This window comes from Gracilinanus agilis, chromosome 1, assembly GCF_016433145.1.
Source record: "Gracilinanus agilis isolate LMUSP501 chromosome 1, AgileGrace, whole genome shotgun sequence".
Taxonomy (NCBI): domain Eukaryota; kingdom Metazoa; phylum Chordata; class Mammalia; order Didelphimorphia; family Didelphidae; genus Gracilinanus; species Gracilinanus agilis.
The window spans coordinates 772,869,394-772,941,482 of record NC_058130.1 but is presented as its reverse complement, the minus strand read 5'-3'; positions in this window follow the sequence as shown (position 1 = coordinate 772,941,482).

Sequence of the window (72,089 nt, the reverse complement as noted above, 5' to 3'; positions counted from 1 at the left end):
GGGCTAGACAAAGGAGATTAAGTGACTTGCCCAAGGTCCACAGTTAGGAAGTGTCTAAGGCTAGATTTGAACTAGGACCTCCCTTCTTTAGGCCTGGCTCTCAATCCACTGAGTTACCCAGCTACCTCCCAATGCACTTTACTTTTGATTGGGTTAAATGCTGCCTTCTTACAGACAAATGAACTATATTTCAGGTAAGTCCTAAGGAGTTCTCACTTTTTATTTAGTAGCTTCTGAACTTCTCTATTATTTTCATAAAACTTATCATGATGTTTGTAAGTATTCTGACCCCTAGGAGTAAATATGGTGTTGTACACCAAACCTCTAAAAATTGCCCACTCCTTTTCTGCCAACAATGTGATGGCTTAATTTTTCCCTCAAGTCAGCAACAAACTGTGCATGAAGAAGTGTTCTAATCTCATATTAAGTCTTCTGGTACTTGTCTTGCCCAGTAACCACTGTTGAATGTCATTGTTTAGTTTGCTTGGAGAGAATAAGTCTATGATCAGTACAGCACTCTGTACCACACATTGCCTTCACCACTGCCACATCCTGTCTGTCTCTTCTCCTCACAATGACATACTCTAATAAATGCCAACATTCACTGCAAGAGTACATCCGTGAAGCTTTATTGAATTTAGGCAAATGAAAGACAGTGTTAGTGATGAGAAGGTCATAAAATAGACAAGTCTTCAGTATTAAGTGACTGTTTTGTTGCTGTTTCTGACTCTATTTCCCCCAATGGCTCCTAGCCATGTCTGATAGTCGTGCTGACTCTGACTTTAGAATCACTCAGAATTATAAGCTTGTTCTATTTTGGCACACTATTTATAAGAGTTTCCATTTCTTCACAAAATGTCCTCTTCGACCTCATCACAGTTCAGCATGGTGAGTATAGAGAGCCAGCTCTATATTCCAGGGATTTTGGGCTCACAACAGGTGGGTGCATATGCACTAATGATGGTGGTGTGGTACTTGTCTGCAAGTGATAATGGAGATGTCAAGAGCCTGTTGTTCACTCTTTTGGGGTTGCATAGAAGCTTGTTGGTCAAATTTATATTTGACCGAGGAACCAATGCCAGCTTCATGGCACCCCTCATCACAGTCACCTCTCCATAAAAAACACGTGTCTGGCTCCAACTTAGTGTAGCTGGTCTTCATTTGCCAGCCTTATTTCACTCAGGGCTGCTTTTTGGATGCAATACTTGCTGAGTTCTCTCACAACAAAAGCTTCTCAGCTTTCAGGTCTACTGGATTTTTGCATTGTCCATAAGCATGTACCAATGGTAAGTGAAATCATGTTCACAAAAATTTTTGTATGTAATTTTGTATTTTGACTACAAGATAAGATCCCCAACTACAATAGGAAGTATGCCAGGGTTAGGGTAGGAGAAGCAGCCAATCATTAGGGCACCTTTTCTAGCCCCTTACAATAGAGTCTTTTAAAAAGATTGCTCATACTGAATTAGAAAAAAACTACAATAAAGTTCGTTTGGAATAACAAAAGATTAAGAATATCAAGAGAAATAATGAAAAAAAATGTGAAGGAAGGTGGCTTAGCAGTACCAGATATTAAGCTATACTATAAAGCAGCAGTCATCAAAATGATATAGTACTGGCTAAGAGACTGAAGGGAGGATCTGTGGAATAGACTTGGGGTAAATGACATCAGCAAGACAGTGTACGATAAACCCAAAGAACCCAACTTTTGGGACATAAAATCCACTATTTGACAAAAACTGCTGGGAAATTTGGAAAACAATATGGGAGAGATTAGGTTTAGATCAACATCTCATACCCTACACCAAGATAAATTCAGAATGGGTGAATGACTTGACTATAAAGAGGGAAACTATAAATAAGTTAAGGTAACATAGAGTAGTTTATTTGTCAGATCTCTGGAGAAGGAAAGATTTTAAAACCAAGCAAGAATTAGAGAAAATTACAAAATGTAAAATAAATGATTTTGATTATATCAAACTAAAAAGCTTTTGTACAAACAAAAACAGTGCAGCCAAAATCAGAAGGGAAACAACAAATTGGGGGAAAAAATCTTTATAACAAAAAACTCTGACAGGGGTCTAATTACTCAAATGTACAAGGAGTTAAATCAATTGTATAAAAAATCAAGCCATTCCCCAATTGATAAATGGGCAAGGAACATGAATAGGCAATTTTCAGATAAAGAAATCAAAGGTATCAATAAGCACATGAGAAAGTGTTCTAAATCTCTAATAATTAGAGAAATGCAAATCAAAACAACTCTGAGATATCACTTCACACCTAGCAGATTGGCTAAAATGATAGAAGGGAAGAGTAATGAATGTTGGAGGGGATGTGGCAAAATTGGGACATTAATGCATTGCTGGTAAATGAGGGTATGTCCTTCAATTGGGGAATGGCTGAACAAATTGTGGTATATGCTGGTGATGGAATACTATTGCGCTCAAAGGAATAATAAACTGGAGGAATTCCATGTGAACTGGAAAGACTTCCAGGAATTGATGCAGAGCGAAAGGAGCAGAGCCAGAAGAACATTGTACACAGAGACCAATACATTGTGGTAAAATAGAATGTAATGGACTTCTGTACTAGCAGCAATTCAATGATCCAGAACAATTCTGAGGGATTTATGGTAAAGAATGCTACCCACATTCAGAGGAAGAACTGCAGGAATGGAAACAGAGAAAAAAAACAACTGCTTGAACACATGGGTTGTTGCAGATATGATTGGGGATGTAGACTCACAACTACCACACCAATGTAACTATCAACAATTTGGAAATAGGTCTTGATCAGTGACACATGTTAAAACCAGTGGAAATGTGCATCAACAATGGGGGGTGGGGAGGCAAGGTAAGGGGGTGAAGGGGAAAGTAAGAGCATGAATCATATAACCATGTTATCTTTTCTAAAAAAATAAATATTATTAAGTGTTAAAAAAATAAACAGTTTTCAGCTGTTCAACTTAAAAATAAAATAAAATAAAATAAAATAAAATAAAATAAAATAAAAAGACTGTTCAGACATCCAGGGAACAACCCAATCCCACTGCTGTGGTTGTTGAGTAAAAAGATAACCCTGTGCCTTGGGCCACCTGGGTCTTCGAAGCATTGTGACTACAGCACCCAGTATTTCTGCACCCTCTACTTGATTCATCATTTGCCTTCCACCATAGGCCTTTGAGGTAGGAATAAAAGAATGAGATAAAATAGTAAATTGTGAAGTGGTAAAATAGTATGGGTGATATCTTTAGCCTGGAGCACAAATTGGATTTAGATGAGGCAGAGGTGCATGAAGTCATCAGCCTAACTCTTCCAGAGACATCAAAATTCAATGACAAGACAAAAGTCAGAGTGACTGACGATGGCCTGGGATGCAGTGGAGGATGTTGGCATCTTTGATGTCGGACCAAGCTCTAAATGCTCCATCACATCTGCTTTAACCATCTTCAAGGCCCATTAGAATAAATTGTTCTCATCTGCTTAGAGGGAAATCATCACATACTTGGAGTAGGTGCCCCCTTAACTTATTGGTGGGTTTCAGGACTGTTGGTTACCCTCAACTTGGTTTAGCTCTTCTGCTAAGGTGGTTTTACTGAAGTATAAGCACTAAACATGCCACAATTTCTTGGTGTCACAGATGAGAGCTGGGAAATAGGTAGATGGGTACCAGGGGAGGAAAGTAGCCTTGAAAAAAGGACTAGGCAAATCCTCTCACCATCCTTCCATTTTTCATATTCCCCATAGATACAGAACACAAAGTTCACACCTATACATACACACAGAAATATATTTGCACATAAATAAAATCAAGTATTCTCTCCTCATTTCTCTACCTCCCTTCTATTCATCATATTATATCATATCACACACACACACACACACACACACAGCCGCAAATTAGCAAAGGGACATGCAGAACCCAAAGTGGGTTCCTCCCTCTTAGAACTTAGTGATGGCCCTCTTGTATGGACTCTGTCTTCTAAGAGAGGCTGAATAACTCCTTGGGGATGTTGTGGAGAGGGTGCCTGTTAAAATATAGGTTAGAATGTTGTAGGAGTCCCATCCAACTTGAAGATTATTAGTCGCAACCTGATGGTATGATATTCCAGCCTTCTCTCAAAGCCATGAATGCTTCCCTAGAAGTACTGACACATTTAGAACCAGAACATTCCAGGAGTTTATTCTAGAATTATAAGAATGCCCAAGGAGAGATTTCTAGATGCTGCAATGGGAGAGGGGTTATAATGATAATGCTTATTTCCTTCCTTTTATTTAAATGGATATTTTTAAGTGGAGTGTTCCAAGGAGAAAGGAGGAGTCAAGTGGAAAAAATGACAAGTGGTTTTATAAAAAGAATATCAATTGAAAATAAGGGCTGTCTTTCGACTGGGGAATGGCTGAACAAATTGTGGTATCTGTTGGTGATGGAATACTATTGCTAAAAGGAATAATGAACTGGAGGAATTCCATGTGAACTGGAATGACCTCCAGGAATTGATACAGAGTGAAAGGAGCGGAACCAGGAGAACATTATACACAGAGACAGATATACTATGGTAAAATTGAATGTAATGGACTTCTCTTCTAGAAGCAATGCAATGGCTCAGAACAGTTCTGAGGATCTTATGAGAAAGAATGCTATTCACATCCAGATAAAGAACTGTGGGAGTAGAAACACAGAAGAAAAACAACCACTTGATCACATGGTTTAAGGGGATATGATTGGTAATGTAGACTCTAAACGACCACCCAGTGGTCAATATCAATAATATGGAAATAGGTCTTGATGAATGACACATATAAAGCCCAGTGGAATTGCACTTCAGCTACAGGGAGGGTGGGGGGAGGGAAAGAACAAGAATCATGTACCCATGGAAAAATATTCTAAAAAATAAAAAAGAACAAATAAAAATAAATAAATGAATGGATGGATGGATAGATAGATAGATAGATAGATAGATAGATAGATAGATAGATAGATAGATAAAGTGGATGAATGAATGACTAAATATATAAATAAATGATGAACTCCCTTTTATCCTGCCCACCCTAGGAAAAACCCTCGTTGCCCTATCCTAATAACAGCTCTTGTGAAAAATAGGAATAAAAGATGTTTGCCAGAAGAATCAAAATGACTGATTTTTTAAAAATAACCTTCCAGGAGTTGCTTTTTTTTTAAATTAGTAATGTCCTATGAAGTTTGAAGGGTGTGTCGTGGGTCACAAATCTTAAGCCATTGCTGGAATATAAGAGAACTTTGCAAAATAATCATATGGGCCAGTGACCCAAAGGAATGAGTAGGTCTTTATATGATACATTTAAGGAAACACACCAGTTCTGGGAATATAGAGTACAGAGGGGTACCTAGCCCTCCCCATCTCCATAGAATATTAGCCTAAACCAAAAAAGTATGAAGGGTGGTGAAAGGATGTAACCAGGAGTGTCACAAAGCAAAGGTCCTCAGGGTATGACAGCAGGAAGTCATTCTTGGGGAGTATGTGGGGAGTGGGGATACTGCCCCCCCAAGACTAGTAGCTCTCAGTATCTCTCTCATCTCTGACGGGTCCTGGGGTCTTTAATGAGGGACAGAGTCTTACTCAGGTTTGGACAATGGCCTTCCCATTTCTTCTTTCCCAGATCTTGAAATGTCAGTTAATGAGGGCATAATATACCAGGCAAAACAACTTGAATTTTTAACATGGAGCCACTGAAGATTTTTAATCGGAAGAGTGATATGAACAGATCTCTGCAGGAGGGAGATGAGTCCAGCAGCTATTTGAAGAATGGAGTAATGGTACAGGATAGATTTGGGAAAACTTGAAAAGAAACTATCGTAAGTTTTTTAGGGAAGTGACCTCAAAAACCTATAGTAGGCAAGTGGCAGTACGGGCCATCACTGACCATTTTGGTACCCAGATGGGTCACTCAGGGGATAGTGTGAGAATATAATGCCAGTTTGCACCCCTTTTTCTCAGTACCCTAAACTCAGTCTTGGGTTATTAAAAGGAAAGTTTCATATTGAATTTGAAAACCCATTCGCTAGTGAATTAGATTTCTGTTTAGCCTGCATCCCTTCATTGGCTTAAAAACAAGCCAGGGGTTTAGATGTATAAGAAGGATACATGTGCATTCTGGGAAGATGCCAGGTGGCTCCCTGGAACCAGGAAGAAACTCGTCTCTTGTCCCACATGACTCCTGGCATCTGGAGAATCAGCCTCTGATCCAGACTGAGGTCAAGTTCAGAAATTCAGAGATACCCAGAAAACTGGTGTCACGGAGGTTATATGTCTCATATCTGAGGAAAGGAGTCTCTTTGGGGCAGAAAGGACTGGGAGACAAGTTGGCTGGGGAGGGTATGAGCTCAGATAAGCTCTGACTAGGTGAAGAAGAAGGGAAGCAGCCTGCCAATGTAGCTTATACCTTTTCTTTCTCTGACTCGCTCTTTTAATTTACTTAATAAATAATTATAAAATTGTGATACAGACTCCAGAGAATTTTAATCTTAACAATAGAGTGCCAGGACTGGAGTCAAGAAGACTTGTCTTCATGAGATCAAATCCAGCCTCAGACATTTAAGTGATGTGTGATCCTTGACAAGTCACTTAATCTTGATGGCCTCAGTTTCCTCATCTGTAAAATGAGCTGCAGAAGGAAATGGCAAAATCACTCCAGCATCTTTACAAAGAAAAACCCCAAAATGGAGTGATGAAGTTAGGCATGACTGAAAAATGATTGCAAAACAACACATAGCTTTATAAAGAAGGTGAAAAGTATTAATAACATGGAAATAAGTCTTGATCAATGACACATGAAAAACCCAGTGGAATAGCTCATTGGCTATGGGAGGGGAATGGGAGGAAGGGAGGAAAAGAACATGATTCATGTAACCATGGAAAACTAGTCTAAATTAATTAATTTAATTGATTAATAAAAAATAAAGAAGATGCAAACACTTTTATAAGTTGGGGAGGAAGAGAAGGAGGGAAGGGGGGATTTTTTTACTTTTTAAAACAATTTTTAAACCCTTACCTTCCATCTTAAAATCAATACTGTGTTATTGGTTCTAAGGGAGAAGAATGGTAAAGCTTAGGAAATGGGTGTTAAGTGACTTGCCCAAGGTCACACAGCTAGGAAGTGTCTGAGACCAGATTTGAACCCAGTACCTCCCATTTCTGGATCTGGCTCTCAATCCACTGAGCCACCTAGCTCCCCCCAGAGGACTGGGTTTTTTTTTAATATTTTTTTTATTTTTTTTTAAACCCTTGTATTTTGGTGTATTGTCTCATAAGTGGAAGAGTGGTAAGGGTAGGCAATGGGGGTCAAGTGACTTGCCCAGGGTCACACAGCTGGGAAGTGGCTGAGGCTGGGTTTGAACCCAGGACCTCCTGTCTCTAGGCCTGACTCTCACTCCACTGAGCTACCCAGCTGCCCCCAAGGACTGGGTTTTGTCCAAGGGACAAAGCAAGCAGCTGGGGTCCCCGGATATACATATTGTTTGTTGAAAAATTACAAATTCAATAATATGAAGAAAGAGCTGTGCAAGCCTGACTCTCAGGCTAGAGGAACCATATCTCTAAAGAGCCCACCTGGCTCTGGACAACACATTTGGTACTTGAGAGCTAGTTCTGTAGCTCCCAAACCATCTGCACAATCAGGTTATAGAATAAATAAAGGGTCTATGTGACTTCTAAAAAATATATAGATAGAAACATTCTCAGATCTACTTTGTAAAAGAAATTTATTTGCAAGAGGCATGGCTTGAGGTTGGGGAAGAAGGTGTACATCACAGAGGATGGGAATTAAGAAATACACCACATTCTTAGCTTCAGTCCTGTTTCTTGATAACTAGGTAAAAAGTTCAGCTCTGTCTTTACTGCTGAATAAAATTCATTGCTATCAGTGCCCTCTAAATTTTGGTACCCTAGGGAAAATTCCCAATTGCCCCACCCTAGTTACAGCTCTTAAGAAAACAGGGAAAATGGGGAAGAATAGGAAAATTGTGAGAGGACAAATGCAAGGGATATTATGTGTGGAATTGATATGCCTTGGCAATTTATTGACCATGAAAGATTAAAAAGAGGGAATGCTCAAAAATAACAACCAGGTTTGGGAAAAAGTAATCCAACAACCTTCCAATCAACCAACAAGAACCTATTTAGCATCGGCTTTGTGCAAACCGTTGTGCCACATGCTGAGCAGAAAAAGATGTCAATGAGGTAGTCGCTGTCCACAAAAAGCTTATATTCTAGAAAGGGAGAAAACTTTGAAATGTACAAGTATACTACATATGGAGACTCAGACGTAGATATAGATCTCATAGTATACTTCTTATACATTTGAATATATGCATATATTAAAATATAAATAGAATATATCTTATGTGTAAAACATGTACATATACATATGCATGTGTATACATTTTAGATACATTTATATACAAATGTAAACATAACGGACTTCTCTACTAGCAGCAATGCAAGGATCCAGAGCAAGGCTGAGGGACTTATGAGAAAGAAAACCAGCCACACTCAGAGGAAGAACTGTGGGAGCGGAAACACAGAAGAAAAACAACTGCATGAACACATGGGCTGATGGGGATATTATTGGGGATGGAGACACTAAATGATAGCTCTAGTCCAACTATCAATAATATGGAATTAGGTCTTGATCAATGACACATGTAAAACCCAGTGGAATTGTGCATCAGCTAAGGGGGTTGGGGGGTTTCGGGGAGAGGGAAAGAACATGAAATATGTAACTAGGAGAAAATATTCCAAATAAAAATTTTAATTGAAAAAAACAAATGTAAAATATATATGTAAAACAGAGTAATATGAAGGGAGGTAGGGGTGGTCCATAGCCAGAAATAGCTAAATGAGGAGAAAGAATTCTCTGTGCAATCACTTGATGTCACATTAATCTGATATGAGAGATTTGTCAACAATTGGGAGTGGGGAGGGGAGTCTAACATATTTCATTGCCCCCATCTAAGTTGTACATGGGACCATTAACATAGGACACTTGCCCAAAAGGGATATCCTCAATTCTCCCTTAAAGCCACTAGCCCAAAGTCACACAGAGGAATGTTTGAACTCAGGCCTCCCTGACCTCAGGCCTGGGGCTCTTTCATTTCCACCGCACCACCAGCTGCTTCTGTAGCAGCAAACCCCAGCAGGGCACAGCAGCAGGGTTTTTCAGTGCCAACCTCTATTCTCAAGGATCAAGCTGTTGCTGAGTGATCATTTGGGGTGGGGGAGGTGGAGGGGGAGACATCTTAACTCCTTCCTATCCAGCCCTCACTGAGTCCAGTGTCCAGAAAATCTCTGGCTGGGTACAATGTGTATCCCTTGCTCCTTCCAAACTTATGCCAGATGCCCTTTCTTAGTCCCTAGCGTCCCTGATGATACATAGTAGGCAGCCATGGTCACCAGATGGCTAATTGGAAGGGAGGATGGGAATTAGTACTGAAAAGATTGGAGCTAGTAATGATGGCCCCTACCCTCCTTCTCCTAACCATCCCTCCACTTTTCAGCCTTTTATTTCTTAATAATAGCAGCAGGACTGTTTTTAAGGGATGCAGGAATGAGGGCCATTGAGAAAGGACCAAAAGGCTATGACTGTGGTCCCCAGGGTTGTCCCTAGGGGTATGAGGGCTTCTTAGAAAACATGGGAGTCCAGTCATCAGAGATCAACAAACTCAAGATCATTTCTAGAGGAATATAGAGGATTGAATTGTCCCAAGTCCCTCTTCTCCCATCTCTAAATTTGTATCATCCATGGGGCAGCTGGTTGGCTCAGTGGACTGAGTGCCAGACCTAGAGACAAGAGGTCCTGGGTTCAGATCTGGCCCCAGACACTTCCTATCTGGGTGATCCTGGGCAAATCATTTAACCCTAGCTGCCTAGCCCTTACTGCTCTTCTGCTTTGGAACCAATACTTAGTATTCATTCCAAGATGGAAGATAAGGATTTTTTTAATCTATCATCTTGCATCTTCTTCCTCCCTTTTGCCTCCCTCTCTAAGTGACTGGTCTTCACTTAATGTCTGTAGCAGCAAAGGTTAGCCACTAATGCACACACACACACACACACACACACACACACACACACACACACACACACACACACACTCAATCCAAATCTCAAAGACATTGCCCAGACTCTCTGTTCATTAGGAAGGACTCACACAGCAGAGCTGACACTGAACATGCTCTCCAAGATGCATTCAACCTATCACCGCCAGCCAGGATAAACTGGGGTAGGAGCAGAGAAGGGGTACCGGACAAAATGAGATCAATGGAAGGTAGTGATTTGGAGGACTGGGATTGATTGCTGTATGACTTATAGTCCTGAAGTAATCCCAGGGATGTGGTCAAGGGCAGGCAGTAGGAGATTTCACTCTACCTCCCTAACCTGAGAGGTTTGCGTGGACAAAATTGAGTGCATCTGATGCCTGTGATGGCAATAGCAATTGAAAACAGGCAAGTTTATAGGCCTGGGAATTGGAACTCCCTGCACAAATTGAGTGTGGTGTCTAATAAGCTGGGATTATTGATAATGAGCTCTGCTGGAAATTAAGAAACTTCATTAGACTGTGAGCAGCAGGGTCTCCTATTAGGGAAGAGGTATGACAGGCATGGTCTTATACCTAGATGAGTTAGGTGGCCACCCACACGGCACATTGGAAGGACCCTAGGAAGGCCACTTTGTCAATCTAGTACAACTGAACAAATACTTAGGAAATGCCTCCTATGACGTGAGTAAGACACCAATGCTAAGCTGAAGGGTGGGGATTCTAATTCAGCATTTCTAAGGACTTGTTACATATTAGACACTGCTATACCTAAGATACTTATTGTTGTTTAGCTGTTTTGCAGTCTTGCCCAATTTTTTTGTGATACCATGTAGGGTTTTCTTGGCTAGGATACTGGAGTGGTTAGTGTAAAATTTCCATTTTACAGATGAGGAAACTGAGGCAAATAGGGTTAAATAATGTGTCTGGGTCACACAGCTAGCGTTTGAGACTAAATTTGAACTCAGGAAGATGAATCTTCCCAACTCCTGCTCCCATATTCCATCCACACCTGAGAGATGTACAGCTGAAAAGTTATATGCTCCTGATCCTCAAAGATTTTATAATCCTCTCCTATCCGTTTTAGATAAAAGTGGATTTGGTGATTTAGGCACTGAAGGAGATTTTTTTTAAAGAATTACACATTATTTTGGAGGCAGCTTGTAGTACAGCAGATAGAGTACTGGAACCTGGAGGCAGCAGAATTTATTTCCCTGAATTAGAGCTGTCTAAGAATAGAGCAAGACAACTAGGTGGTGCAGTAGATACAGTATCAGGCCTAAAGTCAGGAAGTCTCCTCTTCATGAGTTCAAATCTGGCCTCAGATACTTCCTAGCTGTGTGACCCCTGGGCAAGTCACTTAAACTTGTTTGCCTCAGTTTCCTCACCTGGTCAAATGAGCTGGAGAAGGAAATGGCAAACCATTACAGAATCTTTGTCAAGAAAACCCCACATAGTGTCACAAAGAGTTGGACATGACTAAAAAACAGCTAAAGAACAGATAAGAATTAAACACACTTCAGAGAAGAAAGGGTTCAAAGAGATAAAAAGTTCTCTGGGGGAAGGAGAGAAAATTGCCATCTAGGGAAATCAGGGAAGGATGTGAGGAGGAAGTAACCCAAAGCTGAGCCTTGAAGGAAAACAGGGATTCCCAAAGACAGAGATGATGTGTGCAGACCAGGCATAAGACACAGGCTGTACAAAGCCTGAGAGGCGAGAGATGGACCTAACTACATTGAATTCTACAAGCAGGTCTTTGGCACAACCCTTATGGCTAAGGCCCTGAGGGAATGAAAAGACCAAACAACGTGGTCCTTGTCCTCCAAGCAACTTTTCTGGATTTATTCCAAGCCCTTCCTATTCACACACTCACATCTCAACCAAATTGGCCAATTTATTTTCTGCCTTCCAGCTTTCTGTCTTTTCTTTGCAGACATTTATCCTGCTCATCCTACTTGTACACATAAGGGGACGGCGACATTTGTTTGGCTTTCTTGCTGGTCAAAATATGACACCAAGGGGGCAGCTGGGTAGCTCAGTGGATTGAGAACCAGGCCTAGAGACGGGAGGTCCTGGGTTCAAATCCAGACTCAGACACTTCCCAGCTGTGTGACCCTGGGCAAGTCACTTAACCCCCATTTTGCCTACCCTTACCACTCTTCTGCCTTGGAGCCCATACACAGTATTGACTCCAAGATGGAAGGTAAGGGTTTAAAAAAAATATGACACCAAAATAATGGGGCGTTGGTGATGGCAGATAGATAACATGATGGAACAGAAGCAGTGAGGTACAGGGAAGAAAGCATCAGATCTAGAGTCAGGGAGAATTAGCCTCAAATCCCTCTCTTCAGGAATTTACTAGCCATGTGACCATGGGTGAGTCATTAAACAAGTGTAAGCCTCAGTTTCTTCACATATAAAATGGGGCTAATAACAGCATCTACCTCCCAAGGTGCATAGAGAATAGATGTTTGAGTGATTTCCAAATTGTAATCTATGTAACTTGGGGTTAGTATTATTACAGATTTTCCAGGATCTAATGAAATAATAGATTTAATTCTCTTTCTTGGACTGCTAATATTTTGAAAGAAATGCTCACTTATCGATCAAGAAGCAAACTCCTTAATTTGATGTTCAAGGCTCTGTGGAGCTGGACCTCGGTCTCCCTTTTGAATCTTGGGAGTCAGAGATGAAGTATCTAATTTCGCCTCCCATCTCCAGCTATCACGGTATTGGCATCTCCGGTTCAGTCCTGGAGCAGGTTGTACGGGACACCCAGACCAGGATGCTCAATCCATCTTACAATTTCAAGACAGCGTGCACACAAATCGCCAATTACCGGGTCCCTAACTGCACATAAACGCACCAAGTCATAACAGCTCTGAATGCCATGTTATTGTTTCTCGTGGCAGCAGCCCGCCGATTAAGGGCTCCCCAAGCCCTCATTGCCAGGGTGGAGCAGGCCATCTCCCTGCACTGTTGGTCTCCACTGACCTGGCAGGAGGCTGAGAGACCCTCCGTACCACCATCCTGGCCAGTTTCCTGGTCCTTCCCCCTAACAAGTTTTCTCACTCCACCCTTCCAGAATCCCCAAGACAATCCCCCTGACTAGAGACCAGCCTGTGAATGATTGCCTTTTTATAAACATTCATGTTCAAAGAGGAGGCTGTGGAAGTTGAGGCTAACAACACTCTGTGATGTTTCAGAAAATCATCAGCCCTTTCTTGTGGATGAGACACTGTTCCAACTTAGTGGAGAGAGCGAGAAGAAGGGCACTTTAGCCCTATCTTCAGGGAGCTGACAATCTGATGGGATCATAGAATTCTGGATTTGGAACTAGAAGGGGTCTGAGATGTACTAGGTCCAACCTTTGCATCCCAGTCAATCAGACGTTTACATTTGAGTCAGGGGCTTAGTGGATAGAGCCCTGGACTTGTTCAAAGGAAGACCCGTCTTCCAATCCTGCCTTAGACCCTTATTAGCTGTGGCATCCTGGACGAGTTATAGAATGTCAACAACTAGCCCTTCTTTAGTACTTACTACATGCCAGGCACTGTGTTAAGCACTTTACAATTATTATCTGATCACAACAACCCTGGGAGGTAGGGGCTGCCTAATCTATAAGTGGGGATCGTCCAGTATCTTTGCCAAGAAAATCCCAGATGAGCTCACAAAGAGTCGGACGTAACTGAAACAAATGAATAACATCAACAAAGAAGTACCACCTATCTCTTTGGCCCATTGTGAGAATTAGCAGAGAGAATGTGTTTAGAGTAATTTGAACATTTTTTTAACCTTTACCTCCCATCTTAGAATCAATACTGTGTATTGGTTTCAAGGCAGAAGAGCTGTAAGAGCTAGGCAAGTGAGGTTAACTGACTTACCCAGGGTCACACAGCTAGGAAGTGTCTGAGGCCAGATTCGAACCCAGGACTGGCACACTATGCTTTGCACATATTAAAATGCCTATTTAACCAAGATAGCTCAGCTCTGAAGTCAGGATGTTGAGTTCAAATCTAGCCCAAGTCATTTAATAGCCTTGTGACCCTAGACAACTTATTTAGATTTTCCTCATTTCCGTTTCCTTTTCTATAAAATGGGGATAATAAAAAGCATCTATTTTCCAGGGTTGTTCTGAGAGTTAACTGAGATAATAATTATGAAATGCTCAGCACTCAGTGCCTGGCACATAGTGTTAAATATTATTGTTTAATTGTAACCTCATTCTTCAGTTGTAATTCTCTACGACCTCTTTTGGGACTTTCTTAGCAAAAATACTAGAGTGGTTGGCCACTTCTTTTTCCAGCTCATTTAACAGATAAGGAAACTGAGGTCAACAGAGTTCAGTGACTTGCCCAAGATCACATAACTACTAAGTATCTGAAGTCAGATTTGAAATCAGAAGATGAGTCTTCCTGACTCCAGGCCTGGTACTGTATCCATTGCACTATGTAGCTTTTCCTAAGTACTGCATATCTATTTGCTATTATTATTACTTATTTCCTTTTATTTACAGAGGAGGAAGTTGAAGTCCAAGGAGGAGAAATAACTTATCCAAAATCATTCTGATAGTAAGTAGCTGAGACAGGACTAGAATCCAGACCCTCTAACTCTAAATCCATTACTCTTAGCATAGTATTGATGATGATGATGATGATGATGATGATGATGGTGGTGGTGGTGGTGGTGGTGGTAGTGATGATGGTGGTGGTGGTGATGAGGTTAGTTATGATAAAGAAGATGGTGGTGATGATGAAGACAATGATGGTGATAGTGATGGTGATGATGGTATCGAAGTCAATGATGGTGACAGTGGCAATGGTGTTGATGATGACAATGAAGATGAAGAGTAGCATCATGGGACAGTGAAGAGAACATTCAATTAGAGTCTTCAGAAGAGATGGGTTTGAATCCCAGCTCTGAGAATGACTAGCTATCCTTTCTGGTCTTCCCTTTGCTCATCTGCCAAATGAAATTGTTGGAGTAGACAGCTTCTAAAGTTTCTTCTAGACCTAAATATATTTTAGTATTAACTCCTATTTCCTTTTTGTTTGTTTTTGTTGCTTATTGGTTTTTAAATTCTGATCTTTGATTTTATTAGCATAAGGAGTTACCATGGAGAAAATTCCCTCAACTGATATATGCTATCTAAATTCATCTCTAAATTAAAACCTGACAGGTTAACCAGGAAGGAAGGAAACAAGAATTTATACAGCATGTACTATGTGCCAGGCACTGCACTGAGGTCTTATAAATACTATCTCATTTAATCCTCACACCAGCCCTGATAGATATTTTTATTGTTTCCATTTCACAAATAGATAGAGGCTAAGTGACTAGTTCAGGGTCATACATCTAGTAAGTATCAAAGGCTAGACTTGAACTCAGATCTTTTGATGCCAGGCCCAGACCTCTATCTGCTAAGACACCAAGGTCACACAGTCAACAGATATTGGAGGAAGGCTTTGAATACAGGTCTCACTAACTGAAGTGAATCATCTACCTTATCCTGCTTCCTCTATATCTTAAAGCCTTGTAGAAATGAACCTCATTTAACATTTAAAAGAAGCATAGGATAGTGACTAGGGGGCTTACATTGCAGTCAGGAAAACCTAAGTTCAAAGCCTGTCACTGACATCTAGCAATTGTGTGACCTTGGGTAAGTCACCTAAGTTCTGATATCTCAGATAACCTCTTCAGACTGATCTACAAAGAAGTGCCCTTACCAAGAGTTCTAAACTGGTGAAATCATTGACCTTAAGAGATGTACAAAATGGGTGGGGAGGAATTCCTCAAGGTCATATGGATAGTAATCAGGGGAGGCTGTGTGGCAGAGCAGTGAAAGCCCTGATCTTGAGAATCAGAGGACCTCGGTTTGAATCCTGGCGCTACATATTAGCACATGGTTTTTAACAAGACAGTTCCCCTCTCTGGTCCTCGCTTTGCTCATCTTTAAAATGGATGGTTTGGAAAGGCCTCCTCCAGCTTGAGATTTATGAATCTATGATTCCTTCATTAACTCACTCAATAGACTACATATGGCTCCCTAAGGACAATCTGTGACTCTCCCTCAGCTCTGTATTCCGTGATCCTTTGTAGCTTCTGACTCCAAAGCCAAGGCTCTTCCCACTATATCTCTACATTCTACTGATGTCTGCTAAGGCTTCCTGGTCTGGGATTGTGTGTTCTCATCTAACACACAAGACCAACCTCTCCAATTCCATATACCTAGGAGGAAACTGGGAACAGGGAATGGCATGGCTTGGGGGGGGGAGGGGGCTCAGAACAGGGAATGTCAGGACTAGGACAAATCTTAGAAGAGATAATGTTAGAGATGGGAAGGGTTTTATAACACCATTCAGGAAGGTGAAAGATCTTAAAACAGAGAATATTAGAACAGATTGGGGACCTAGAAAATAGAGTCTCAGAGGTAGAAGAATCAGCATTAGTACACAGAATATCAAAAGGCATTTTGAAACATAGAATATCCTATATGAATTCTAAACTTGCTCCCAGTTCTGACATTCTCTGTTCTAAACTCTCCCAGCTCCAACTTTCCACGTCCTGAGGCAGTGATGGTGAATCTATGGCACAGGTACCAAAGATGGCATGCAGAGCACTCTCTCTGGGCACTCGGCTATCTTCTCTTCCAACCCTTCACCCCCAGAGTTTGTTCCTAAAAAGGCAGAAGGACTTGGGTGCAGCTGCTCCCCTCTCCCTCTCCACTCTGCCTTATGGCACTTTTTCACATCCCCCACCTTCTCTCTGCCCAGCAGCCCAAGGAGAATGCACAGGAGATAAGGTGGGCAGCTCATAGGTGGCAGAGCTGGAGGGGAGCAGAGTGCTGAGGCCACTCCCTTTCCTCTCTCTACATTCACTGAAGACATTCCTTGCTTCACCCACCTCTCCAGCAGCCCAATGAGAGTGCTTTCTCCCTCCCCTGTGTAGGATAATGGGGGGAGAAGGGGAAACGGCACAGCATGTAGTCTCTGAGAGGGGGTGGGCATGCCATTAGGTCTGGGGATTGGGTTGGAGTGGAGCCCGGCACTGTCTCTAAAAGGTTCGCTATCACTGTTCTAAGCCCCCTCCCAGCTCTGGCATCCCCTGTTCTAAGCCCCCTCCCAGCCCTGACACTCCCTGTTCTCAGGTACTTCCTTGCTCTGGCAGTCTCCATCCGAAGGTTCCTCCTAACATCTGTGTTATCATGTATCCATAATATCTGTGTTCTACACTATAACCCTCTGGCTCTGATCCTCAGGAACACCCAGGTCTCGAGTGTCTCAGTTCATGTTCTACCTTGAATCATCCTCTGTGCTAACTTCACTCCCGGCTCTGATGTTCCAGGACACGGAGGTTCTACAGGGTAACACTTTCTGGGTCGTGACATCCTCTACTCCTCTCGCTTCCAGCTTGGAGACTCTGTAACGGGGAGGATGTCACATTCTGGGCTGCAGCAGGGACATCCCCCAGCCTGGGTCCCTGCGCCCACCAGTGCCCCTCGGCTCTGCAGCTCTACCTCTCCAAGCTGCCAATCAGGAAAACCCAATTTCCCCTCGCCTTCTGCTACAGATCTACCACCGCAATGCTGCTGCTGTCTCCTTTATGGTGTCAAAGCGGAGTTGAATAATTGTTCCGGTAACCACAGGAGTTGCATGTAAACAAGACCCGGGTGGAGGGAATTCTCTCGTGCCTCTCGCAGGCAGCCAATGCTGGGCCTCTCCTGCATCCTCCGCCCCCCTGCGCAGCCCCCTCCGCATGCCTCTCTCTCCTCCCTGGGGAGGCAGTAACTCCTTTGTCTGAATGAAGCTAAAATCCTATAAAACAATTTGATGCCCCTGGTTCTGGGGCGAAGGCAGGCAGGAAAAGCATTTCCCAATTTTGACAAAAGCCATCCTCTGCTGGAGAGAATTAACCTGCTCATTCCATTCCAGTTGACTCCTTTTCCTCCCGGGCGAGGATCTGTTTGAAGAGAGAAGAGAAAATGGGGAATTGGAGGTGTGTGCTTGGGAGGGAGTCGGAGATGTGGCCGAAGGGATCAGGACCAACATCGGCACATCAAATATTTATAAGATGCTCAAGGAGAAAGCTTGTGGAATTGAGAAATGGGAAGATATTTCTTTTTTTATTAATTTTTTTATTTTTTTTTTAAACCCTTAACTTCTGTGTATTGTCTCATAGGTGGAAGAGTGGTAAGGGTGGGCCATGAGGGTCAAGTGACTTGCCCAGGGTCACACAGCTGGGAAGTGTCTGAGGCCAGACTTGAACCTAGGACCTCCCATCTCTAGGCCTGGCTCTCCATCCACTGAGCTACCCAGCTGTCCCCTGGGAAGATATTTCTAACCCCTTCATTTAATGAGTCAACTGGGGCTGAAAGGCAGTGACTTGCTCAAGATCACACACGGGGTGGAGGGTGGAGAGGCAGGTGGCTCAGCGGATTAAGAGTCAGGCCCAGAGAAGAGAGGTCCAGAGTTCAAATCTGAGCACAGACACTTCCTAGCTGTGTGACTTTGGGTGAGTCCCTTAACCCCCATGTTCTAGCCACCAGCCCGTACTGCTCTTCTGCCTCTAAGATTGAGAGTTGGGGGGAAAAAAGATCACACATAGCTAGCTCAGGACAGAACAGCTATCCTATTGGTGCTCTATAATGGAGGCAGTTTGGTATGGAGCATCCAAGGAGACACGTGGGTTCAAATCCCAGCTATACAACTCACAGACCGTGTGATCTTGGGCAAATCATTTGCCTTCCCTAGGACTCAGTCTCCTCATCTGCAAAATGACTGGGTTGAACCTTCTCATGTTTGAAGTCCCTTCGGGGTCCATATCTGTGATCCTATGGCCTGAGGGGGACATCCTTCCTCTGTTCTATACCTTGTGTGACCTTGGGGAAGTCATTGACCCCGCTGGGCCTCCCTTGCCTCCTCTGAGGTATCAGCGTGTGGCACTAGATGATCCCTGGCCAGCCCTGACACGGGCTCTCCCAGCCCTGGCAATATAGAACCTGCCGATTCTCACACCCCTTCCCCTTCTGACAGTCTGCGTCAGGTGCTTCAAGGCCCTTTTATCTCTGATTCACAACTGATGCTGGAAAGGAGAGGGCACTCGCCGAAGGTCAGCGAGCCAGAAAGTGGCTCATGGGACAGTGGAGACAGCTAAGGCCCGGCAAAAGAAAGTGACTTGCCCAAGGTCACACAGGGATGGAATCACAGAGCAAAGACTAGAGCTCTGGGTCAGAGCAGGGAGGCTGGGAGCTCCCCCACCCCTTCTTCCCTCGCCAGCCAGAAGGATCATGGGCATATTTACAAGGTGGTGGTGTGTGAAATGAATGCGATTCAGGTGGGGGCCCCTCCCAGGGGGGTGGCACCCGGGCTCGGGGAGGAGCGCCAAGGGCCCGAGCTCATTGGGAATGCATAGAGTATCCCCAGCAGCGGGGAAAGGAACGCGGGAAAAGACAAGAAAAATGAAAGCCACAGCAATCTCATTTTCTGAGGGCCGCAAGTCAGCCAGGAAATGGCTATTATTCCATCGACACTGTCTGCATTAAGTTATTTCCTTCACTAAATACGAGAATGTTCATGAATATCTATTGAGTCTCAGGTACTGGCACCTCCTGCCATCCCAGCTCACTGACTAAAGCTTTATATTCCTCTACCAACACACCTCAATTGCATACTGGAGTCAAAGACAATAGTATTTTAAATTGGTTAATAAATCTCGAGATGGATGCTCGAGGAAGGCCCCAGAACTCCATCTCTATTACATGAATAAAAGGGGGTGTTTTTAACCACTTCGGTGCCTGCCTTTGGGAGGAGGCGGGTGAGCTCGCCAGGCTCTGCCCTGCTCCTGCCCAGCTTGCCCTTCCAAGGAGGCCCTGGCCTTCTGCTTCTTTGCCCCCCCCGGCCAAATGTTCTGTCTTAGCTGTCCCCCCCTCCAAAAATCATCCCAGGCACCCATTGACCAGCAGAGGCTGACTAGCTTGTGATAGAGGGAATGGTGAAGGAAGTCGCGACTGCTTGGCATTGTCATTGTCCCTCCGGGATGACTCCCTCTGGGACGTTACCCGGGCATGGAGGGAATCCTGGATGCTCAAAGGCTATACTAACAGAGAACAGTCTTTGGCCGGACCGACAAAGCTGGAAATGTTCCGATGATGGATGGAGTCTCTGGCATCCTCCGGCCAGCCTGGCTCATTTGGGGGAGGGTCATCACCAGAGTACTGATCTCCGGATGCTGATATTTCTACACTGGAAAGCTATAAAACTTCCCAGAAAGGGGGGCAGCTGGGGAGCTCAGTGGATTGAGAGACGGGAAGTCCTAGGTTCGAGTCTGGCCTCAGACGCTTCCCAGCTGCGTGACCCTGGGCAAGTCACTTGACCCCCATTGCCCACCCTTACCACTCTTCCACCTAGGAGCCAATACACAGAAGTTAAGGGTTTAAAAATAAAATAAAATAAAATAAAGTTATATTTTTAAAAAAAGAGTTCAGCGTGAGGGGGCAGCTGGGTAGCTCAGTGGATTGAGTGCCAGGCCTAGAGACGGGAGGTCCTGGGTTCAAACCCAGACTCAGCCACTTCCCAGCTGTGTGACCCTGGGCAAGTCACTTGACCCCCATTGCCTACCCTTACCACTCTTCCACCGAGGAGCCAATACACAGTATTGACTCCAAGATGGAAAGTGAGAGTTTAAAAAAAAACTTCCCAGAAAGGTAGGGAAGGGCAATGAATGGCCCCCAATAGAAGCAAGGTCCCAAGTGATGAAATAACAAATCTTGATAATATTGAAATAATTCTGATCATTATTAATCATTCCATAACCATTAACTTCTTATTGCTATTAAAAGCTCCTATTTCAATTGCGCTTTAAAATGTACTAAATGCCCCCCCCCTCCTTTTAGAGTATCATAGATCTAGGATTAAAGGGGGCCTCAGAAGATTTTTCGTCCAACACATGAGGAAACTGAGGCCCACAGAGTTTGCCACAGAGACTGTCCCACAGCGTCCCTCTAAGTAAGGAGGGTATTTATTATGAGTCCCCATCCTGGAGATAACTGGATGCGGAGGTAGAGAATGGAAGCTAGGTCCCGGCTTATTTCAGGAATGCAGCCTTAATGCACCGGGCCCTTGACGAGGGACTGCCCGATCACTGCAAACAGGAACCCCGAAAGGAACATTAAAGAACTTCCCTCCTGCACACCGTGCTAGGAATCCAGGCCTCTACGGAGCACAGACGGGGAGGCAAAGATCCAGACTGTGAGTAAAGTCAGGATTCATTGGCTAATTATGGACCAGGTCAAAAAGTGTGAAATGGGGGTGGAGGGCAGCTGGGTAGCTCAGTGGAGTGAGAGTCAGGCCTAGAGACGGGAGGTCCTAGGTTCAAATCTGGCCTCAGACACTTCCCAGCTGTGTGACCCTGGGCAAGTCACTTGACCCCCATTGCCCACCCTTATCACTCTTCCACCTATGAGACAATACACCAAAGTACAAGGGTTTATTAAAAAAAAAGTGTGAAATGGAATTTTTCAATTATGAAATGTCAGAACCTTAAGGTATGAGATGTTGGAGCCAGAAGAAATTTCTGAGACCACTGATTCCAACCCCCTTGTTTTATTTTATTTTTTTAAACCTTACATTCCTCCTTAGAATCAATACTATGTATTGGTTCCAAGGCAGAAGAGTGTTAAGGGATAGGTAGTGGGGGTTAAGTGACTTGGCCAGGGTCACCCAGCTAGGAAGTGTCTGAGGCCAGATTTGAACCCAGGATTTCCTGTCTCTGGGCCTGGCTCTTAATCCATTGAGCCACCCAGCTGCCCCTAGGAGTAATGATTCTTGCACTGCATATCTCATAGTTTGTTTTTTAGACCCTCACTTTCAATCTTAGAATCAATACTATGTATTGGTTCCAAGAAGGCAGTGACAAACTACTCCAGTATCTCTGCCAAGAAAATCTCAAATGGGGTCATGAAGAGAACATTAAGGGCTAGACAATGGGGGTCAAGTGACTTGCCCAGGGTCACACAGCTGGGAAAGTGTCTGAGGCCAGATTTGAACCCAGGGCCTCCCATCTCTAGGCCTGACTCTCCATCCACTGAGCCACCCAGCTGCCAATCTCTTATTTTAGAAGGGAAGAAACTGAGGTACAAATTAGTTGTGGTGGTTGTTGCTATCGCTCCTGCTGTTAGTACTATCGACCAGTGATTTCACTGGCATAAAGAACTCCTAAGATGGTACAGCCTTCCAAGGATGCAGATGGCGATTCCTTTATAATTGATAGTCTTGGAGAGCTGCCTGGGCACTCAGAGGTGAAGTGATCTGCCCAGGGTCGTGGCACTACGTATATGTCAAAGTCAAGACTTGACACAGTAAAAACCAAGTAGATAAAGAAAGTCGACGCTATGAGAGGTACGACCTGGAGGTCCCATGTTGTTGTTGGATTTCAGTCACGTCCGACTCTTCATGACCCCATTTGGGGTCTTCTTGGCAGAGATACTGGAGTAGTTGGCCACTGCCTTCTCCAGCTCATTTGACAGATGAGGAAACTGAGGCAAACTGAAGTTAAGGGACTTGGCCAGGGACACACTCCTAGTAAGTGTCTGAGGCTAGATTTGAACACAGGGAGATGAGTCTTCCTGACTCCAGACCCAGTGCTTTGTCCACTGTGCCAACTAGCTGCCTAAAGGTCTTGGACTTTAAAGCGGACTTGATCCACTTTACCTAAGCAATGAATTGGATTCCAAAAATGAGCAAAGGAAGGCTAAATGGCCTTTTGGAAATTGCCCAGCGCTTCCAGTGTCCCCAAGCTTCTCCCGGAATCAAAGGCCATCTTTTCAATATCACTGTCATTCCAGTGACATTACATGCCCATAAGTGTGAGATTAAAATTTAATATCCAAATACTCCAAGTATTATATTTAATGCATTTATTAATAATAACTTGAAGCAAGAAGAAAGTGAAGAGCTAGAGCAAAGAGGGAGCCAACCCAGCCACGCATGCGGGAAAAAGAGAGAGAAGGCAGGCAGGGTTACCCACAACTACATACGTAAGGACACTATGTGGACGAAGGAAAAGGATGCTGGGGAACGTAGTCCTGGGGTGGAACATTCTAACTACACATGGGTCAAGGAAAACCAAAGGCTCTGATTACAACTGAGTCATGCAAATGGAGAGGAGTGTGGGGGACAGAGAAGCATGATGGGCAGAAGCAGCCTACTGCACAGGATCAGTCAAGAACTACACAAGGGGCAGCTGGGTAGCTCAGTGGATGGAGAGTCAGGCCTAGAGACAGGAGGTCCTAGGTTCAAATCCAGCCTCAGACACTTCCCAGCTGTGTGACCCTGGACAAGTCACTTGACCCCCATTGCCCACCTTTACCACTCTTCCACCAAGGAGCCAATACACAGAAGTTAAGGGCTTAAAAAAAAAGAACTACACAAGATGGAACAGCTAGGTGGCTCAGTGGAATGAGAGCCAGGCCTAAAGACAAGATATCCTGAGTTCAAATCTGGTTTCACTTACTCCCTAGCTGTGTGACCCCAGGGAAATCAATTGACCCCCACAGCCTAGCCCCTACTGCTCTTCTGCCTTGGAACAAATACTGCCTTAGAAAAACAGTATTGATTCTAAGAGAGAAAGTAAGGTTTTTTTTAAAACACTAACCAAGAGGAGTTTCATGAGAGATATTATTAAAAAGAGCTAGATCTGGGCAGTGGGTGGCACAGTGGATAGAGTGTCGAGCTTGGAATCAGGAAGACCTGGGTTCAAATCTGACTTCAGACATTTCCTAGTCATTTAACCCTCTTTGCCTAATCCTTGCCCTCTGTCTTAGAGTGCTTATTAAGACAGAACGTAAGGGTTAAAAAATAGGAAGGTCTGGGAGATAGTGAGAGATGATTGATGGGTAACCGATGTGCTCTCTTGGTCTCAAGTTAAAGGAAGGGCCATCAAGTGCTGGGAGGGTGTCCCAATAAGCATTTGCAGAGGAGCATAGATTTGCCCAGGAATGAAAAGGGGAACATGGATAGGTTGCATTTAGCATCATCTCATCTACACCAACAGAATCACAGATCCATTAACCTCTCCAATGCTTCTACTACCTAGACCACAGGGCTGGGGTAAAGAAGGTGCTTTTGTGGATCATAAAGTCACATGAGAAGGCAGATTATTCTTATGGGTCTCCATCATATGGGAGATTTCAACCAAACTGGCCATAACCCCTGAAAAGCCTCAGGACGCTCACTGGAGATGGCTCCCTGCCTTCCCCCTTTCCCATAATGCTCTTGTATTGTTCCTTATTCTCTTCACTTGTCATAAACTAATCATTGTTTTTCAGAAGTAAATCCTGTCCTGAGTCTCTAAACTGATCTTCTGGAGCCACAGATTGGGGTCCGTTATCACTTAACCGTCTTTGCCTCAGTTTTCTCACCTGTGGAATGATCTGGAGAAGGAAATGGCAAACTACTCCAGTATCTCTGCCAAGAAAACTCCCAAAAGGGATCATGAAGGGTTGGACACAACTGAAAATAACTAAACAAAGATTATTTCTTCCCCTCACCTTCTCCCCCAAGGAAATCGTCTCTGATGCCTTCAGAGAGTAAAATCAGAGATTCATTCTGAGAGGGACCTTAGAGGTCCAGCTACCTCATTTTGCAGATGAGGAGACTGAAGCTGAGAGGTGCCTACCCCAAGCATGGGAAGATTTCCCCCAATGGAAAGGGAGAAAGGAAGCAATTTGTGTCACCAACCTCGAAGATGGCTAAAGCACATGCTGTGGAACAATTCATTGACTTGACTAGGGTCACACGGCTCCTGAATATCCAATATACTGGATTTCTTTAAGAGAGCAGAGAAAAGGAGCTAGGCTGCAAGGCTGGCAAGAAAAGCACCATCTCTGAATGTATTTGTAAACATCCATATAGCACCAAGGACAGAGAACTGGACTTGGAATCAAGAAGACCTGAGTGTGAATTCTGCCTACCAGCTGTGTGACCCTGGTTAAATCACTTGCCTTACTTTCCTCACTTATAATATTTTTTAAACCCTTAACTTCTGTGTATTGGCTCCAAGGCAGAAGAGTGGTAAAGGTGGGCAATGAGGGTCAAGTGACTTGCCCAGGCTCACACAGCTGGGGAGTGTCTGAGGTCAAATTTGAACCCAGGACCTCCTGTCTCTAGGCCTGGCTCTCAATCCACTGAGCTACCCAGCTGCCCCCTTCACTTGTAATATTAATACAATAATAGTACCTGCTATCAGGATTGTAGTGAGGATCAAATGAGAATAGATGTAAAATTTTTTAAACAAGTAAGTAGTACATAAATGCTAACTGTTATTGTTATTATTATTATTAATTTTGGGCAGAAGGCTCACTCCATTAGAATATATGCTCCTCGAGGGTAGCGTCTGTTTTCCCTTTCTGGGGGATCCCCAGTACCTGGGCCTAGACCACAGTAAATGGTTAATAAATGGCTGCTAGTAGACAGATTGATATGAATTCTCCTCAATGATGAGGAGCTAAGGATACTTTCAGCCAAAGCACCGTATCTCAACTACAAAGAGTTGCTTAGTGACTGTGCTGGGCTCTTTCTTTTCTTTCCACTGATGTTGAGAGCCTGGGAAGCTCCTTGGGGAATTCATACCAAGTGGAATATTTAAGGCAAAGACACCAGAGGGTCCCTTTGGTATTTTCTTATCAAGGGAAGGTACCTCTGAGTTGTCAAGGAAGTACATAGACAACATGAAAGGGAGATTATGCAGGAGGAAGGAGGAAATAGGCTGAGCAGTCTATTATGCAAAGAAAAAAAAATCACTGTTGTACAGGCTGAGGTCCCCAAAGGCATCTCTGCCATGAAAGTGGCAGGTACAAACTAGAGTCCATTCTTGTAAGGTTTCACATCACCCCCCCCCAAAGCCATTTTTCCTGGGTGTTCATTGTGGGTGCTGGCTTCTGCCCTATGAGGTAGGAGTCAAATGGTCTTTAGAGGCCGTTGCTCTACAGTGGAAGCAGCATGAGGATATGGGAAGAGGACTGAAGTTGCAGCCCATTCCGGCTCTGCCCCTAATTTGTCCAGTGTCTTTCTAATAGTCATCTCTCCTCAGTGGAGCCAGCCTTCCCTCCTTTGTTAAAACAAAGGAATTACTAACTACCTCTCATGACTGCAACACTGTCCCTTTTCCCCATCACCAACCCTGAGCTTTGGGAAATATCTAGTTTCCTTCAAGACTCAATTCCAATGTCACCTTCTATGAAAGGTCTTTTCCTGATCCTACCAATTGCTAGTGCTCTCTGGTCCTCATGGAAATCGCTTCTCTGGAGCATTTATACCTTTGATTTCCTTGGTATAAAGGACTTCAGGTAATGTAATGCCCCCCACCAATGTTTATCAACAATACCTTGGCAAACAGGCTACCTCAGGCTGAAGGTAACCAACAAGCCTCAAAACTATCACTGAGTTAGGGGAATATCTACCCCAAGCATGCAGAGACTTCCCCCAGTGCAATGGGTGGATCAAAACAGTTTGTTCCAATAGCCACAAAGATGGTTAAAAGCAGGTACTGTGGGACATCTTAGGGAAGAAGGAAGGGAGGGAGGGAGAGAGAAAGGAAGGAAGGGAGGGAGGAGAAAGGAAGGAAGGAAGGAAGGAAGGAAGGAAGGAAGGAAGGAAGGAAGGAAGGAAGGGAGGGAGGGAGGGATGAAGAGAGGAAGGGAAGGAGGGAGGGAGGGAGGAAAGAGAAGGGAGGAAAGGGGAAGGAAGGAAGGAAGCAAGCAAGGAAGGAAGGAAGCAAGGAAGGAAGGAAGGACTTCAATGTCTACTGTTTGTCAGGCACTGCATTAGGTGCTTTACAAATTCCTCTTTTGATCTTCATATCAACCCTATAAGGCAAGTAGGTAGGTACTATTATCCTCATTTTACATTTAACAGAATCGAAGCAAACATTTATCCAGGGTGACAAGTATTTGAAGCTAGATTTGAATTCAAGTTTTCCTGACTTGACATCTAGTGCTTTGAATAAAGGAAATACTGCCCTGCCTCGCTCAAAATAATTATCTTAAAAGATTTGGCTGGGGCACTGAAGGGTGAAATAGATTAGGATGCTAGGATCATAGTCTATCTGTCAGATGGACTAGAGCACAGCTATTTCACTTGCTTTTCTGTCCTGGTCCCTTTTGGCAGTCATCTGGTCAAGCCTAGAGTCTCCTCATAATCATATCTTTAAATGCACAAAATGAAACAAGTAGGATTCAAAAGAAAATTAATGTTGAGTGGAAATAAAGATTTTTCCCCACCCAGGTTTACAGAAACTCTTAATTCTATCACAAATCCTGTAGGAGGGGGTAATCTATGAACCTCAGTTTAAGAACCCCCAGACTAAGGGCAACCCCTGAGGACCAAGGCTAGCAATCTGAATTGGTCCCTATCCCATAACTTCCCATGAGGTCATGTACTGGGGGAAAGCTGGACTTTTCACAGGCAGAAATCATTTCCTCTTCAGTTCTCAAGTCATTGGCTCTTCATTCCCATCTCAATATCCCAAGGAAATTTGTCATTTATAGTTGTTATTCTAGACCAGTAGTTCCCAAACTTTTTTGGCCTGCCGTTCCCTTTCCAGAAAAAATATTCCTTAGCCCCCTGGAAATTAATTTTTTTATTTTATTAGCAATTAATAGGAAGGATAAATGCACCTGTGGCCATTACCGCTCCCTGGATCGCTGCAGCACCCACCAGGGGGCAGTGGTGCCCACTTTGGGAATCACTGCTCTAGAATATAAACTTCTCAAAGGCAGGAACAGCTTCATAGCTGTTGGAATCCTCAGAACCTGGGCCAGTGCCTGGCACATAGTTGGCATAGAATAAATGCTTGTTGAAATGTAATAGAATATTCTCACACTGAATATGAAGAATTGCACAGGAAGACTTATATGGCCTGATGAAGGATAAAACAAACAGAAACAAGAATTACAACAAGGTAAGTGAAGGAATCAGTAAAATGGGCATGATGGTGGCATAGTCAAAATAAGCAAGCTTGATCAGGGAGAAAAGATTTTTAAACACACACACACACACACACACACACACACACACACACACACACACACCTTCCTTTCCCTGGAAAAATGGGGGATGATGGGTTTGGAATGTTGCATATGATATCAGACAGGGTTAAAGGGTCAGTTGGTTTCATCTAGTTGCTTTTTTTAATATTTGCTATAAGGGGACACAATGGATATGGGAAAGGGACAGAGTCAGAAATTAATATTATGCTAAAGTAAAAAGCAACAATAAAGCAAAACAGAAAGAAGACAAATGCTTGGAGGGATGAAGCGGATGGATGGTTGGATCTGGAAATGAATAGGACATGCATAGACTGGGCACTGTGTTCAAAGTCTTTCCAGCTTATTTAACTTGGGCTTCAGTTTGTGCTCTACTTGCATAGCCTTTTGGAAAGCCCTAGTGACTTCCGTATCCACAGAGAGGTGTTGGACGAAGACTTGGGTCAAGAACAAGCTGTACCGCATAGTAAAAGGAATGTTCTGATTGATAATCAAAGGAACTTGGCTCGAAATGTTTCTCTGTTATATGTTTTGGGAAGTCACCTCCTTTTCTGGTCCTCTTTTCACCTCAGTAAAGTGCAGTTGAATGGATGACCAAATGAAAAGAATAATAGCTGTCATATATCTAGCTAGCTATGATTTCATTTTATTCTCATGATAACCCTGTGAAGTATTATTATTCCCATTCTATAGATGAACAAACTGAGGCTCAGATAGATTAAGTGCCCAGAGTCACACGACTAATAAGTCTTTGAAGAATCCCTACAATCCCTTCTTGTGCCAAGCCAGGGGATCCTCATTGTCTCCCCGCACCAAAATCAGTTCTCTCCACCTTGGCAGGGATCCTGCCTCTCCGAGCTACCATCCTGCATGTTACAGCTCTCCTATTTGTTTCTCTGTTGCTTCAATCACAACCTGTTACCCAACACCTCCTCCCTCCCCGCGCCCTAAAAGGCTTCACACAGCGGAACACATTGGAACACGAAACCTTTCCATTGCTTCGAGTCGGGACTGGGTAACCTCTTTTCCTCGCCGCCTTGCCCTAATTCCCAGATAAATCTTTTTTAATGATGGTGGGCACATCTAATGCGATAACCTCGCTGATGGTGCAAAGCAGAGGTGATCAGATACTGGGAAGAAACGGAGGGGAATAAGGCGGCATAAAATTGGGTCTTGCCGATGGAAATGGATTTGAATTTATGTAAAATGGCCCGGATCATGCTCCAAATGTCTTATTGGAATTTCCATATGGATTGTTATTTTCCTTTCATAATACAAGTGGTTCGGATGATGAATTAGACCGGTGTTGGATCATGGACAAAAGGAAGTTGAATTGTCTGTTTTCCCAGGAATCCAGCCCCAGCCCCCAAGCCTCTAGGCATCTGATGAGATGAACAAAACTATAATTTACAGAAATGTGTCACTGGGTAAATTATACAGTCACAGGATGTCAGAGATGGGAGGAACCTGAGAAAATGGAATGGTTAAAGCTAGATGGGGTCTTAGAATAACAGAGTATAGAGAATGTTAGAGCAAGGAAGTACCCGGCCCACAGAATAGCAGATATGGGAGGGACTTTAGAAAATTGAACAGAAAAATGTTAGAGCTATGGGGGAAGGAAGGGAAAAAAAACATTTATTAAGAGCCTACTGTGCGTCAAGCATTTTTTAAATATCATCTCATTCATTTCTCACTACAGCCCTGGGAGGCTGGTATTATTATTATTATTATTATTATTATTATTATTATCACCATTTTACAACTGAGGAAACTAAGGCAGACAGGTGGAATGATTTTTCCAAGTTAGAAAGAAAAACATTTATTAAGAGCCTACTGTGTGTCGAGCATTTTTTAAATATCATCTCATTCATTTCTCACTACAACCTTGGGAGGCTGGTATTATTGTTATCACCATTTTACAGCTGAGGAAACTAAGGCAGACAGGTGAAATGATTTTCCCAAGGTCACTTAGCCAGTAAATTCTTAGACTGGATTTGAACTCAGGTCTTCCTGATTCCAGGCTCCATATTCTATCCAGTGCATCCCCTAGGGCCCTTATGGTACTACCCGGCAATACTTTAAATGAGAATTTTATAGCCCAGGGAGAAGAAATGACTTGTCCAAAAGTGTGCAGCTTCTAATTTTAGTACAGCCTTGGAAACATCTTATGGGCTTTCGGTTAAGTGAGGAGCCCCTTCCCAGGCATGGCCAATTGAGAGAGATACAGGCAGGATCTGGTGATGCCTGTTAGGGAGAGGGTAAATAGTTCATGTGAATGCAGAAAAGAATGGAGGACCAAAGATACGGCCAGGACTGGTGACATAGTCTGATAAGCACATGCATTCACCAACTTCCTCTTCCTGGCAGAAGGAGATCCCTCCAATTCAGCCCACTTATTCCCAGGCTCAGAGTTAGAAAAGAATAAATAATCCCATCTATACCTTTTCTACTACTTCCTGGGGCAGCTTATTCCACTTTAGGCAACTCTAGTGGCAACTAGAGCACATTTGGAGTTAGAATGACCTAAATTTAAATTCTGCCTCAGATTCTTCCTAGCTGTGGGGCCCTAGGCAATTAACTTAATCTCTCTGTGCCTCAGTTTATTCATATGTAAAATGTGGATAAAAATAACCCCTACCTTCCAAGTGCATTCTGAAGATCAAATGAGATAAAATCTATAAAGCACCTTATGAATCTTATGATAGCTAGCTATGGTCAGGAAGACCTGAGTCCAAATCTAGCCTCAAACCCTTAACAGCTGTGTGACCCTGGGCAAGTGACTTAACCCCTTTCTGCCTCCGTTCCTCAAATGTAAAATGGAATAGCAAAGCATTCTAATATCTTTGCCAAGAAAACCTCAAATGGGATCCCAGAGAGTCAGACATGACTGAAATGACTGAACAACAAATGGTAGCCATCATCATCGTTATCATCATCATCATCATTATATTATAATTTAATTGTTGCCATTTTCCTTCTCCAGCTCATTTTACAGGTTAGGAAACTGAGGCAAATAGGGTTTAGCATCTTGCCCAGGATCACCCAGATCACCACTAAGAGTCTGAGGCTGGATTTGAACTTGGAAAAGTGAGTCTTCCTGATTCCAAACACAATGCTCCCTCTATCCTACTGTGTCTCCTAGATGCCAGAGAGGAGCTTAATTGATCGTTATTAGTTGATTATTCAAAATTGAGGACATTACATAAAACTCCAGAAGTGGTATAAATTGGGCAGAGCATAGCAAGCCTACCATTGCCTCCTTGGTCCTGGACGCTACACTTTTCTTAGTGCAGCCTATGCCTTCTTCATTTTCAGAGCTTCCACATGATCCTGTTGGTGTTTATGAAGTTTATATTCCATTAACATTATAATTATAAAACATTATTAAAATTATATAAACATAACATTATAATTATATAAAATTATAATCCATTTCCCCTCCCCAAAAGCACTTACAAACTTCTGTCCAGTCTCTCCCTTCCTCCTCCATCTTATGCTTGTGAAGTTAGATTTCTGAACCCCACAAGGAAGCATTAAGTTTCTCCTCATTGCATTTCATTTTCTTAGGTTCATCCCAGAGTTCTAGTTGGTCAAGATCTCTTGGGACTTCACTCTTTCCCACTCAATCCAAAAGCACTGAATGATGGGAAACAAAGCCACCTCCATCAGAGGGTTGTCTCTGTACCTGGATGTGCTCACCACCTGGTCAAGATGAGAAGAATCCTTCAAAGGAAAAAAGGGACAAAAATAAGAATTGACGTGAAAATATTATGTACAGCGTCTATACTTGTTTTCTAATTTGATCATCACAACAACCCACAGAGGCAGGTGTTATCATCATTCCTATTTTGCAGAGAGGAAAACTGAGGCATAACCAGGTTAAATGATTTCTCTGGGGTCACACAGCTAAGCATGTGGATGCATGAAACAACGTAGCTGCCTCAGAGGATGCTTAGATGAGCTGTAAGTATCCTTCTGCAATGAAATTTAGTGATTCTATGATTTTAAATGTCACTTGCTTTTCTATGGACCTCAGTTTCCTCATCTGTAAAAAAAAAAGTTGATGTGACCTTATGATCTGTTCCCTCCCAGCTCTAAATCTTCCCCTCTTTCTCCTCTCCCCTCTCGGAATGCTGTTTCGTCTAGCATCGTATTTCCACAGAACTGTTTCTTGAAAGGCAGGATGGAACTGCAGAGTCATTGGAATACAGGGCGTCTTGACCCTCCAAACTTTCTCCACTTTGGGCCCACATTTCTTCCCTCTGCTGCCCCCACTCAGGTAGTAAATTACTCATTCCTTACAAGTTCCCAAAAATATATTGACCTCTGTCTTTTTTAAAAATTCGTTTAAACAAAATCAATGAGGAGGTGATTGTTTTGGCTTCAGTCCAACTTTGGAGAGTTTAAGAGAAGGCTGGCTTGTCAGAAATAAATGGATCCCTTTAGGAAGAGGCAAGTAACCTGGAGAAGCGGTCAGAGCCCAAGGCTATAGACCAGGTCTAGTCTCAGCTCTGCTGTCCCTACACGGTGGTACTGATGAGGCCATTATCCTCTCCGGGTTCAGGTTCCTCCTCAGAAAAGGGATTCAGCCAGATGGCCTTTGAGATCCATTTCTGCTGGAACATCTTGTGCTCGAAGGCCCCTCCCAGTCCTGACACCCCCTGTGATAAAGCCCCTCCCCATCCTGCTTATCCCCTGTCCTAAGGCTTCTCCCCCAGCTCTGACATTCTCTATGCTCAGACCCCTTCCAGCTCTGACATTCCTTTTTCTAAGGGCTGCCTAGTTCTGACATTTCATAGATTCAAGACTCAAAGTAGTGATCCTCAGAGAAGAACATCCCTGGGTACCCTGTTGAGTGACCCACCAAGGTAGTAATCATCTTATCTGAGCCTGGTACATGGTGCCCACTAAGTCTCTTTAAACATAATCATGAGGGGGCAGCTGGGTATCTCAGTGGATTGAGAGTCAGGCCTAGAGACGGGAGGTCCTGGGTTCAAATCTGGCCTCAGACACTTCCCAGCTGGGTGACCCTGGGCAAGTCACTTGACCCCCATTGCCCACCCTTACCACTCTTCCACCTAGGAGCCAATACACAAAAGTTAAGGGTTTAAAAATGTAAAAAAAAAATATTAAATAAACATAATCTTGGATGTGATCATGGTAAATCTCTGCAACAAATCTCCCTGCTGTCTTTTGACTAAATTTCTGACTCCTTTACCTGGCAATCAAGGCCCTCTATAATCTTGAAGAATCTTGTCAGTGCTGTCTTATTTCCAGTTTTCTTCCATCCCATGCATTCTGTAGCCTGGGTTCTCATCCTTCTGTCTTTGTTCATATTTTCCCATGTACCTAAAATGTCCTCCTCATCCTCCTTTAGCTGTGGAATTCCTTCATCACTGTTTACTCATTTTCAGTTGTGTCCAACTCTTTGTGACCCCATTTGGGCTCTTCTTGGCAAAGATACTGGAGTGGTTTGTCATTTCCTGTTTCAGCTCATTTTACAGATGAGGAAACTGAGGCCAATAAGGTTAAGTGACTTGTCCATGATCATACAGTTAGTCAGTATCTAAGGCTATATTTGAACTCAGGTCTTCCCAACTCCAGACCTGGAAGTCTATCAGTGATTCCTATTCATCCTTTAAAAACTGAACTCAAATACCACCTCCTTCAGGAAGCTTCCTGGGCTTCCCATTGTGGGTACCGTCCCTCTGTCGGGCCCTCATGAAGCACTCTCATTCCCTGTTCCTTTGTCATGAAGTTACAAATCCATTAGATTGTAAACTCCCTGAAGGCAGGGACTGGCTTTTGCCTCCTTTTGTATCCCATATGGTTGGCACAGTACCTGGCATACAGTAGGCGTTTAATGAATGCTTAGTGATTGGTTGACTTAGTGTTTAATATTTCATATTATAGAGATCTATGATACTGTTTTCATTCCTCAACTAGACTGGATGCTCCCTGAGGTGAGGAAATTTGCCTAAATGTGTGTCCCCAGTTGCCCGCTACATCAGACCCCCCTTTAATTCCCTACTATCTTCTTGCCAGCAGTTCAAAGACTAAAGGCAAAGTCCTGAAGACTTAAGTCTTGACCCGTTACCCTGAGATTCCCCAGTGCAGCGGTCGTGATTCCTGAGAGCTTCATGGGACTCAGGCCATCCAGGGAGGAATCAGCCAATCTTCCCCTTAGCCCCCTCTCATCTTCTCCTAGGTCTCTCCTAACAAAATGCCAGCACTTTTGGCTAATAAAAAGAGTTGATATTTAGATAGTGCTTTAAGGTTTGCAAAGTGCTCTACATATATTACCTCATTTGAGCTGTTCAACAATGCCATTAAATGGGTTCTGCAGGGATTCTCGTCCTCATTTTTTAAATAAGGAAACAGAGATTCAGAGACAGAAGTGACCAGACCACATGGATCTATCCAATTCATGGGAATCCTTTTATTTTTTTAGGTCAGAGGATCTTAAGCTGAGATTCAAAGACTCCAGGAGTCCTTGGATAGATTTTAGAGGTTCTGTGATCTCAGATGGGAAACAATTCGTTTTCACTAATCTCTAACTGAAAATTTCCTTTTCCTTCTATTATGAATCTATGCATGTACGTATATTATTAGGAATCAGCCAGCCAGGTGATGCAGTAGATAGAGTGCTAGGCTTAGAAGGAGGACTTCAGGGGCAGCTGGGTAGCTCAGTGGATGGAGAGCCAGGCCTAGAGACGGGAAGTCCTAGGTTCAAATCCGGCCTCAGACACTTCCCAGCTGTGTGACCCTGGGCAAGTCACTTGACCCCCATTGCCTACCCTTACCACTCTTCCATCTATAAGTCAATACATAGAAGTTAAGGGTTTAAAATAAAAAAAAAATTTAAAAAAAAGGAGGAATTCAGGGGCAGCTGGGTAGCTCAATGGATTGAGAGTCAGGCCTAGAGACAGGAGGTCCTAGGTTCAAATCTGGCCTCAGATACTTCCCAGCTGTGTGACCCTGGGCAAGTCACTTGACCCGCATTGCCCACCCTGACCACTCTTCCATCAAGGAGCCAATACATGGAAGCTAAGGGTTTGAAAAAAAGAAGGAGGAATTCATCTTCCTAATTCCTAGGCCATCTCATTTATTCCTTTATAATTTATTTTAATCAATATTGAGCTTGGTTATGATCCCCATCATCAAATTAATATGGCCATTACTACCCGAAAACATGGCTCAAACCACTGTGACTCAATGGTTCCTTTCACCCTCTTTATAATTTTCCAAACCAAAACACCTCTTCCTGGCCACCACTACCTTCTATATTTGTCTCCTCCATTAGAAGGGAAGCTCCTTGAAGGCAAAGACTATTTTCCCATTTGTGTAGCTCTGCCTGGTACTTAGTATAACATCTGGCACATTGTAAATGCTTAATAAATGCTTTTTCCTTCCTTCATTCATCTCTATGTCTTCCAGCATCCCACCACAGTACTCCACACAAAGTAGGTGACAAATAAATATTTGTCAAACGAGCCCTTATGAATGGATGGAAACAAAGAGGATGATGATGATCCAAAAGGAGGCTTTTATTTACTTAATCCATCGCTGGCCCTTGACAAATTTGCTTTGGGTGCTGGGGAGGGGAAAGTAGAAATGTGTCTTCTTTGAATTGACTGACATGAATTATTTCGACCTAAGTTACTAATTAAGACCTCATTAGCAGCCCAAATTTGTGATAGATCAGCAGTGGACTTGGCACCAGGGCTTAATTTAATGATTTCTTGCATTACTTTGTTAATCATCTTTAGTCTGATTTAATTTATGCCAATGTGACTATCCTAATTTCTAATTAAGGCATTGATGGAGGGGACACTGCCATAGCATACGAATTTCAATCAAGGATAATACTAAAGCAGATCTTGGTTCTTAAGGCCTGATGGAAAGCAATTTGGTGGGTGGCTCCAGATTGTTTTATCTCCCTAGCTGGAATGTTCCATTTTGCTAGAGGAGGGGTGGGTTCTCACCAATCAGAGACCTTTAAAATCAAAGAAAGTTGGAGCCAGAAAAGGCCTCAGAACATAGATGTCAGAGCTGGAAGAAAAGGGAAAATATATAAGAGACAGGAGGATCATAGAACAAAGAAGATCAGAGCTGGGAGGGGTCTTAAAATATGCATAATGATTGAAATAATCTTAGCATATATACTGTCAGAGTTGAGATTCCATAGATAAATTCCAGTATCACATATAAGAAAGCCTTAGGACAGAGGATGGACATAAAACTGGGAGGGGTCTAAGAACAGGGGATATCTGGGCTGGGAGGGTCCTTAGGACAGGGAATGGAAGAGTTGGAATGGGCCTTAGAAAACAGATTATCATAGCTGGGAGAAACCTTCTAAAAGATAATATCAAAGATGGGAAGGTAACATCAGAGCTAGGAGAAGCTTTGAATGTATACTTCCCTACTCTTGTCAGGCCTGGGAGGAGGCCTTAGAACATGGAATGTCAAAGCTAGAAGGGGCTTTAGAACAAGGAATGTCAAAGCTAGAAGGGGACTTAGAACAAGGAATGTCAAAGCTAGAAGGGGCTTTAGAACAAGGAATGTCAAAGCTAGAAGGGGCCTTAAAACAGAGAATGTTATAGTGGAGAGAAACATTAGAAGAAGGAAGGTCAGAGCTTGGAGGGACCTCATCAACCATCTAGTCCTGAGATTCTTACCCTTTTTGGGGTCATGGATACCTTTGGCAATCTGGTGAAACCTAAAGACCCCTTTTCAAAATCTTTCTTAAACATATATGATGAAATATATAGGTTTCCAAAGGAAATAACATAGATTTGAATAGTTATCAAAATATTTTAAAACCAAAAAATCCCAGGTTATGAACCTTTCATTTAGTCCAACTCATAGCTCAGAGAAAAAGGCAACTTGTTCAAACCTGATAATAAGAACCAACATCAGAACTTGAACCAAGGATTTCTGACTCCCAGTGAACTGCTCTTTCCAAGACACCCAATGATCCCTCGAGAACCAAAGGTCCCAAGTCTATGAATCTATGTGAGTTCTCCCTCCAACTGCTCAGATCTGGATCCTCCAAGATCATCTCATCTTCTGAAATTCTCATCCATTCCTTTCCATGAATCCTCTCTAGACAGACAATAGCTGATATAGGTAGAGCATAAATATGTATCCTAAAAAGATTTGGGCAAAAATTTAAGGGGCAGAAACTTGATTGAGAAGGAGCTGGAATAGACCTGCTCTTTCCAGGTTGACTGGTGTCAGGGGGTAACAAGTCAATTTGAACCCCTACTAATTGCTGAGTACTGTGGTGGGAAGCTGGGGTGTATGGGCAAAAATGAGACAGTCTCTGCTCTAAAGGATTTTCCACTCATTAAGGAAGAAAGTACACAGAGAGAAAATATGCAAAATAAAGCCAAAGCAACATGAGGAAGGGAAGAGAGAGAGAGCTATGGATGGGAGGGATGTCAAGATAAGGTTTCATGTAGGAAGTCACATTTGGGCTAACTTTGAAGAGAGAGATTCCAAAAGGTTCTCCACCCTTAGCACATCCATAAGTGAAGGAGCTTGGGATCTCACCTTGACTGCCACCACCATGTATACAAGCTTTTCTCCTTCTACAGTTCTATTCCTCTGAGTCTGAGAAGGGCATTGGATCAACCAGTAGAATCTGGAAAGTAGGAAGGGAAGTGCAACAGAATGGAAGGACTCCACTAGAATGTGAGCTCCCTGACAACAAGATCTGTTTTGGTCTTGATTTTGTATTCTCCACATGACACTCAAAACTCAGCACTCAAGGACCAGCCAATAAAGACTTGATGAATGAATCAATGTATGAGGGCATCTATTAATGAGTTATTTGTTTCAGCAAATAGAAATTTATTTCATGAAATGAATGACATAATTGAACATGTATTTCCTTCCTTCATATGCACACACACGTACATGTGTGTATGTGTGTGTGAAGGAAATACACATACATAAAATTATATTTTACCCCCTCTTTTTAATCACTAATATTTCAATTGTCCCTGGTCTACAAATGTCTACCGAAAGAACATATTTCCTCGATTATGACTCTGGGATAAAACTGACATTTAAACTGTTTAACAAATGAGCAGTTGTTGGACTTTTTTTCTCCCAATTTCAATACATTCCAGTATATTAATAAAATATATTTCATAAGCCAGCTCAATAGAGCATGCAGTAAAAAACGCCATGATTTATTAGCAATCCATTTGCTATTAGTTGGGACAGATACTCAAAACGTCATTAAGGTTAAAATAATAATCAATCATACTAATTAGGCTCTATTTTTCATATGCAAATATAATTAAGCATATATTTCTGGGGAATCTTCCAGCAAAATTTTTAGAGCCACCCAAAATCTATAGTACCCTTACTGGAGCTGATAAAATGATGGGGATCTTACCTTGCAAACAAGAAGCACAGAAAGGGCATTTGGATCTGGAGCCAAGAGGACCTGGGTTCAGATGGCACATCTTGTCACTCACTACTTTGGTTCTGCTTTGGGAAAGCCACTGCTCCTCTTGGTCCTCAATTCTGCATCTGTCATTTTGGAAAAGTGGTTAGATTAGATGGCTTCTATGATCCCTTCCGGCTCTAAATCTATGATCATATGAAGTCTCCTGGACTTCTTGATATCTGAGAAAGAACCTTGGGTTTGGGAGTCAAGAGACTTGGGTTTGGGATTGAGTTGAGATCTGGACTTGGGATCATCCAAAGAGAGCCTGAGGGGACGGGGGTCACTTGTTGACTATATTTTGGGGGTATGAGTTAAAAGATATGGCCAGCATGGTATTTGTTTGGTCCTGTTTTCCAGCCTTTTCTGACTCTTTGTGACCCCTCTCTTGGAGGTTTTCTTGGTAAAGATACTAGAGTGGCTTGCCACTGCCTTCTCCAGCTCATTCTACAGATGAGGACACTGAAGCAAACTGAGTTAAATGACTTTCCCAGGATCACATAGCTAGTCATTGTCTGAGGCCATATTTGAAATCCAGATGAACCTTCTGAATTCCAAATCCAGTGTTCTATGCATTATGGCGCCACCTAGCAACCTTAGGTCAATATATTCCACCTAATTCCAACGGGTTCTAAAATTCTGTGATCCTCTGACTGGGGCTTGGACTCTGATTTGCCATTTGAGCTATTCTGGGGGTCTCGGTTTCCTCACCTATCTTTGAATCATAAATTTAGATTTGGAAGGGACCTTAGAGAACATATAGTCCTCAGTTAGAAAATGAGGGAAATAGATGCCCTCTAAGGTCCCTTCAAACTCTAAATCTATGATCTAACGCAGTGGTTCCCAAACTTTTTTGGCCTACCACCCCCTTTCCAGAAAAAAAATATGACTTAGCCCCCTGGAAATTAATTTTGTTTTTAATTTTAATAGCAATTAATAGGAAAGATAAATGTACCTGTGGCCATCATCACTACCTGAATCACTGTAGCACCCACCAGGGGGCGGTGGCACCCACTTTGGGAATCACTGATCTAAAGGCTTGTGATCCTAAGCAAGTCACATGACAATTGTTTGCCTCCCAGGATGAGGCAGAGCACAAATTTGCAGGTGTCATAAGTTCTCCCCAGGAACAAGAGACCCCACTGATCACTCCCAGAGATCACAGTCTCTTTCATCCCTAAATGGGCCTCAAGTACGGCATGAAGACGAATATGGTTTAGTTAGATATATAAGTAAAGTAATCCCAGGAGATTAGGACCAAACATATTTGGGGAAGCCATGCCATGCCTCGGTTGGGCCCATCTGGATGAATGATGTCCTGCCCAGAGACAAAGATGGAAGAGGTGGCCGAGAATAATCTTGAAATGAGAGATTCTTAGTCATTCCAATTCATTTGAGTTAGTGAAAGCTTCAAGTTGAGAAATAGAGAGAAACTCATTAATGTGTTCCCTGAGCTGGGCATTTTATAGCCAAAGAATCCCAAAATAATAATAAAGATCCCCAAATAAACTGGCAGGGCCATAGAACATGGAATATCAGAGCAGAGAGGGCCCTTAGAACAGGGAATGTCAGAGCTGGGAGGGACATTGGAATAGGAAATGTCAAGATTGGGAGGGACCTTAAAACAGAGAATTTAAGAACTGGGAGGGGTCTTAGAACAGAGAATGTCAAAGCTGATAGAGGCCTCAGAATAGGGAATGTCCTAGCTAGGAGGGGCCTTAGAATAAGGAATATAAGAACTGGGAAGGATCTGAGGACAGCAAATATCAGCACTGGGAAGGGCCTTAAAATAGAAAATATTAGAGTGGGAGAGAGGCCTTAGAATACAAGATTAAAACAAGAGTAGACGTTAGAGCATCAAATATTGACGTTAGAGAAGTTTCTTTTTATCAGCCAGTTAAACAAAGGAATCTGATTAGACACAGTGCCTCTACGGTCCCTTCCTATTCTAAATCCTACAACTTTTGAATCTAGAACTAGAAAGGAACTTTGAGATAATTATTCCAGTTCTCTATTTCAAAAGATGAGGAACTGGGGGCAGCTGGGAAGCTCAGTGGATTGAGAGTCAGGCCTAGTGTAGGGAGGTCCTGGGTTCAAATCTGGCCTCAGACACTTCCCAGCAGTGTGACCCTGGGCAAGTCACTTGACTCCCATTGCCTAGCCCTGACCACTCTTCTGCCTTAGAACCAATACACAGTATTGATTCTAAGACAGAAGGTAAGAGTTTTAAAAAATAATAATTAAAAAAAAATAAAAGATGAGGAACTCAGATTACTTTCAGGATTTGCTCAATATCACACAATGGGGCCTTCTACAGAGTAAAGTCAGGAATAGAACCCAGGTCCTTCCTCCTTGAAGCATGGCTTCTCCACTATTCCAAAAGTGAGGCTGGCACCTGAGATAAACAGTGATCAAATTCCCTTCATTCCAGTGTCTAACAACTCTGCCTAAAAAAAAATTCCATGTCTGGGCTCCAGGTCTGCCCAGGCTCCTCAAGAAAGGAAGAATGTTTTCCCCTCAATCTTGGAAATGCTTATGAATAAATTCCGGTAAGGGAATTGGGGGGGAATGGGGAAAGCAAAGAGGAGCGTTTGGTCGCCAGTCTGTAACTGCTCCCATCTCCCTCCTGCACTGTCTCTGCCTCAGGCCTGCCTATTGCTACCGGGAAGGGTTAATCAGAGATGTTTATTTATGAACTTGGCCTATTACCGTTGCATAATTTGAATACAGTGCCTATGAGGTTTTTTATTGCTAGCTATAATTTCATTTTTAAAGCCTCCTCTATGCCATACTTTAAAAATGATATCTCCAACAAGAAATAAATTCTGTTGTGCAGCTGTGCTAACTATATTTACCCATGGGAGACACTATTTTGTCCTTGACACAAACCCCCCGGGACTTAACGGGGAATTGCTTGGCAGGCACAAGTCAGTCTGCACCGGGGAGGGAGGGAGGCTAAGACAAGTCCAGGATGAGGGGCTGGGGCAGCCCTTGCCGAGGAAGAACTGAGACCTCTGCTTTAGCCTGAGCCAGATGGGCAGGGAGGCAAGGATCTAGGAGGAAGGAACAGAATCATCTCAGCTCCGTGCTGGATCTCCTCAGCGGGCTCCCACTCTGGGTTCTAGGGTGCCTTTCTAATGCTTGATTTTTATATTCTGTACTCTAAAACTCCTTCTAAATCAGCCATTTCCCTTTTCTAAAATTCCTCCCAACTTACCAGTCTGTAACCCTGCAGGGATTCCCAGATCGGATGTTCCCCTTTCTATGTTCCATTCTAGCTCTGAGGATTCTCTCACCTCCAACATTCTGGGTTCTAGAGTCCTTTCCAGTTTTGACATTCCCACTTCCAACATTCCTTACTCTAAGGCCCCTCCCATGGTTCTCAAGTCCTTCTCAGCTCTGCCCTCTTCTGTTCTATGGGTCCTCTCAGCTCTGGTATTCTCGGTTATATGGTCCTTCCCACTCTCAGATTCCTCCCTCTCCCTGTTGGACAGTTCTAGTGCTGAAATGCCTCCCCACCCCACCAGGACCCCCTCATGGGTCTTCAAACATGAGCACCGTGACCCAAGAGTCACCTCATTCCCAAGGCCATCGATGGCAGCCCCTGGGTGTTCCCGTACCCCCTCCCCATAAATATTCAAATGTTAGAAGGCAATAATTAGAGGTATCCCCCTCCTCAGCCTGCTCCCAGTTCCTGCCAGGCCCTATCACAAAGGTTCCATATTCCCAGACAGCTTACGACTTCTTCCTTTTAATTTCCAACCTCATACAAGGCATGTGTCAGGCTCCTGGGGCATCAAAAACCTACCCACAATCCAGGCCCCACCCCCTCCCCCTGAGCACCCCATCTCCCTCATCCCCTCCCCCCAAAAAATGTGGGACCCAGACAAAGCAGCTGCCAAGAAAGAGGTAGAGGATAGAAGGTGGAGGTGGGAGAACTGGGGAGATACTGTCAACTCAGCGCCTCTCAGGGGACCTGCATCTTTTTGTCGATCATGTCTTATCTGGTGCTCATGTCAGTGCATTACGGGGCTTGATGGCACCTAATATGCCGTGACAGGGTGTAACATCCCCAAATGCGACATGGAATGAGATCAAATGGGGCTGAGGTCCCCAGAGAGCTATGATCAAATCGGAGTTATGGAAATTTAGGAGGGAAAATGCAAACTTGTCTACCCCCCCAATCCTTGGAATCCTATTATTCTGGGTACCAAACACTCAACTCATATTTTTTTCAACAGGCTACAGAAAGTGAGGACGACTGGAAGGATGAGACTCTCGCTAGAACTCCTGGAGCTATCCACATTGATAATCCCCTTCATCCAGCCACCTTTTTCTCCTCAGACGGTAGCCAAGGGGGTCCCATTCTCAGCCTTCTCTCCTCCATGAAAAGAAAACAATCTCCCACAATATGGTCTGCTGGAAAGAATCCCAGATGGGGAATGAAAAGAAGACCTGATTGAGGTCAAAGCTGCCTCTCCCATTGGCTACCAGTGAGATTTTGGCCTTGTTGCCACTCCTTGGGCATCTTTAAAATAAAGCAGTATCATCTTAATGTCTCCTTCCAGCTCTAAACTGGTACTTTCCCATTTTTAAGGTACAATCTAATTTCAACTTCTCCGTTCCAAGTTTCCCCAGCTTTAAAAGTTCTTTCTAGCTCTTATATTCTCTATTGTAAAACTACTCCCAGCTCTGACACTCCCTGTTCTAAGGCTTCTCCCAGCCCCAGCATTCTCTGTTCTAAGCTCCAGTCTAACTTTGACATTCTCTCTTGGAAGATCTTTCAGATCCTAATGAGTTCAGTTAATGTTTTTTTATACTATAAAGCCAAGCCCTACTCTGATGTTTTCTTTTCTTTTCCAAGGTCCCTTCCTCCTTTTCTAGCATTCTCTAGTTCTATGACTCAGTAAATGCTTGGGGAGATGGTATCTGCACCTGGCCTTGAAGGAGATTGCACAACTGATCTAAACCGAGTCTTTGAAAGCACCAGAAAGGTGGTAGCACTTGTCCCAAGTTCTAAGTGTAAAGGCTGGACTTGAATTCAAACCTCAATAACCTGGAATCCTGCATTCTAAAGACTCTGTAATCAGAAGACCTGGGTCCAAATCCTTGCTCTGAAACTCACTACTGTGACCTTGGTCAAGTGACTTCCTCTCTCTGTGCCTCAGTTTACTCCTCTGACAAATGAGGATTTTAATAAACTCTGAGGTTCTTTCCCTCTCTACATCTATGATACCATGATTTTAATCCATTTATGATTATCCCCACCTTATGAATGAAAAAACCGAGGCCCAGAAGTTGAATGACTTGCCTGTGGCTATAAAATTGGCAACTGTAAGAATTAAATGTTAATGATTTGACTAAAATATATAAAGATTAAAAATAATAATGGTGGGGGGCAGCTGGGTAGCTCAGTGGAGTGAGAGTCAGGCCTAGAGACAGGAGGTCCTAGGTTCAAACCCGGCCTCAGCCACTTCCCAGCTGTGTGACCCTGGGCAAGTCACTTGACCCCCATTGCCCATCCTTACCACTCTTCCACCTATGAGACAATACACCGAAGTACAAGGGTTTAAAAAAATAATAATAATAATGGTGGTTGCAGATTAAAAGTAATATTGCTCAAAGTTGAAATGACTTTAATAGTTTTATTTACAAAAGAGGTGGAAAGGGTGAAAACAGAGAAATACAAAAGGATAGAGAAGACATTAGCCTATCTAACTAAATATTGTTCTGGTGCTCAACTCAGCCAGGACTTGTTGACCTTCAACCAGAATTAAACTCTCTCCAGAAGACAGGAAGGGAAATCCAGCTGTCCACTCACCCAAGTTTCCTCCAAGAGGCAGACCAAGACAATGACTTGAGCTGAAGGTGACTCCTGAGGCTGACTTTCTTCCTTGTGCCTACTTTCTTCTTGAAGCCAATTTCATTCTTTAAGTCAACTTCCCTGGCCCCAGAAATGCAGGACTTTTTATAGTGGCTTCTTGTCCCTTCCCCTTTTTCACAAGGGCCAATTACAGCTTCCAAATTGCCCAGCACTGCCCAGGGGGCAGTGTTTATGAGAACCACTTCTCACCTTCTGGAGAGGTGAATACTCATTAAAAGGGTTCACAGATTCCTGGCTGATTGAGGTGAAAGGTGGAGAGCTCTTCCACCTAGTGCTAAGTAGGGTGTTCATGCTTTTGTTGATTCAATTCAAAAGTAGACAGAGGACAGTTAATCTCGTCTTCACAATTTGGTAAGGTCCTAAGTAGGGGTACTTAAGTTATTTTTAACCAAAGTGTTAACTCAAAATAGACAAAGGGAATAAAGGATTCCCTTTGACAAGTGTAAACTCAAAGAGGTCCTAGGTGCCTAGCCCTTACCACTCTTCTGCTTTGGAACCAATACGTAGTATTGATTATAAGGTGGAAGGTAAAGGTTTAAAAAAAGTTAGCCAATCCATTAGCAAATCACGTCAGTTCTGCTTTACTAGCATCTCTCTGCTATATCTTTCTTCTCTCCATTCACATAGTTACATCCTAGTTTAAACAATAGCCTTTTTTCTGCAAGACTGGGTCTCCTTTCCTCAGGCTTGAGGGGAAGGGCTATTTACCAGCCTGAGCCCACTCTGATCAGCTTTGATCTTCTCCAATTCTGCCCGGAGCTACTTTGCCCTTCTTTAGGCTACCTGGTGCCCCTCCCTCCTGGAGGCTGGCTGGCCATTTTAATGAGACACTTGATCAGCAAGCATAGTAGGTTAGAGCTCCCCTGAGCTCTAGAGATCTGCCAGACCTCTGCCTCCCCAACTGCTGGGATAGTCTTCTAAAGAGTCCATCTGACTCTAGCTCCTCCTGACTTCAATCCAGTCTCTCTTCAACTACTGAAGTCATTTTTCCTCAAGATGGTGTCAGACTCCTTCTAATTCCAATGGCTCCCTATTGCCTCCAGGATCTAATACCAATGCCTTGATTTGACCTTGAAAGCTCTTCACAACCCCTTCCAATCTTCCAGTCATCTTACACTTAACTGCCTCCCACCCCCATACTCTACCATCCAGACACACTGGCCTTTTTGCAGTTCCTTGAACACAACACTCATTTCTCATCTCCATATTTTTGCACAGTCATTTCCCCAGGCTCCCTCACCTCTTCCCCTTCATTTTACTGCCTTCCTTCAAGGTTCATCTCAAATCCCACTTCCATCAGAGATCTTCCCCATCGCAGACACAGACAGACAGAAAGACAGACACATACACACACACACACACACACACACACACACACACACACACACACACACGTTGCTAATGNCACACACACACACACACACACACACACACACACACACACACACACACCAGTTGCTAATGCAGATCTGATCTCTCTCAGAGCTCCTTCCATTTAATCTGCATCGAGCTCTTATGGACCCAATTACTTCCATATTGTCTCCTAAGGATAATGCAGGTTTCTTGAGGGCAGAGACTATTTCGGCCTTTCAGCCTTTGTATCTTCATTTCCCTGTACGGTGCCTGGCACCATGTAAGCACCCAAAAAGTGCTTGTTAACTGACTATCACAGCTGGGAGGAAAGCTTAGAACAGAGAGTGGCAGAGCTGAGAAAGGACTTTAGGACAGAGAATGGCAGAGCTGGGAAAGGACCTTAGAACAGAGAGTGGCAGAGCTAGGAGGGAGAGAATGTCAGTGCTGGGAAGGGTGATCTCAGAAGAGAAAATATTATAGTCTAATGAAGGATTTCTTAACCTTCTTTTGTATTCTGTAGCCCTTTTAACAAACTAGCAAGATCTCTGGATCACTTCTAAGAATAATTGTTTTTAAATGCACAGAATAAACTACACAAGATTTTATTTTTATTTTAATATAACAAAATAAATAATAAAACAGAATGTTATTTTATTATTCCATTATATTGAAATAAAATTATCGAAACATTTTTACCAACAAGTTCCTGGACCCCAGATAAGCTTGCCTAAAGAGATCCTTAAAATATGGAATGTCCAAGATGGAAGGGGCATCTGAGCATAAAATGTCAGAATTGGGAAGGACTTTGGAGAGGATGGGAATAGATCTATTATTTCACTGATGTAGGAAACTTCCAGCGTGGGAACTCCCTCTACCAATATAGATAAACACCTCTCTATGAGGTATATAGTCTCAGAAAGTTAACCAAGACAATGAAAGCTTAGTGACTGACCCAGGGTTACCCAGTGCCTGACTCTGAGGCCAGTCTTCCCTACTCCTAGGGGAGTTCTCTAGCCACACTGCGCATATCGTCTCTCTAGGAGGAACCTTAGAACACAGGCTATCGGATCTGCTTGGGATCTTACAGTTTTAGAGGATGGGCCCTGAAAAGGGCCGGAGCTCAAAACCTGAGCCCGAGAGAGAGGAGGGAGGCCAGTGAGGAGAGGAAGAAAAAGGAAGAGGCATTTGCTGGGGATGAATTCTGCTGTTGTCAGCAGCCCAGAGAGACTGCATGGGCAGAAGGGAAGGCTGGAGAGGGAAAATAAACAGCGCGCGGAGGAGGCAAGCAGAGCAAGCTAATTTCGAAAGGCAAGGTGCCGCAGGGCTGAGGCTGCGTGGGCTGAGGTGCTGCCAGGGATAGGAAGCTGGAGGAATACCAGCAGATTAATCATCACCAGCTCCCGGACCAATGGCTTTCCCAGGGAGGTATATAGCCCCAGGGATCCCTGAAGTCCCTGGGGAGGCTATTAACTCTCCCACATGGGGGTTCAGGGCAACGAGGGTAACTAGTGTCTCTGATAAGAGACTTGGGGACCATTACAACATTATTTGGTGTATACAGAGAATTGCCATTATTCCAGCCTCTGTATGCATGCAGAATTGGCCCTACCCATTGGCAGATTAGGAGGAAACCTATGGGTTGGATTTATATTGGGCATTGAAAAGCCTTTGTCTTTGTCTCAAATATCTGCTCTCACCCAACCCCCCCCCCCACATGCTGACATAGACCTCAGAGTATCATAGCATGTCAGTGCCTGGGGAGAGATATTCAAATCTAGAAGGTGGAGAGCTAGAAGGGGTCTTCAAGGTCATTTATTTCAATGCTATCATTTCAGAGAGAAGAAAATTGAAGACCACAGATGTTAACCAAAACTTGCCATGGGTCATACAAGTAGTAAGGGACAGTATCAGGATTTGAACCCAGGTCCTTTTCATTCCAAACCTGAGTGCTCTTCCCTTTCCTGTCTTCTCATGATTTAGTCTTCTTCATAATTTCCAGCTACATTGACTTTCTTGTTCTCCCTCAGATACAATATTCGATCTCCCAAAGATGGTTGTCCCCATGCCCGGAATGGTTTCCCTTCTTATTTCTGGCTTCTGATTTTCCTGGTCTTCTTCACAATTCAGGTCAAACCCCATCTTCCATTGTGGGGCTCTGCGGGTCCCTTCAGCTGCTATTCCAGTCCCTCTGAGATGACTTCCAGTTGATCAGCTCTAGTTATAAGTACCTATTTATTGACAGGTGAGCTTCAAACTATGAGCTCCCTGAGGGCAAAGGGCTGTCTTTTTCCTTTCTTTATATTCTCAGAATTTAGAAGTGACCCTGGGATGTAAGAGTGGTGAAGGCAGTTGACTGACTTCCTCTTTCCCAGGAATCACACTAGGTCCACATCTCCTGGAGAGTGACCAGAATGCATAATTAAGCTCCTTTGTATGGGTAGCTTCTTCCCTCCAGGATCCCCCAAAGCAGAGTGGCTGACTTGGTCTGAAAGTCATTTGGTGAATCCTCAGCTTGGCACCTGAGACTCTGCAGAATCATCTTCCACCTTCCCTAATCCCCTGATTTCTTTTTTATGAATTCTTTTATGCCCTCTGGCTGGGATGTTCCCTACTGTGATACTACTCATTCTTCAACCCTCTGGCTGGGATGTTCCTATTGTAATCCTACTCATTCTTCAAGTCTGACCTCGAGTGTCATCTCCTCCAGGAGGTCTTCCCAGACCTTCTCCCCACAATCCTCTAATTGGATGTGATCTCTCCCTTCCCTGACCTTCCCAAGCCTTTAGTTAGGACCTCAGTTATATGAGTCATTGTAACTAACTTTGTACCCATTGTATAGACACCAAACACTTTCTGTTTCCCCAATACTTTCCCCAATACTTTCCCTAAAGCAGCTAATCCCAACATTCTTCTCTTGACTCAAGCCCTCAGTTCCACTTCCAATCCCAATAGGCCCTGCCTCTCCTCCTTAACTGAGAAAATTGTAGCCAACTGTCAGGATGGGATTCATGTTCCTTATTCCATATCCCAAACCTGGTTTGTAGTTTTACCCATCTTCTCTTCCTCAGACGTGTCTCCAAAGAAGAGGTGGCCCTTCTGAATCCCTAACTCCTTTACCTGTGTCCTCCATTATCTCGCCTCTGCTATCCTCCAGAAACTTGCCTGAGAGATCATTCCTTCCTATTTTCCCACCTTCAATCTTTAGCCTTCTCCCCCGTCTGAAGCATGCTTGGGGCATCCCCCATTCATCAAATACAAACAAATGAGGGCAACTAGGTGGCACATTAGATAGAGCACAGGGCCTGGAGATGGGAGGACCTGGGTTCAAAACTGACCTCAGACACTTCCTACTTTTTTTATAATAAACCATTCTGTTTGCATAAGGCAAAGAAATCAACCTTTTAACAAGAGAATCCATTTACCTTGATGAAAGTGTCTTGACAGTTTCATGCAAAGTGACATCCCACAGTTACTAAAGTTATATGTTCTGGACTGTTACCAAACAAGGAATTTTGCTTTCATATATAAAAAGTCTTACAAAAAAAAAAAAGGAATCTCCAACACAGCCAATTTGTTCCATTGTTCTGCAGCCTAACAAGTAATACTGATACCCTGTTAAAGTCACTGATGTACATTCATGCACCTCCTGATTCTGTTTTCTATCGTGTGACCCTGAGCAAATCACTGGTCTCCAAATGCCTAGCCCTGGACTTTCCATCTTACAAGTGTTAGTAGGACAGAAAATAAGGGTTAAAAAAACACACAATAACCTCCACTCTACCCTGTCAAACTTTTGTTTCACATGTCTTAACTATGTACATCCAAACATGACTGCTAGGTGGCACAATGGGGCAGCTAACTGGCTTCATATGCACCAAGTACTGGGCCTGGAGTCAGGAGGACTCATCTTTGAATTCAAATGTGACCTCAGACACTTACTAGCTGTGTGACCCTGGGCAAGTCACTTAACCCACAGTTTTCTCATTTGTAAAATGAACTGGAGAAAGAAACTACCAACCATTCCAGTATCTTTGCCAAGAAAACCCCAGATAGGGTCACAAAGAGTCAAACACTACTAAAAAATAACTGAAGAACTACAAATCGATTCAAATAGAATTTAAGTGCCAACTGTATGCCAGCATTGTACTAAGCTATAGGGGATAAAAAAAATGGCCAAAATAGTCCCTTCTCTTAAACAGTTCAGTCTAATGAGTTGTGAAAGAAACTTCAAAAACTATTAAATGGAAGTAATGGTGATATAGTATTCTAAGCATGGAAAATAGCCGGTGGTATCACAGAGCTAGGAAATGGAGTGTCATGTCCAAGAAATGGGACATAAACTATCCCCTCTGGCTGGATACTATTTCCTCTTTTGACTCCTGTAACACTCCTCTCTCATGAGTCTCTTACCTAATTGATCACTAGTTTTCAATATCATTTTCTGGATCAGCATTCATGACTCTCACTCTTTAAACATGGGTGCCCCCAAAAGTTCTACTTTGAGCTCTCTCCTCATCTCTCTGCATGTGTTCAGTTGGCAATCTCCTCTTTTCCCATGGGGTTCCATTATCCCTCCTCTACTAATCCCACTTCTTCTAGGAGATCTTTCCTAGTCCCTCCAGACATGAATTCCTTCCCCTCTCAGATTATCTTCCACCTACTATGTATATATCTTATATGTACTTAGTTATTCACCTGTTGCCTCCTCCATTTAAAGGTGGGATCCTTAAGGAGTTTTTGTCTTTTTTATCTCCAGTGCTTAGCACAGAGCCTGGCACATAGTAGGTGTTTAACAAATGCTTCTTGGCTGGATCCTATATCTATGCACTCAAGCACTCATCTCTCACTTGGATTCGAGTTCCCGTTTTCTAAGTTTCTATATGAACATTCCATTTGGCGTCTCAAACTAAATGAGTCCAAAACGGAATGAGGAAGTAATAGCAGTTTGAGAACTGACTGGCAACCTGAGATTTAGAGTTCGAAGGGGTTCACATTCCCTTCTCAGGGCTGAAAGCAGAATGCCTGTCCTTCTGAACTCTAAATCCCAGGTTGCCAGTCAGTTCTCAAACCCTTATTACAAATAAATGAATGAATGAATGGTAACTGGGTTCAATGAAAGCATATATGAACAACGGCTAGGCTGAATAAGTGCATGGGCAAATAATGATTAGACTGACTAACTGAATGAATAAATGAATGAATGAATGAATGAATGATGAGTAAGCTGAATGAATACATGTACAAATGATGACTATAATGATTTAATTAAGTAATTATTTGATGTCCAGATAGAATAGCTTCAAAGAAGAACCTGAGAGAGCCCAAGGAAAGACAGAAACTAAAGTCCAAACTCAGAGACTCTGCCTTCAACCACTACCACTAACTCAAGCCTTTTTCTGCCTGTGTCTTAATACCAGGAATAGACTATCCAAGATGGGACAGATGGTGCCTTTGATTTCATTTAGACTTGATCAACTAAAAGAGCCTAGAGGATTAACAACTGCAATTTGTACTTGTGCCCATGTGTGGCAGTACATGCACAGCATGGGACCATGTGGATAAGAGGCTCTACATGTGCATAAACTTAATTAGGTATTTTCCTGGGTCGCAGTTTTCATGTAGGTTGGACCATATCCCTTGCTTGCAGAAGTCACAAAACAGAGTGAGCCCAGTAGAGCAGAATGGGCACCAAATTTGAGGTGTGACCTTGGACAAGTTACTTCCCCTCCCCATGCCTCAGTCTTCTCAGCTGTAAAATAAGAATGGGCACCAAATTTGAAGTGTGACCTTGGACAAGTTACTTCCCTTCCCCATGCCTCAGTCTTCTCAGCTGTAAAATAAGAGGTAGCCTGGACACTGAGGTCCTACTAGTTAGAATACACACAGATGCAAGGGTATATGGGGGTGGAATTGTGTCAGAGGTGTGCTGAAATCCTCTGTCATTATTACATGTTCACCTCACAAATCAGCAAAGGATACAAATCAGGGCCAGATTTATTGTTTTGTTGATAGTTTAAACTTAAAAGAGCAATGGAGAAAAATGTGAACTCAGTGGAGTCAACATCTTCAGACACTTTTCCTAGTAATTTTGTGTTTGGGACAAATGAGTCTAAGAATGGTCCCCTTATGGGGTAGTGAGGGAAGAAGGTCTCTGGGCCCCTGGCATAGAAACTGGAAGAGAGGGAGAAAGGAAAAGGAAAGATGCCATGAAGTGGAGAAAGATTAAGCAAGAGAGGAACTAGGGAGAGGGAAAGAGAAGGACCTCATCTCCTCCTAATAGAGAGTAGAATGTGATCAGCAGATTGCCCTACAGAGTCAGCACCTGGAACAGCTCCCCTATTTGTCTAATTCTAGTTAGAGCTCTGTGTACCACCCATCAAGTCCTTCCTTCATAGCTTCTCTGTGGTCATTTGATGGCAGAGGAAAAGACCTTGGGCCGAGATACACTGAAACTAGATTCTAGTCCAAGCTTTAGCATCAATTCATTCTGTGACCTGAAGCAGGCTCCTTTATCTCCTTAAGCCTCAGTTTTCTCCTCTGTAATTTTAGGGTCTTTGACTAGACCAGCTCCGAGGTCCCTTCTAGTTCTGATATTCTATGACTTGCCCATAAGATCACAGAGTGATTTCTCAGAAGAAAAAAAACCATTATCAAACATTAGTGTTCCTCCTGGTCCAGCCAGACCTCTCTGTACCACCTACCTGTGTCTATATAACCTCAAATGGATACATACAGCCGGTCAGCCAGTGGACATTTGTCCAGCATTTACTACATGCCAGGCACTTGTCAGAACCAGAAGAAATTTGAAGATCTCATTTGCAAGATGCAGAAAAAGGAAGAAACTTTAAGATTATGCAGCAAATAGGCCATTGTCATTTTCAGTTCTGTCTGACACTTTATGGCCCCATTTGGGGTTTTCTGGACAAAGACACTAGAGGGATTTGCCATTTCTTTCTCTGGTTCATTTTGCAGAAGAGGAAACTGAGGCAAACAGGGATGAGTGACTTGTCTATGGTCATACATTTAGTGTGTGAAGCTGAATTTGAACGCAAGTCTTCCTGATTCCAGGCCCAGAACTTCATCCGCTGTGCCCCTAGCAAGTAAGTAGCAGAGACGATATTTGAATCCAGCTCCTAATCAGTCAGTCCACAGCACTTATTAAGGACCTTCTGTGTGTTCCAAGTACTATGCTAAGCACCAAGGAATCAAAGATAGAAATGACCCCTGTCATCAAGGACTTTGCTTTCTTTGGGGGTATTTAGACCATGCTATATACAGTCACACTCTTGTGAGTACACACACAGAGTACACACTCTGATACACAAACCTACTCAAACCCACTCTGTCTCTCACTGCATTGTCTTTGACTATAAATGAAATTTCTGCACCCTCCCCCCTGCCCTTCACAGGTTAACCTAGATCGATCTTTATTGATTGCTCTACTGCAGAGGAAAAAAGAAAGGAGGGGCTGGTGGAGGTGTGCCTCACTGGGAGGAAGGAGCCAGGGTCAGGATAAAGTAAGGGTTCTTTGCTTTTTTATGTCTTGGACCCTTTTGGCAATCTGTGATTGCCTGTGTAAAGCCTGTGGACCCCTTTTTGGAACAAAGTTTGTTGCCTAATTGAAGAAAAAGCTATACATTTGAATTAATCATTAGTGAAGATTTTTCCCATCCATGTGCAGGGATTCCCTGAAATTTCTGTCAGTGAATATGTGAACCCCATTTTGAGAACCCCTGGAGGGTTGACTGTCTGCTTGAGTTTGGGAAGAGTTGGCACTCCCAGAAATAAAACACTAATCTTAGGGGCAGCTATATGGCTCAGTGACTAGAAAGCCAGGTCTAGAGATGGGAGGTCCTTGGTTCAAATTTGACGTCAGACATTTCCTAGGTGTGTGACCCTGGGTAATTGCCTAGTCTTTTCTGCTCTTCTGCTGTGGAAATAATGCTTAGTATCAATTCTAAGACAGAAGATAAAGGGTTTTTTAAAAGAAGTCACCGAGTCCTCTGACCCTCCCTTTTTCCAAAGGCTGAGCATCTTTCCTTTCCATAACTAGGGCCTCACTTCCTCTCAAGGCTAGTACTCTTCCTTTTCTTTCTAGTCTTATAATCACTAGGTCTTTCCTACACCAAGATCTTTTTACTTACAAGAACTAGGGCTCCTTTTCCAAAGTTGGATTTTCAATCTTCTCAAGTCTGGTCTCTCTTTAAGGAAACAAACAAAAACTCTCTTCTGTCTTAGAATCAGTATTTAGTATCTCTCTTAGAATTAATACTTTGCATCACTCTATCATACAATTGATACTTATATCCATAATGTTATAGAATTGATACTTTGTATCCATCTTGTATACCTATAATTAATACTTTATATCCCTTGTCTTAGAATTGATACTTTGTGTTCCTCTGTCTTTGAATTGATAGTTTGTACCCCTCTGTCTTAGAACTTATATTTTATATTTCTCTGGCTTAGTATATGTTCCAAGACAGAAGAGTATTAAGGGTTAGGTCATGGGTCACACAGCTAGGAAGTGTCTGAAGCCAATTTGAACCCAGGACCTCCTCTCTCCAGGCCTGGCTTTCTAGCTACTGAGCCACCTCGCTGCTCCTTTGGCCTCCTCTTAATCTTCCATCCTTGTGCCTCTCTCATCCCAGAGTCAGACCTTCCCCCTTTTACTATATGAAGCCTCTCTTTCCACAGATTAGGTATCTTTCTTTCTTAAATCTGAGATTCCCCTTTCTCTCCTAAAACTTGAGAGCATAGATTGGATATACTGGTTTACCCAGCAACAAGCATTGACATTCAGTCAACTGATCAGTTAAGTCAACAAGTCAACATGCATTTATTAAGCACCTATTATATGCCTACAACATTGTTAAATATAAATATACAAAGAAAAAACAAAGCCAGTACCTGTCCTCAAGGTTCTCAAATTCAAACAGAGAAGGCAAAGTGTACATAACTAAGTCCATTTAAAATACATACAGGGTAGATGGAAGGCAACTGTTGCAGGGGAGATGCATGTATTTCCCCAAAGATGTGCCTTCCATCTCAAATTGGAATTCTCTTCCTTCCCAGGATTTGGCCCCCTTTTTTCCCCCACAGCTGGGCCTCTTTCCTTCCCAGAGTTGGTCTCCCCTTAGTTCCTCAGCATCCCTCTTTCCAGGACTAGACTTCCTTTTTACCTAAGGTGGAACTTCCACATTAATCAGTCAATCAATGAGTATTTATTAAGGATTTACTACTGTGATAGCAATAAAAATAATAATTGTTATAATAATTATTTGCATCTATAGAGAACTTTAAGGTTTACAAAGGGGTTTATAAGTATTATCTAATTTGATCCACAACAACCCTGGGAGGTAGGTGTTCATTTTACAGATGAGGAAACTGAGGCTGACAAGGATTAAGTGATTTGCCCAGGGTCACACAACCTAGGAAATAGCCGAAATTAAGATACAAAGAATAAAAGAATCCCAACTCGCAGTCTCCATCCTAATGGGAGAGAAAACAAGGACATGTTTAAAAATAAAAAGAATAAGTGGCAATCTCTATAAAGGAATGAAAGATAAGGTAGTTTGTGGAAAGAACAGGAGCAAGCCATTAGGGAAGGAATCAAGAGAAACTTCACATAGAAAATGGGGCTTGAGTAGCATCTTCAAGGAAGAGAGAGACTCCATGAGGCAAAAGCACAGGTCTGGCCCTGCCTCTTTCCCAGGAATAGCTGGGAGCTCTGAGCTTGCCTTCTTCCTCCAGAGCCCTTCCAGGTGCTGTCATTATTCACAGCTGCAAATATTTTAAAGCTTAAGGTGACTGGCTCTGACCTATTGATTTCTTCATTTAATAAGTTGGAATGGCTTTATCTTGCCAATTAGCTGAGTAAATAAACTTTACAGGGAAACCAATGTGGAGCCTGGGGAGGGTTTAGAAATGCAAGAAAAGCAAGTTCACATGGCCCCCATCTCCACCAATCTCCCTCCCCCCAACCACTCCAAATCAATGAACAAATTGAAATTCCAAAAGGCAGTGTTCTATCTTTGATAAGACTCTTGGGTTGGCTCTTGGCCATGGAGAACCAGTCTCAATTGTGCCAAGAACTGGGAGTCAGAGGACATGGGCTCTAGTCCCCTCCTTGTCTCCGGCTCTCGGCACAACAGAGGATAAGTCACTTCCCTTCTCTGGGACGGAGTCTTCTCTCCCGTTAAATGAGAATCATAGACAGGATCCTGGATTTATGGCTGAAATTGATCTCAGGGACCCTCTAGTCCAATTATCCTATTTTACAGATGAAGAAACAGGTCCAAGTCTGGCCCAAGGTCACAAAGCTAATAAGTGTTTGAGGCAGGATTTGAAACCAAGTCCTAATAGGATCAGAGGTCTGAAATGGAACTCCAGGGCCATCTAGTCCAATTATTTCATTTTACAGATAAGGAAACTTCCAGTCAAGGGAATCAATTGGACTTGCCAATGGTCATGCAGGTAGTATGAGTATCAGAAGTGGGATCTGAATTCAGGTCTTCTGACTCAATTCTTCCTTCCACGATCAAATCCAACTGTCCTCTGTAGGACTGTAGCAGTGGAATCTCCAATGACCCCATTTTTTAGACCAAAGGGTCTCATTCCTGACTCCCACACAACACAAGGGGAGAATGAGAGCTCCCTGAGGGCAGGAATTGTCTATGATTTTGTGTTTGGATCCTCTGTGCTTAGTAGAGAGCTCAGCACATAAAAAAAGCTGTCTTCAAGGGACTAAGCAGAGAGTTGTCTCTTCTCATGATAGCTCTCCCTACCCTCAGTCTTCTCTTTCCCAGATTAAATCTCCCCAGTTCCTCTAATCCAGTAATGGCAAACCTTTTAGAGATGGAGTGCCATGCCCACCCCACCCCAGACTGGGTGTCATGTCCCTCCCCCCTACTGAGTACTGGATGTACCCTGCCCCTCCTTACACAGGAGAGGGAGGAAGCACTCCCTTTGGGCTACTAGGTGAAGAGGTGGATAAAATAAGGAATATCCTCAATGTATAGAGAGAGGGAGAGGGGAGTATCCCCAAGCACTCTTCTCCCCTCCAGCTCTGTAGCCTGTGAGCTCCCTACCTTGCCCCTTGTGTGCTCCCATTAGGCTGCTGAACAGGCAGGGAATGTGAAAAAATGTCATCAGGCACAGTGGAGAGGGGGAGGGAGCAGCTCAGCCCAAGTCCCTCTGCCTTTCTAGTAATGAACTGGGTAGGGGAGGTCAGGGCAGCCAGAGAGCACTCTGTGTGCCATCTTTGGCACTCGTGTGTCATAGGTTCACCATCACTTCTCTAATTAATGTCAGGAACTCCAGGTCCTTCCCCATCCTCTGGACACTTCCCACCTGATCAATATCCTTGTTTATTTTTTTTGTTTAGCCCTTACTTTCTGTCTTAGTAACAAGTCTAAGACAGAAGGGCAAGGGCTGGGCAAATGGGGGTTTAGTGACTTGCTCAAGGTCACACAGCAAGGAAATATCTGAAGCCAGACTCAAACCCAGGTCCTCCTGACTCCAGGCCTGGTATTCTATCTACTGTGCCACCTAACTGTCCTATATTTCAGCAGAGCTCCAGTGAGTAGACAATCCTCTGTCTATCCTGGAAACTCTGACCCTTCAGAGAAGCCCAGGGTCATGTTAGCTTTTTTGTTTGCTACATCACCCTGCAGTCAGAGCCTCTTCTTTCTCACCATACCTCCGCACCCCCATTGTATATTTAGGATTTTTCATCCCTAGACACAAGGCTTTTTTTTTTTTTTACCTTTATCTCTATTTAACTGGATTTTGTTAGATTTAGCCCAATGCTCTAATGGATCTGTCAAGATTCTTATGGATTCTGGTGAGCTCTGTCTTTCAGCATGTTCAAGTCAATTGAACTCTCAGAGTCTCAGTTTCCTTATCTATAAAATGGGAATAATAATAGCATCCACCTCCTATGGTCATTATGAAGATCGAGTTAATATAAGTAAAGCCTTTTGCAAGCCTTAATGCATCATGTTTCTATTGTTGTTATTATTATTATCTCTCTTAAGGGACTCAGTAAATGACCCACAAACTGAACCTGGAGTCAAGAAGCCCTGAATTCAAATCCACCTTCAGATAGTAGCTGTGTGACCCTGGCTTAGTTACTTAACTTCAGTCTACCTTGCTTGACCTCAGTTTCCTCATTAATAAAATGAGAATAACAGTAACTCCTCCCTCTGAGAGCTGTTGCAAGGATCAAACAAGCTAACATATGGGAAGCACTTTGTAAACCTTAAAGCCCAAATAAATGAGGCAGTTTAAGGCTCCGTGCATAGAAAACCAGATATGCAGATGGAAAATCCTGGGTTCAAAACTGACCTCTGACATGTCCTAGCTGGGTGACCCTGGGCAAGTCACTTGACCCCCATTGCCTCATCCTTACTGATACGGTGGGGTTATCGTTTCCTTCTCCAGCTTATTTTACAGATGAGGAAAATGAGACAAACATAGTTAAATGACTTGTCTAAGGTCATCCAGTTAGTAAGAATCTGAGGCCAGATTTGAACTCATGAAGATGAGTCTTTGAGATTCCAAGCCCAGCACTCTATCCACTGTATCACCTACTTGCCCATATAAATGCTGCCTGTCATAGAATTCCTTTTTTTGGCTATCCCTCCCAGCCTTGCTTGATCTACAAATCTGATGAGCCAAATAGCGATGCCCTTATCCAAGTCATCGATAAAGACATCTAATAGCAGATATCACATTTAGTGCTGGTCGTAACCTCAGAGGTCCTCTAGTCCAAAGCCTTCATTTCCTGATTGAAGAAACTGAGGCTTAAAGAGGTTAAGTGTGTAGTTAGAAGGTTCTACCCCAGGACTACGTTCCCCAGAATTCCCTTATATTACCCAGCATTCTTTTCCTTTAGTCCATGCAGCATCGTTGCGTGTTTGTGTATAGTTGTGTGTAACCTGGCCTGCTCTCTCTCTCTCTTTTCCCGCATGTGTGGCTGGGTTGGCTCCCTCTTTGCTCTAGCTTGTTACTTTCCTCTTGCTTCAAGTTATTATTAATAAATTTATTACATATAATACTTGGAGTATTTGGATATTAATTTTCCTTCTTATATAAGTGCCTTGCCCCAAATCATACAGGTAATATACTTTAGAGATAGATTCGAACTGAGGTTCTCTGACTACAAAACCAGTGTTCTTTTTCCTGTACACTACTTCCTCCTTAGAATAGCCTGAGCAAAGTACAAGGGAAGAACCATTCTCTCTCGAAGTGAGGGAGGCTGTTAGGTGGCTCAGTGGACTGAGAGCCAGACTTAGAGATGGAAGGTTCTGGATTCAAACCTGGCCTCAGATACTTCCTAGCTGTATGACCCTGAGCAAGTCACTTTACCCCAGTTTCCTAGCCTTTACCATTCTTCTGCCTTTTGGAACCAATACACATTATTGGTTCTAAGAAGGAAGTTAAGGGCTTTAAAAAAAGAACAATGGGAGGGGCAGCTAGGTGGCACAGCACTAGACTAGGGAGTCCTGGGTTCAAATTTGACCTCAGGTACTTTCTAGTTGTATGAACCTGGCCAAGTCACTTAGCCCCATTTGCCTAATCCTTGCCCTTCTGTCCTAGAGTTGTTACTAAGGAGAGAAAGAAAGGGTTAAAAAAAAAGAGTGAAGGAAATCTAGAAAGGCTTCCAAGAGATGGTAACTGAGAGGAAGGAGCCTTAAAGGATGACTAGGATTTCAGCAGGTGGAGATGCCAAAAAGAGATGGGGAAAGGGAGAATATTCTAGAAGTAATGAACAATGCAGAGGCTAGAAAGTATGGGAAACCCTCCCTCTCCCTCCTTCTGCCCAAGGGCTGCTATCTGAAGACAGAAGGCCCTGACCTCTTTCTGGCTATGAGAAAGGGGAGCTTTGTGTGCCTTCCCTGATGTTGACTGGCCTCTGTGGGCCCTGAGCCCTCACCCAGCTGTAGCATGCTGCCAGCCCCTCCTGACCTGCCTATCTTCTCATTTCACAGGAGCCTGGAGCTGCCTCTTCTCCCCCCAGGGGAAACTGACAGCCTGGGAAAGGGGAGAAGTTGAGGATGTTCTAGTGAGCTTTGAAAACCTGCTCAAACAGTACCTGACCTTTTGGGAGGTCAGTTCCCTTGTTTCCCTAGCCCACTGCTCACTGCTCACCTTTCAGGCTTGCTGCCCAGGGAGGAGAGCCTTGTTAAGACACTTACCATACACTTGATTCCATCCTGGTGGCAAGTGTGCTGTTTAAAAATGATCTCTTCCCCTCTCTATGGTTCCCTAAGGACTCTAACCCAGCCAAGCCCATTCCTCCTATCTGTTGGGTTTAAAGGCTACATCTCTGGAGAGCCGTAAGGACTCAGTCCATGTTGGAGGATGATGTGTTCATTTGTGTGTGTGTGTGTGTGTGTGTGTGTGTGTGTGTGTGTGTGTGTGTGTGTGTGTGTGTGTGAGAGAGAGAGAGAGAGAGAGAGAGAGAGAGAGAGACAGACAGACAGACAGACAGACAGACAGACAGACAGACAGAGACAGACAGACAGAAAGAGAGAGAAACAGAGAGACAGAGAGACAGAGAGAGAGAGAGAGAAACAGAGACAGAGACAGAGACAGAGGGACACAGAGAGACACACACAGAGACAGAGAGACAGAGAAAGACCAGGAAACAGAAAAAGACAGAGGCAGAGAGACAGAGAGACAGAGAGAGAGAGACAGACAGAAACAGAGAGACAGAGACAGAGACAGACAGTGAAAGAGATTTTCAAAGCTAGCACCTTAGTTCACTTTAAAATCCTCTCAAGAGGGGAAAGATTATAATTTAAGTCCAATACAACAACTAGTCATTGAAGTGATGGGATGGAGTAGAAAGAAAACTAGACTTCTAGTCATTAGACCTCTCTTGCACTGATAACTGGTCAAACTTCAGGTAAGTGACCTCACCTCTCCAGGCCTTAATCTCTTCATCTGTAAAATGGGGGTACTTACCTCCCAGAGTTGTTGTGGCCAATGAATTAGCCAATGTACATCAATCTTAAAAGGAACATGAGTGTTTGTTTTATCACTATCTAACTGTAAACAGCCAAGATCTACTTCTGTTTTTTCCCCTTCTCTTTTTCCTATATTCTCTTTCTTGTTCTTTTCTTCTTCTCCTTTGGTACCAGAAGGAGAACTGGATAAGATAATGACTGTGTTAGATATTTAAAAGGTATGGATGTAGAATTAGCTTGAATTGATGAACCAGATGGAACTGGTATCCTCATAAAACTCCAGTGAGGTGAAAAGTAAAAGTCTATTTGTTTGCTTGTTTTTACTAGACCTGTAACTTCATCTTTGAAGGGATCTTCTCTGTGATGAAAATTATTTTATTGAGGAAGACTGGAACCTGATCAGTAATAGGAAGGAAAGAAAGGAATGAGGAAGGGAGGGAAGAAAGGAGGGAGAGAGGGAAGAAGGGAGAAAAGAGAGAGGGGGAAATAAGGGAGAAGGGAGGGAGGGAAGCAAAAAAGCATTTATTGAGTACTTAGTATGTGCCAAGCACTGCAATTAATGGCAAGGATATAAATAGATTAAACCAACCTCCCACCCCAGATTGTCCACAGTCTTCTAGAACTCTCAGTCTTAGAAGAAGAAACAAAATATAAAAGTCTTATCTGGAAGTTAGATAGAAAGGTCCAAAGTCCAAAGAGTACCACCAAGAACTGATGACCTGGAGTCCTTAGGTTGTACCAGGAAGTCAAAGGATGATGCCTACCCCTCTGGAAGGCATAGAGGTTGAAAAAACCAGGAGGAGGGAACATGGGAGGAATAATAGTTCAGAGAGTAATGTCTCATGGTCATTTCCCTCATTGGAAGGAATAGGAGTTACTGATTCCCATCGTATCCAAATGGTCTGAGTAGTCAGGCAGCTCAGTTGAGGCCTGTGTGGCCTGGGACAGGGGAAATGAACCCACAGCCTTAGAGAGTTGTTTGGAGGCACTGATGAGGCAAACGACTTTCAAGGCCACACAGCCTGCAAATGCCAGGACTTGAATTCAGGTCTTCCTGACTTCTTGGACAACTCTCTATCCACTATCCATGGTTGCTTTCCCCAAGGTCTTGCAGCTAATTAAGTATGAAAGCTAGCACCAGTGCCTAGATCCTTTGAATCTTTTTAAATTCTTTCCATTGTATCAATCAAGACAAAGAGCAATAGAACACAGTGCTTGCCCTCAAATAGCCTCTTGGTCATCTCAAAGTAGATATGCTACAGATATTCCAAGTTCAACATGTTTAAACAAAATTCACTGTTTTCCCTAAACCTTGTCCTCTTCTAAATTCTCCTATTACTGTAGAGTGCAAGACCATCCTCAGTCCCTCAGGCTCACAACCTAGGAAGTCATTCTAGACTCCTCACTCTCTCTCAAGTCCCACAGTTAAACTGTTGCCAAGTCCTGCTGATTTCACCTGTACAATATCTTTTGTAGATTTCGCCTGTGCAACATCTCCTGTAGATTTCACCTCTGCAGCATCTCTTGTAGATTTCACCCCTACAATCCCTTCTCTAGATTTCATCTCTACAGCATCTCTTGTAGATTTCACCTGTGCAACATTTCTTATACCTTTCACCTGTGCAGCATCTATAGATTTCACCTCTGTAGCATCTCTTGTAGATTTCATCTGTGCAATATCTCCTGTAGATTGCACCTCAACAGTATCTCTCCAATATGTTGCTTTCTCTCTGGTAACACTACCTTCCCTGGTGTAGGCCCTCATAACTTCCCACCCAGACTATTGCCATGGTGGGTCCATCTACCTCAAGGCTCTTTTCCACCAATCCATCCTACTTTCAACACTCAAAGTGATCTTCCTAAAGGTCAAGTTTGGCCTGACCCAATAAACTCCAGTGGCTCCCAATCACCTCCAGGATCAAATATATAACCTTCTTTTCAGCATCCAAAACCCTTCTTAACCTGATCCTACCTTTCCAGACTTCTTATATTTTGCTCTCATTCTTGTATTCCTCACTTACAACACTCCTTTCCAAATGATCAAATGAGATATTTGTAAAGCAGCATAGTGCTGCTCACATAGTAGGTATTTAATATACTTACTTCTCTCCTCCCTCATTTCCACCTACTCCATGTCTTTTCCCCGGCTGTTGTTGGTTCCTAAAATAGTCTCCTGTCTTGCTTCCAATTTCCTTTGTTTTGGCTAAAATCAAACTTTCCAAAAGAAGCCTTTTCTGAGTCTATCTTAATGCTAGTGCTCTCCCTCTAAGGTTGACTTCAGCTTACCCCTTATGCATAACGTGCATGCACAGAGATGTTTGTATGTCTTTTTCCCCATCATAACTTCACTGAGAGCAGGGGCAGTTCACACAGCACTGCTAATTGAAGAGTAGAGAGAGAAACCCTTAGGGAGCCAATGTGGAATAATGGAGAGACCTGGATTAGTAATCAGGAGACCTAGGTTCAAATGCCATTCATTGACTCACTCTATCTGAGCCTCAGTGTCTACCTCTGTAAAATGGGGACAAGAATCATTCTACTACTTATCTCCCAAAATTGTTGTGGATAAAGTGTTTTAGAAAAAAAAGAGAAAAAACTACACACACACACACACACACACACACACACACACACACACACACATATATATATATATTATGAAATAGAAATGGGAGCTCTATTTACACTTAGAAGGCACTTCCTTTCTTTATGGCTATTCCACTTGACCAAACCTCACAAAGCCTTGACTCTTGTCTCTCCCTGGTTGCCAAGTCCTGAGGTCATTCATCTGTGGCCTTGTTCTGGGTTAGAGAGTGAGGTTTTGAAATCCCTTTGCTCCTTAAATTTAAATTATTCTTAATTCTACTCAGTGAAAGCATCAGAATATATATATGTATACATATATATATATATAAATATATATATATTAGTGTGTCTATGTGTGCTGGTATTATATCATTATAGGTTGATGTGTATATCTATATTATGTATATATATATATATAATATGTAGACATGTATAGGAGAATTATGGCATCCTCAGACTCAAGAAGATTTGGGTTCACATCCCACTCCTGTCCCATACTGGCTGTAGACCCCCTTTTGGACAGCACTAATCATGAAAATGTTTGTTTCTTTGTTTCTTACCGTGGAGGTGATATCTGAGTCCTTGAGTGCTTGAGTGTCTTCAGGGTATTTCCTAACATTGACCACATGGTAATTTTTTTCCACTTCTACCCCATTCCCTCTCCTCCCAATGATCAGCTATTGTAGACACCTGTTCACCCTGAAGACTCATCTGTTAACACTGATCAACACCCTGATCATGTCCTCTGATACCAGCCTTGACCTCATCATGGACTTCAGGGAACAGAAGTTCCAGGCCATCGAAATCTTCCCAGATATTTATCCAATTCTATTGTTCCCTTTTTCCATACTTGTTTTTATCTAAGGTAGATCCCAAGGCTTAGCAGATACTCTCAGGGGGACCAGAGGACTGAAATCTATAACCCTGTCTCTGATTGGACACATCTAATCTGTTTGACCTGCAAGTCAATGTTTGCAGATACCAGGACAGAAGATTATAGAGTTAAAGCAGGAAGAGACTTCAGAGATCACTGAGTAAACTGAGGCATATAGAGACAGAGGCACTTGCTCAGGGTCATATCACTAGAATTGGAGGCTCCAGCTGAAGCTCGATCTTTCATATTCCCGGTTCAATGCCATATTGTGCTTCTCATTTGTACTGATGACCATTGAGATGTTTGTTTCTAGGACAAATTTTATTTTTTCTTTATTTTGGGGGAGTAAAAGGAGGGGTGAAATATTTTTATCTGTAGATGCACTAAATATTTATGTGTATCTGTTTTAGCTTTCTTTCTATTCCTAATACTTGCTTCACACAAAGTCTGGCCTTTAATAAAGGCTTGTTGCTTACAGTAATAATGAGCATGTGTGGGTTTAGGTTTCGGTGTATCTCTGTGGAACACTATGTAGGTATTTACAGGTAGATCTCAGAGCCTGTTTCTCTGTGTGTTTCGGTGCTCATCTCTCCTTGGGCTTACATAGATTGCATGTAAGTGTTTGTGACCTGTGTGCATCTATGTGTAGGCGTCTCGGCAGGGGCAAACATCTCTATCTGTGTGTGTGTGTGTGTGTGTGTGTGTGTGTGTGAATGCCCGCCCCTGCAAGTGTTTGTGTGTCTCTGCCTGCAGGCTCTCTCCCTGGGCATAGCAGGCCCTTGGTTAAATGAGGGCTTTCCCATTTCAACTTGCCTGGGGGCCTTGCAGACCAGGCAGACACTAATAAGGCCCCCATCCTCACTCCCTTCTCTGTGGGGGAGAGCAAAGAGACTCTTGTGCAATTTGCTGCCAGGCTTGGCTGAGAACACAATCACACAATCACAGGGCCTGGTACAGCAGGACCTTGGGGGAGCTCTCCCAGCAAGGGAACACACAGCAAGGCCCAGTCAGCCCCCCACAGCTGGTCAGCAGCCCAGAACCCAGGATGTTTATACACGGACAGCCACCAAGGCTCCCCCCACCCCAGCTGGGGAGGATTCTCTCCTGAAGGAGCCCAATTCCTGGAGAAAATCCATTTCCCTTGGCCCAGAACTACCCTCTTGACTTGGCCATCCCTGCACTTTAGGAAGTTAGAATCCCAGGTCTGGAAGGGAGAGGTGAGAATATTAGAGCTGGGAAGCCCCTTAGAACAGGAAATGTCCAAACCAGGACCACCCCTGGCAAAAAGAATGTCAGAACTGGGAAGGGACTTTGGACAGGAAATATCAGAGCTGGGAGGGGGCTTAGAACAGGGAATGTCAGAGCTGGGAGGGGGCTTAGAACTTGGGAATGTCCAAGCTTGGAGGGGCTTAGAACAGGGAATGTCAGAGCTGGAAGGGGGCTTAGAACAGAGAATGTCATATTTGGGAGGGGGCTTAGAACAGGGAATGCCCAAGCCTGGAGGGGCTTAGAACTGGTAATGTTGGAGCCAGGAGAAGACTTAAAATTGAGAATATCAGAGCTGAGAAGGGGCTTAGAATATAAAATGTCAGAGATAAAAGGAAACTGGAGATCATCTATTCATTTTGCTCAGAAGAAATGAAGACTTCCAGTGGAGAATGGTCATGGAATGGGCTCTGGAAATGGAGTCAGAAGACCAGGATTTCCATCCAAGCTCTGCTTCTAACGTGACCTTGGAAAACTCACCTATTTCCTATCCACCTCCTTTTGTCATCAGGAAAAGTCAGTTAGACTTGACTGACACTCGCCAAAGTTCCCTGTAGCTCTGAATCTTTGGATTTACAAAGTGATTTGCTAACAGTTCCATGGCAAGTCAGAAGCAAATCTTAGACTAGAATCCAGGTCTCTTGACTCCCAATCCAGTGTGCCCTGCATGACACTGCTCTGCCTGAACAAGTAATCAGGGGATCCTGGGTCTAGTCTTGACTTTGCCACTAACTCTCTACAACCTTTGACAAGTCTTTTGCCCTCTGTGGACCTCAGTTTCCCCATCTATAAAACAGGAGCAGACAATCACTGTGGCTCCTTCCTTCTCCCTGGTTCTAAGATCCCTTCCTGGGCCAATACTCCAGGACTCCTTGCCTGAGCCCTACCCTCCCAGCAGGTTGTTCATTAGCCAACAGAGCCAATCCAGGGGCAGGAGGGAGGGCAAGGGTTGGTTATCTAGCTTCTCTGTTGCCCTACACTGACACATGACTGCCCTGGAGGCCTGATTGTGGCAGGGGTGTCCCTGGGGGATCAATGAGCCCGGAAGAGAGGTCTATTTACCTTGTAACTGTGTCTTAATTAGATCAATTAGCCAAGAAAGCTGGCTCAGGCCTGCAGTGCGCTCAGGGGGAGAGAAAGCTGGCTGGATCTCTGAGGCCTCCTGTCAGGGCTGGCGGGACCTATCGAGTCAGGTCAGACTAAAAGGGAGCAGCCACTGGCCCAGGACAGATTCCAGGTGCTGCCTTCGGTCTCTAAATCTGGAAGGTATCATCACATCATCACTCAGCTACCCAACACTGGCTTCTTCCTTTTGTCCATCACTGCCCCAAAACTGTAAGCTTCCTCTTTTGGACCTAAGCTCTCTACTAAATACATATTCACTGTTCACAGGAGATGGCTTGAATCCCCCTCAATCAGTTTCTGTCTTATGTCATACTGGAGAAGCCACTGAATTTCTCTGATCTTCTCTTTACTCATCTGCAAAATGGGAATAGTAAGAGCACCTTCCTCCTAAGGCTATGTAAGGAACCCAACATATAAAATAGCACATGAAAGCAGTTTGCAAGATCTTCAAGTGCTATATAAATGGGAACTATTATAATAATAATGTGAGCTCTTATTTTCCTCATAGCATTGTCTTCCTAACAACCCTGTGAGGTAGCAAGCATCATGATTCCCATTTTATAGATGGGAATATTGAGCCTTAGAAAAAAGATAACTGGTATTAGGAATTAAATTTCCATCAACCTACATTCATGAAGCTCATACTATGTGCCAAACACTGTGCTAAGCAATGTGATTACAAAGAGAGGGAAAAGATAGCTCTTTCTCTCAAAGTGCTCACAGTCTAGTGGATAAGACAACATGTAAACAACTATGGACAAAGACAAACTACAGAGGATAAAATGGGGGGTAATCTCAGAGGGAAGGCACCAAGATTTTATTTAAATAATTTTTTCCTTAATTACATAAAAAATAATTTTTAACCTTTGGGTTTTATTTTTTATTTTGGACTAAATTCTCACCCTCCCTCCTCCCTCTGAGATGATAAGTCATCTGGGAAGGCACCAAGATCAGAAGGACTGGGAAAGGCTTTTTGTAGAAGGTAGAAACTGAGTTGGGATTTTTAGGAAACCAGAAGGAGGAGTTGAGGAAGAGTCGAAGCTAGGCGTACAGACAGCCAGTGAAAATAGCCAAAGTGGGAGCATGGAATGTATTGTACAAGCAATGGCAAGGAGGCCAGTATCACTAGATCAGAGAGTAGGGGATAGGAGGGATAAGGACAAGGAAGCTGAGTTATGGAAGGCTTGGAAAGATTAATGGAAGATTTTCTATTTGACGCTAGAGACAGCTAAGTGGCGCAGAGGATAGAGTGCCTAGCCTGGGGTCAGGGAAAAGATTCCATGATCCAGAGAATCCGTAGCAAATGAGTTTGGAACTGTTCTAGGTCTCCTGACTTCTGGCCTAGTGTACTTTCCATCACACCAAGCTATTGCCTTTAAATGAAACCAATGGTTCCAGCTCCTCTGTAGCAAAAGCCTGAGATGAGTGATTTATTTTATGATGTTATTGCTAATAATGCTGCTGATAATATCTAGCATGTGCATCCAACATCTGCTCAAGTCTGGCTCAAACCAGGTGAAATCTGGCCTCAGACACTTGCAAACTATATGACTTTGGACAAGTCACTTAACCCTGTTTGCCTCAGTTTCTTCATCTATAAAATGAACTGAAGAAGGAAATAGCAAATCACTCCAGTATATTTGCCAAGGAAATTCCAACTGGGGTGACATGATGAGTTAGACATGATTGGAAATGACTCAAAAAAAAAGGTAATCAATAGTCACTGGAGATTATTGAATGGTAGGGTGATGTGGTCAGACTTGTATTCTAGGAAAATGAGTTTAACAGCTGAATAGGGACAGATTGTAATGGTGGAGAGACTTGAGACAAGGCTACCAACTAACCAGCAAAGACATGAGATCCTGAGCTAGTGATAGCAGTTTCAAGGTTGAGAAGAGGGTTTATAAGAGAGAAATAACAAGATTTGAACACAGGGTGGGTATGGGGGAGAGGAGGGCAGTAAGAGTGAGTGAGGTATTAAGGATGACTCCTAGGGGAACCAGAAGATAGTATTGGCCTCTACAGTATTAGGGAAGGCAGGAGGGAGAGTGGGGAAGGCTTAGGAGGAAAGATAATGAGTTTCATATTGGACATGTTGATGTTGTGTTTGGGATGTCCACTGGGCATCCAGCTCAAGATTCTGAAAGTTGGTTGGAGACGAAAGAATGGAGGTCAGCAGGGAAGTTAAAGCAGGATAACTTGATTTGAAAATTCTTAACATAGAAATAATTAAGTAGACAGGAGTTGGTGAGACCACCAAGTGAAGTAGTTAAGAGGGAAAAGGGAAGAGAACTGGACTCAGGAGGGAGCTTTTGGAGCCTCTAACAATTAAGAGGTGTGACCTAGAAGAAATTCCCACAATGGAGAAAGTCTCAAATAGATTTCTTGAATCGAAGGGCACTATTTCTTCCACTAAGTCAGTGATTCCCAAAGTGGGCGCCACCGCCCCCTGGTGGGTGCTGCAGCGATCCCGGGAGGCGGTGATAGCCACACTTTTTTTTGTATTACATTCTATTCTGAGTTCAATAAATAGTTTCATAATTTCCAGAGGGCGCTAAGTCATATTTTTTCTGGAAAGGGGGCGGTAGGCCAAAAAAGTTTGGGAACCACTGCACTAAGTCATGGAGACACCATTCAGTCTAGCCACTTTATACTCCAAATTATCCCATGACCCTGAAAGTATATAGCAAATGAGTTTAGAACTGGGACTTTCCTAGATCTTTTGACTTCTGGCTTAGTGTACTTTCCATCACGCTAAGCTGTTGCCTTTAAATGAAGCCAATGGTTCTAACTCCCTCATAGCTCAGGTCTTAGGATTAAGATTTATTTTATAATGTTATTGTTAATAATATTGATGATGATGATAATGATAATGATATCTTGCATGTACATGGTATTTTTATTTTTTTTTTCTTTAAACCCTCACCTTCCATCTTAGAATCAATATTGCATATTAGTTCCAAGGCAGAAGAGTGGTAAGGGCTAGGCAATGGGGATTAAATGACTTGCCCAAGGTCACATGTCTAGGAAGTATTGAAGGTCAGATTTGAACATAGGACCTTCCATCTCTAGGCCTGGCTCTCAGTCCAATGAGCTACCCAGCTGTTCCCCATGATATTTTTAAAACTCATCCAACATCTGCTATCTCACTCAGCCAAAATGAGATGGGCAGAAAAAGATCTGTGGGTCTTCATGAACTGCAAGCTCAACACAATAAACAGGGTTCAATTCAGACGAGAAAACTGATGAGATGTGAGAAAGACATCTAGGAAAGAAGAGGTGAGAGCCTCTCGGTTAGATGGTCTATCCAGCTACATCTGGAGAATTCTATTCTATTGTGAGAGCCATATTTTAGGAAAGAGTGATTAGATGGAAAACGTCCATAGGAATATAAGCTGCATGTTGAAGGATTTCAAGTTCATGCCATCTAAGAACTATCTGAAGGAAGTAGGAATGTTCAGTCTGGAGAAAATATGATGGGATAGAGAAGGCATGACAAAGGTCTTTCCATATTGAAAGGGTTGTCAAATAGAAGGATATGACTTGTCCTGATAGGCCCAGAGGCCAGAACTAGAGGCAAAGGGAAGAAGTGAAAGACAAGACAGGCTTGAAGTCAGGAGAGTTGTCCCAGGGCAAGTCACTTAACCCTAACTGTCTAACCCTTACTAGTTTTCTGCTTTGGAACCCCTACTGAGTATTGATTCTAAGACAGAAAGTAAAAAGAGAAAAGGAAGAAGAAGAAGAAGAAGAAGAAGAAGAAGAAGAAGAAGAAGAAGAANTTCACTGTTTTGTTGGGTTTCTTTCTCTTCAGTTTAGAGAGTGGGAGAAAAAAAGGATGGATTACAAGATCTCTTTAGTCCCTTACACCACTGAAAACCCATGATTCTGTCACCATTGACAACATCCTTAAGAAAGGTGCATTAATCCCCATTTAACAAATGGTCAAAGGATATGAACAAACAGTTTTCGGATAAAGAAATCAGAGCCATCAATAATTATATTAAAATATTCTAAATCACTGTTGATTAGAGAAATGCAATATTTTAAAAACTCTAAGGTATCACCTCATCTCTATCAGATTGGCCAATATAAGAGTAAAGGAAAAAGATAAGTGTTGGAGGGGATGTGGTAAAATTGGGACACTGATGTATTGTTAGTGGAATTGTGAACTAATACAACTATTCTGGAGGGCAATTTGGAGCTTTGCCTAACAGGCTATAAAACAGTGTGTACCCTTTGATCCTCTAATAAAACTAATAGTTCTGTATCACAAAGAGATTTTTTAGAAAGGAGGATAGGACCTACTTGTCTGAAAACATTTAAAGTAGCTCTTTTTGTGGTTGAAAAACTGGAAATTGAGGGAATGTCCATTAATTACAGAATGGCTAAACAAATTGTGGCATATGTTGAAGCTGGAGTACAATTGTTCTATAAAAAATGATGAGTGAGATGATTTCAGAAAAAAGCTGGAAAGACCTAAATGAACCAATTCAGAGTAAAATAATCAGAACCAGGATAATATAATATACAGTAACAGTAATATTGTATGATAATCAACTGTGAAAGACTTAGCTATTCTCAGCAATACAATGATCTGGGACAATTCTGAAGGACTTATTACAAAGAATGCTATCCACCTCCAGAGAAAGAACTGTTAGATTCAGAGTCCTGATTAAAGCATAACATTTTCCACTTTACTTTGTGTTTAGGTTTTATGTGAGTATTTTCTTACAACAATGTCCAATATGGAAGTAAGTTTTGCATGATATTACATGTATAACCCAGATCAAAATGCTTACCATTTCCCACAGGAGACAGGGAAGGGAGTGAGACAGACAATCTGGATCCTATAATTTCTGAAAATGTATGTTGAAAATGGTTCTTATATGTAATTGGGAAAATAAAATATTTTTAAAAGAACATTAATAGAAAACTATCAGGTTGTCAGTCTAAAAAAGCAAAAGCAAAAAATAATAGAAACCTATCATCCAGTAGAATTTTTAAATTTTTAACTTTTTTACTTATTTGTTAATTTTATTTTTATACGTTGATACAATATTTCATTATAATTTTCTGATATTTTGCAATCTATCTTCTTTCTTCCACTCATTTCCCCTCTTCCCAAGATGACATAAAATATGATATAGCTTATATATCTTCTGTCACATAATACGTATTTCCATGTTCATCATGTGAAAGATATATGTTGCTTATACCAAAAAAAACTCATGAAGATGATAAAGTAAAAATATTTTGTTTAGATTTTCATTTAGACTCCATCAGTTCCTTCTGTGGTGGTGGATAGCTTTTTTTCATTATGAATCCCTTGAAATCTTTCACTGCTGATAGTAGTTAAGTTTTTCACCATTGATTATCTTACTTTATTGCTGTTCCTGTGTACAACATTGTGCTGGGTCTACTCATTTCACTTTGCGTCACTTTATATGTCTT